We start from the raw sequence: 71,699 nt of genomic DNA, 5'->3' as shown, positions 1-71,699 counted from the left end.
GCACAGTTCCTTGCTATCATTCTAGACACCATCCTTCCCCATATCCAGCATTACCAGTTGCAGTGGAAACAGATGATTCACAAACAGAAAATAGTGACCTCTTGTTTTGAAAAGTTCAGAAGGGTTGGGAGAAGATGGGTGTGGTGAGAGCATGTGAGTTCCTTTATAGACAAATATCTACTTAACTTACCATTAAGACCTAATAATGACTTTAATAGAACAATCAAGACGTGTACACACTGAAGCTGAGCAACCACATGATATTATCATAACCCATTGTCTTTCTTCACATACCCACCCCTATCGTTTGTTGTTATTAATCTAAAAGCAGGGCCCAATCCTGATGTCAGTGGAACTCCATCTGAGTGCAAGGATCAATGTCAGTGGGTTGTGAGGAAGGGTGGCTTTAGCTTGTAAGAATTTCAGGGCAGAGGTCTTGTCTTCGTATTTATCTCTGTGGAGCACCTAGCGTGTTTTTGAGTGTTGTGTAAATAACAGTATTTCCCAGTTTGGAACAGGAAAGTAGTAGAATTTTTTTATGCTTGTATTACCACATTTTTGACAGAGCATGAAAACTCTTTCTTAACAATCCCATTTCATAAAAAAATCAACTTCATTAGCTTGTTTACAGAGCATACGTAACCCCACTGATCCTTCAAGTGGCTCTGCGCAGACAGTCCCCTGTCCTTGTGCAGAGCAGCTTGGTGTGTGTAACAAATTATTTCTAAATAACACTTCCTGTCTCAAAGATTATTTGTTGAGTAAATGGAATGAAGTGTTTTAAAATCACCTTTCAAAGGCCTACTCACCATCAGCTTCAATAGTTCTTCCATTTCTAGGCTGAAAATGGAATTAAATAATCATATTGAGGTACAGAGGTCAGACAAGCAAAAGCAGCAGAAGATTGCTCCCATAGCACATCTAGGAAAATCATAAAATTTTGTTCCAAATTTACCACAAGCGGTTAACAGGTGTTGAGTGGAAACAGGGCTTATGTCTAGGGTGGGTGAATTCCTGTGTCACATAGACTGTGACATCTTCACTCAAGCTCTGGACCATCAACTGAAGAATCGGAGTCATTTTTCATTCAGCATCTTGGCCCCAATGCAACAAGATACATAAGTATATACCTAACTCGAAGCATGTGGGTAGTTCCACTGAAATCACTTGGACTACTGACATGTTTAAAAATTAGACACATGATAAATCAGGACCTGGTTACAAGTCAGAGCCTCTTTTTAACTGATTTTTCTTGCTGTGTTGGCGGTGGCATGGTGAAAATAATTTTGCCCATGTCTAGTAATATGTCACTGGCTGAATCTAAGTTAGAACAGGATCGGTAACGTATTTGCCTTGGGCAAAAATCCAACAGTCACAATGAGAAAAAAATTAACCATGGATGATTTTTATAATCTTTTTTTTTTTTTTTTTTACTCTGTTGTGAATTGATTGTGGTTATCAGATCATTTGGTCAGTGGTGCTGCTAATGCTTATGTTTATCTGCTGGATTTAGTGCCATTGTGCTAGTCAGTCCGACAAGGTTGGAGCCAAGTCTTTATTCCCTATCTCTAGGTCAGCGGTTCTCAAACTTCAATGCACCATGATAACAAAAATTACTACACAACCCCTGAGCCCGAGCCCTGCCAACCTCGGTGTGGGGGCCCAAGCCGAAGCCTGAGGGGCCCAAGCCAAAGCCTGAGAGCTTTAGCCCTGGATGGGGGGGCTATAACCTGAGCCCCACTGCCTAGGACTGAAGCCCTCAGGCTTTTGCTTCTAAGGCTTTGGCTTCAGCCCCAGACCCCAGCAAATCTAGTGCCAGCCCTGGCGACCCCATTAAAACAGAGTCACGACCCGCTTTGGGGTCCCAACCCACAGCTTGAGAACTGCTGCACTAGGTGGAGCAGCTCAAGGGGTAACATTTTTAGGGTCACCCCGTGCAACAGAAAGTTTTAATCCATTACTGGCCAGGATTTCACCATCTTATAGAACTTTATTTTAACCAAGCACCATATTGATTCCCTAAGCTTTTCAAGGAATGGCTCTAGACTATAGTGCCTATAGAATACCAGGCACCAAGAATATTTAGATGTTATTGTTTTCTGTACTGTAAAAACTGTAAGAACTGTAAAAAGGAAAAGACAAATCGGGTACCCTGAAAAGAAAAAAAGGCCGTCCCTTGGTACCAGCTGTATCCTGTAAAATAAAACACAAACCATTAACAAAATATTTTTCTAAACTACAGTATGGTTATATTGACAAGTCTGTGTCATTGTCAGAGCTGCTGTCATCAATACGTCAATAATTCAGGAGCTTTTTCAGCAGTATGCAAATAACTAGATGCTGATAGTCCCCACTGCCCATTCATCTGAACTACTGATTAAACATTAATACCCAGAGGGCATTATCAAGACCCCATCCATTGTGTCTGATGTAAATGTGTTAAAATACCATAATTAAATGTGAAGTTGCATGGACTGTAGAAAATGTCTTAAAGGCTGCTTGAGAAGTGATTGATTATCTCTCAAAAGCAGCATGTGAGCTAGTTCAGAACAACTGTGGTCTCAGATTTTTTTTTTTTTTAAATCTAAATTAACATACCTTCTTTGTAAACTCTGCAGCAGCAATTTGTGATGCCTGCAAGATGATAGTGCATATCAGTTTTAACATATCCATCTGTTCATGAGGTTTTCATTTCTTTGGTTTTGCATAATAATCCTCTACTACAGGTTAAGTACATTGCTCCAATCCTTTTTTTTTTTTTTTTTTTGGAAGTGAGAATTTTAAACACAAATAAGATAGTTACAGGCAATGTAGCATTCGCTGCCTTTATCTTAAGTATTACTTTAGCTGATTTCAATGTAAAATACATGTTTCTGTCATTGTAATTCAAATGAGACATTATGCTCTTGAGAACAGTGCAGTACTCAAACTGAAAGAAGCGTAAGGAACATCATTCGCCAGGTTTCAAACTAAGATTGATTTCTCTTGCCTTACTGAAATGTGGTTGTTTCCCCATCTTTAAGATTTCCACTGACTTTTTTTTTTTAGTTCATTCTGGGTTTCAGCTACTAAATTCAGCTCATGCTATACTTATTTTTCAGAAGGTAGTTCATTCTGGAACCAATCTTGCATCACTGAAATCAATGCAAGTTTTGCCATTGACTTCAGCAGCAGCAGGATCAAGCCCTGTGTCAGTGAAGGTCAGATCCTGCAGTCTGATCTGCAAGAACAGCCCCTTGTATACCCCCAATGTCTTTGACTAGACCTTAAATTGGAAAGACCCATTCAGCAGCACCCAGCAGAGATAAGTGGCAGCAGCAGCTGCTCCAGTGATTGGACTTAATTATCAGGGATAAGTTTTAAAGATAAATAAATAAAATGGAAGATGAGAGAAAGGATGTAAAAATAAAGAGGAAGAGGTGGGACAGAGACTGGGAAACATAGGGGGAGAAGAGGTTGAAAAGGGAACAGAAGGAATTTAAATTTTAAAAAGGAAAAAATAGAGAAGGAAAGAAGAGACAGGATATAAAGCCAGGGGACTTTCCTTTGTTAGATGTTCACAGTTCCAACATGGAGACAATGATTTATAAAACAATTGAAATAATCTTTTCGTGCCATAAAATATTATAGAAGAAATAAATGCATACTGGATCAAGGAATCTTTTCATTCTTCTCTCAGAGAGCGTTGAATCAAGGAGCATTAAAGGATGCACAGGGGGAGACTACAACAAAGAGAGATTATGAACACTAGTTTTGTATTAAGACGATCAATTAGACACAAAATATTCAAACAGTCACTAACTACAGGTTTTTGATAGCTGGAGCTTCAAAAATTGGACTTATTTATAATACATGTTAATTTATTATAGCGCAGAATTGCTCGTTGCAAAACACAAGCTTTTTAATGGAGCTTTGTAATAATCATAGGTTGAAATTTTCAAAGGAGCCTATTTTAGATAGGGGCCTAAATTCAACGGAAATTCAATGAGATTTGGGTGCTTACCTCGCTTTGGCTTCTTTGTAAATCCCAGCTATAAATCTTACACATAGATTAGAGGGAAAAGAGGGAGAATTAGAGGGAGAAGTTCTTTCAGGTGACTTTAAGAAATGCTACACATTTTGAGTGAAATCCTGGGCATTTTGCCATTGACTTCAATGGGGCAAAGATGTCATACCTTGTTTTCAAATATAATCTTAATGATTTAATCAAATTCTAATCCACATGATACTCCAAAAATTCATCGGACCATGTAAGAGGAGGGTCTATTCAATAAGAAATGTCATTTTATGCTAAGACTGAATTTAGCCCACAGCTCCCAGGGTGTTGGAGAAAGTTCAGGTGGGCCAGAGATAGGGATATTCATGTCATAATAGATGTGTGAAGTTGGATAAAAGTTTCGCATTCACAAGAATCCCTCCTTCTCAATGCCTCACAGTTGGACCTAATCCTGGCTGTCAGCCATTTTTATAGCCTGTGATAAGGCCCCAAATAGACTACATTCTGGAAACCTGGCCATAAACTGCTATGTGGCAAAGGTCAGTTACATCACTGGGAAAGATACAACATGGATCATCTTCCAGTCCTGAAGAATGAACAGATAGAGTGAAATCTTGGATCCACTGAAGTCAACTGCAAAACTATCACTGACTTCAGTGGGATCAGGATTCCACCATAATTTCTAGTTGACTTTGGAAAACCTCTAATCAGCATTTTGTGGATTAGCTACTAACACTGCATTAAATATATTTACTATACAGCTGGGGTCTAAAAGGTGTTTGTTTGGTTTTTGGTTCAGTTTGATTTGTTTTTTGGGGAGTGGGGGAGCTGTACATTAGAATATGATGTAAATATTGTAAAGCTTTTTTATTCTAATTTAAAAAAAATTGTGCTCAGATTTAGAAATTAAAGAAACTGACAAGAAAGTATAGAAAATATAGTGAAACACGTTTTAAAACACTTCCTGTAATTATTTTAAAGTAATTGCACATGATCTGAGTAAACTGATTGTCTGAAACTATCCGTAATCATGGTGCATTTTATCCTTTTCTGACTAAACCCAATCAGTTATAAACGAGGTTCAAAGAGCTCTGTAATTTTTGTGGGTAAAGTTCTTGAATAGCTAGTATTAACCAAAAAGGTGCACTAGGAAAAAATGGCTTTGAGGCTGATCCTGACATTGGCTGTAATCAACATGAGTTGAGGGTCGCAGCAGCTCACAGGCCTGAAACTTTATACATGATTCAGCAAGGTACTTAAGAATGTGATAAACCCCACTGAAATCAATGAGTCTGCTCACATGCTGAAATTTAGGCATATGCTTAAGTACATTGCTGAATCATAGACTTAGTAAGTATTTTGTTCACATATTTATGCTATGCAAAAGTGATGATTATATTAAAATACTGACCCCAGTTTTAAGTGGATATGTTGGTTCTTGAGCTCTGGAGTAGTGAAATAAAAACTGCATAAAAAGAGCAATTTTAATATATAGTCTTATCAAATCTAAGAGTGGAAGTTATATGCATATTTTACAAAGATGGAGAAATACTTACTCTTTTATATATGTCCTCGTTGTTTTCCTAGTAAAGATAATGATGACGATAGTCAATTAAACTCTACTTGGTTGGACAAAGTGTCAGGGAAGTTTTTCTTCAAGGAAAGATAATCATTAGACCTTACCTCATCATTTTGCATGCTCTTAAAAATAGCATTCCAAAGATCCATTACTTTACTGGAGATCTAAAAGACAAATAGTTTTTTAAGCATACATTCATTTATGGTATCTTTTGTACATGACTTTTGAGGTAAGAAGCCTGATTCTTCTCTCACAACAGTTTAAATCAGGTACTGAAGCCAATGTAAAGCTTACTGCAGCTATCAGGTATAAAAATTGCATAATATTTTCTATCAGGAAAAAATGTTAGAATATAAATGCTGTCGATATAATCATATGCGGCTGACAAAACAAATACTCAGTATCATTTAGGGGAAATAGAACATAAGCCAGGGGAACAACTTACATCATTAGAACTGAGTATTCAACACTTTGGAGGAGATGGAACGGGTATTTATATTCATTATTTCAAATGCTAATTATAATTGTTATGGCATAGCCACTGTACCTGGAAGATTTCGAGTCAGTTCAATACATTATAAAGTCAGTTTACCTGGGGTTGATTAGACAGTTCTGTCCACTGACTGAAACACAGCACCAGTTTAAAAATACAGATTAGGCATTAAGATCAGTTGTTCGATTAAACCTTCATTTTCTCTTGAGAAATTGCTACTAGTCAGTAATATTCTAAGAAGGTCTTTTCTGGCTCAGATAGCTTATTCCTAGGGTGTGCATTTTGTTAAAATGGGCAGCAAAGGGTTGCTTTAGACCATTTGCTAACCAGGAAGTGATTGAGTGGACATTTCCCCATTTCATGTTATTGTTAATGCATCGATTTATTAATTCAACCTCAACTGTAATCTAGATTTGGTCATTGCACTGTCTTATCTTTTTAATTAGTTTAGGGAAATAGTAAGCAAATTAGTCAGTGGTATATTTGCTTAGTGTAGTTGTAGTGTAGTTGTATTTGCTTGGTTGTTTTTTTTTTTTTAAAGTAAAACCCACATAAATGACACCAAACTGGTTTCTCTCTCAGAATTGCAGCATGGCCAATGACCTGCAAAAGGCATAGGCGAGCCTCTGGGCCCACTCCTGAATTAACCCCCGTTGGCCTTTCACACTGCATAGTCCCGTGGCTGTTTTGTTAGATGGGGGAGCCATTGGCTAAGCAGCAAGTGAGCCGGTGTTTTTGGTTTCTCGTTCCCTAGTGGTAATTCAGCCACATGTCGGCACCCCCTGCACCCTGTCCTGGATATGCTGCCAGTTTCTGATTGCCCTGTTAGGAAAACGTTTCGTACCTCACTTTTCGGAATGGCTGGATCACCCAGAGACTCCGGAGAGGCAGACTGAGGAAAGCCTAGGGAGATAAAACACGGCAGCCAGGGCTGTAATTGCCAGGGAAGGGTGGCTGCGCCTTGCATTTTAAAGCTCCCTCAGTACAAATGCAGGGAGAGGATTCTCTAAGACAGTGGTTCTCAACCTTTTCAGACTACTGTACCCCTTTCAGGAGTCTGCTTTGCCTTGCGTACCTCCCAGGTTCACCTCACTTAAAAACGACTTGCTTACAAAATCAGACATCAAAATACAAAAGTGTCACGGCAACTTATTACTTAATAATAAAGAAATTGCCTCCCTTCTCATTTGTACCATATGATTATAAAATAAATCAATTGGAATATAAACATTGCACTTGCATTTCGGTGGATAGTATACAGAGCAGTACAGACGAGCCATTGTCTGCATGACATTTTAGTTTGTACTGACTTCTCTAGTGCTGTTTGTGTAGCCTGTTGAAAATATCTAGATGGGTTGAGGTACCCCGGGGTGAGACCCACTGCTCTAAGACCAGATGGCAGCTAGAACCGGGCAGCAAGCACCGACCCGCAGGGGCAGAGAGCTCAGAAGGGCTGCGCTGCTTTGCTCCTTTTCCAAATGTTTTTCAAACGGGGGGGGGGGGGGGGGGGGGGGGGCGATCCTCCGGATGGGAAACCCTGGAGCATAGCAAACAAGCCAGTACCAGCCCCGCAGCGGCGGAGCTAGAGGTAGGGACGAGCACCCCCCACGCACGCCTGCAGAGTGCTCCCGGGACGTGCTGGGATCCTAACCCCCGAACCCCCGTTCTCTGTGCCCACCACCGGTTGCACCGGCAGGGTCCCGTGGGAGCCCCGCCTGCGCAGCCCGGAGCAGAGCACCCCTTGTCAGCACCCTGGACAGAGGCACCGGTCCCGAGCCTCCGCTTCCCCCAAACCTTTCCTGCCCTAGCACTGACCCCGCAGCGATGCCAGGGCCCAGACCCCAAAACCGGGCTAGCTCCGCTGCTCGCCGGTGTGCGCCAGCCGAGACGCCGGGCCCAGGGCCGGAGCCACTCGCTCTTTGCGCACCGGTTCCTCGCGGTGTGTCCAAAGTGCCCCGTCTCTCTCGCTAGAGTCGCTTGTCCCAGGACCTATTCACAGCCCCCGCCCCCGGCCCCGGTTCATCAAGCAGCTCCTGTCTCGTCCTGGGACGGGGCACCGACACCCGGCCCTCCCCACTTCAGACCAGAAGGTCCCAGTCTGAAAAACTGCAGCCCTCCTCTCTTGCGCGGCTGGGCGCTTGGGAGGAAGGACGCCAAAGCCCCGGTCCTCGGTTGAAACCATCTGCAGCCTTCCAAGTTCTGCTCCTCAGACGAACCTGGGGTCAGAGACCAAGTTCAAAGGAGTCTGGACCCCCTGCTCTCAGCCCGAGTAGCCTCGTCTCTCCGAATTGCAAGGCCCGGCTACAGGCAGTCAAGGGGGTGTGGGTGGGTGAGTTAAACGTTCTGCATTAGTCCTGCTTTCTTGAGTGTCCTTCCTGCCCAGAGATCAGGTCTGTCGGAGGCGTTCAGGGGATAGAGTCTTACCTGAGGTGAACCGTAGAGCACAGAAGCAGCAGAGAGCGAAGGTCAAAGAGAAGGGAGGAGGACGCTGTTTCATCATCAGCCCCCGGTGCCTTCGAGCTGGGGACAGGCTTTGGTGGTTCTGCCAGGACCTGAGCATGTCACATCACACTTCAGATGGCAGGGAGGATGCTCAGCCTGTGTGCGACTGGCCCGCACTGGAGAGGGGTATTTGTAACAAGTTGTGGCCCACTGCACCGGGAGCCAATCAGCACTTTGCATGAGCCTGGTTTTTCTCATAAGTGTCACGCTGTGCCTTTATTTATGCTGCAATCTCTCTCAAATCAACGCTCTCTGCAACGCGACCTCAGCCATTAGTCAAGGCTCCAAGAACACAGAATGGAGAATTTCTACTCTACCCCCATAGGGAGTACAGAGTCTTCGTTGCCTCTCTCTATATAAAGAAGGCTTTACATGAAAACTGCTCTGATGCGAACTGGATGCATTATTGCTACATCACAAACACGTTCTCATCATTACATGCAAACTGGGCTGTCTACTGCAGAATCAGAGTTTAGTGAAAATTTGCTAGGAAAAGTAAACTACAATCATTTTGCAGCTCTTTGACTAATTTTTTAAACAGACTGGAAATGTCATACAAACTAGGCAGGAACTATCTATGGATAGAATACTTAAATCTAGTCACTGTTCATGAGGAAACAAATAAAGCCCAACAGTTAGGAATTAATTTACTGAAGCCATTTCAAAACCATAGCTTATCAAAGAGGCAGTTATTCAATAATATGGAAAAAAGGAAGCAAAAAAGCAGCATTGAAAATGAGAGGACAAGTCCCTTAGAATAGAAGAGACTGTTTTACCCTATGATTTAATAATCTCTGGAAATAATAATTAATTAACACTCTCTTTATGACATCCTGGAAAATAAAGTCCGCTTTTTCATTTAAAAGAATGGGAAATTTCATATAAAACAATTCTTATTTGTCAGTTTTATTATGTAGGTCATCACTTGAAATAAGGATTCCTTTCCATAGCTCTATCTAACTGTAGACATTTCTAAATTCCATATATCACAGTATTTTCATGTGTTGTAGGAAAAGCTGGGCTCAGTTCAGAAGGGACATGCAATTCTTCATCCTATTCTGCTGTAATCAGTAAATTCTACTGTGAAGTGTGCTGCCAGGTTTTATTCTGCTTTGGTTCTTTGGGGGAATGTTTTACATTGTCATCTGAAGATGGCAAAGGCAAATTCTTTCTGATCTCCTTTGAGAGTGTGTTCGAAAGCTTTGGGCCTGCTACTGTAATTTTTTTCTCCAGTTCCCTCAAGTTTACACGTTGGTTAAATGATTTATAATATGTTGGACAATTATAGCTGCCATGGTTGGTTGCAAAAGAAGAAACACTTCTTGAGAGAGCCAGAGAGTAGATATGCTTGATTGAGTGGGTAATTGATGGAGCTACACTGTTCCTCAAAGCATTTCCTTTTTCCAGCCTTCCTGAGGTGTCTGGGCCACCTGTTCAACAGTCTCCAGTTTTCACCATGTAGGCAACAATTTCCACCATGTTTTGAAGTATTTGGTGTCCACACTGTCTATGCAGGCTGTGAAAGACACAAAGAGCTGTGTATCATTGACACATAACTGGCATTGCAGCCCATGCTGTCTCACTATGTCCCTCAATGGTTGTACATTGGCACTCCACAGGTCAGAACCGATAGAAAAGAGGAGCAGCTGCTTTCTGTTAGAATGGAATTAGATTAGCCAAAGTAGCATGAGTCTGTCAGTTCCTGTCAGGACACACAGGCAGGGTTGATGGTCTAAAAACCACTGGTAGAATAAGCAGCCTCCACATAGTTGTTTCTCCTCTGTCCATTGCTCTGAGAAGGTATTTCTGCCTTTGCCACACCACAACTACTTTGGTACAGTAATCTGGCTTGAAGGGGTCTGGGATATCAGTGGAGGTCAGGTGTTGTTGTTGAAATTGGTCTGCTATCATCATCTTTATCACCTTGGCTAGAAATGGGAGACTCAAGGGTGGATGGTAATGAATGAGGTTGTTGGCACAGGTTGCTTTGGTCTCTTTGGAGGACAAGAGACAGTCGGCTTCATGAGTCAGGGTGGGGAGTTAGAATGTCTGTTTCTGACAGCTGTGGGCCAACACATTCCTCAGTGGCCTTGACCAACAGGGAGAGGAATAGGTCCAGGTCACAGGTGGGGGTACTGACTTCATAATAAAAATACCTAGCTCTTCTAGAGCATAGTTCATCAGTAGATCTCTGAGTATGTTACAAAGGATGCCAATATTTTATTCCAATTCATTCCAATTTATTCCAAGTTAATTGTTTGGGAAACAGAAGCACAGAGAAGTGAAATGACTTGCCCAAATTCACCCAGCGGGCTAGGTGCAGTGCCAGAAATAGAATCAAGGTCTCCTGAGTCCCAGCCCAGTGCTTTAGCCACTAGGCTACACTTCTTTCAATGATTCTAGCAGGTGGGGTGAGGGATAGGAGGGGGAGCAAGGATAGCTAGAGACTGTGTGAGGAGAGACCAGCTCCAGGCTGGGAAGAGGTGTCCCAATAGTTCCTGCTGCTGTGCCTACAGCAGTTCCCCAGCAGCTGGCACCCTGGGCACCAATGTCCCCCACCCAGGTGCCAGTGGTCTTGTCCTGTCACCTGTCCCACCCAAACAGGCGGCGCACATGCTCCTGCCCTTCCCTAAGGCCAGATGTCTCCCTGCAGTGCCTGAAAGGTGGGAACAGGCTGGGCCAGTGAGTCCTACCTGGTCCCCAGCAGCCACCTTGATCTCATGTGCCACAGGCAAGTGGCCACTGCAGTCTCTCCTCTGGCTCCTGCTCTCATCAACCCTCTCCCCCGTCCGCCCTGTATGCACATGTGCAGAAATTAAGGAGCAGAAAACACTGGTGGGGAATGAAAACATAGAAGTTCCCCACAATATTCCCATTGAGGGGAGGGGTGCTACTTCCCACCCCCCCACACACACACACTCCCTGGTTCTGCTGCTCCTGGATTCTAGTACCTCTTTCTGCAGACTTTGTGGGTTGTTTTTCCATTCAGGTATGTACAATTCTGGGCCCAAGAGCCTGCTTGGATTTGTTAATCCTTGTCTGCAAAGCAAGAAGAGATTTTTTTCACAGCAGAATAAGGTTGGAGTTGCTGTTGAGAGGAGACCGTCTGAGCTTTATTCCCATTTTATTCTGGTGTAACTTATTGAAATTAATGGAGTCACACCAGCATGAAAATGGAATAACACAGTGCAGACCCAGGCCCAGTAAATGTGGAACGATGTGTTGTACATGTTCAAATTAATTGTCTGCTCTTTCTGTTGCCGTTTTGACTTTACCAAAAATAATAGTTATTGTTCACCTCATGTCTTCTTGTCATGTTTATCAGGGGATTTGAACTATGTTCATTCTTTGGCTATAAGAACATGAGTTTTGTAAAACTGTGCTCTAGAGTCAGTGTTCAATTAACTGCTCAATTAATTGTAAATTAGAAAACTGGTAAGGGCTTACTTGGTTTGATGTTATGTTCTGTTAAGTTTCTAAGCTGAGTCTTGTACAACATAATTCAGTTTTAGGGACCATCCCAAAGTTGATGGCCTGATTCTTCATTCATTTTGGATTTTCCTGTTTGGTAAACAATGTGGTCTGTATGTACTGCATTCTTCTTCAGGCTGGAGTTACAATCTCTACTCTAAGACCTCCTTACTTTGCCAATTAATTATGCCCCAATTCAACAAAGTACTTGGACACTGCCTAACTTCAAGTACATGAATAGCCCATTGAAGTCAATGAGGTTCCCTGTTAGGCACATGCTAAAATGAGGCCATATAAGTTCAGTTATTAAAAACTCCACTTACAACACTCAGAATAGTAGTTTCCTAATGAAAGTATTAAGTGAGGGGAGGAGTGTGAGTGTATGTCTTCAAAAAAGTAAAACAAAACACAAAAAACTTATCACATGGTCAATTAACAAATTCTCTTTCCTTAAACCAGAATTGTTTTTCTCCTTCTGTATATTTCATTTCACTGGTGTTAGCTGAATATACAGCATTGCCGATGGATTTACTGGTGCCAACCCAATCTAATGAGCTATAATTTTACTGTACAAATAAAATCCCTGCTTGGAGGTCCTGAATTCTCTGTATGAGGAGAAATAGAGGGATTTAAGTTAATAATCCCCCTGTCCTCAGCTATGCACATGCATACATTTGGAAAGAAGGAGCATTGTTGAGGCCATGAGAAGCAGAATAATTATTGGTGGGAGTCTATAAGTTTGGGATATACCTGGTCTCAGTAGCATTTCAGCACCCATGATTTCTGAATAAAAATATGCTCTGACTAATCACTGAAAAATATGGAGAAGTTGGCTGAGACAAAAGCAAAGAGGAGAGTTGATTTCCAGTTTGTAAATGGTCCCTGCAATGAAAGTTTGCAAGTTATCAAAGAACTAGAGTAGGATCTGTAGGATTTAGCTACACTGAAATTACCAATACATCCTGAGTTATTTGCTCTGATTTCCTTTGGTCCTGCACCTTGTGTAGTCCTTGACAACTGTGGGTATAAAATGCTATCGTTCTGATGCGGTAGCGCTTTACACCCATGCCTCATTCAGTATGCAAGGTAACTACATGAGAGGCAAGGTGATGGAGAACCAAGCCACAAACTTCTACAGGCATCTTCGAAGTGCTGACCAGCTGATGTGATGTTAAATGTGACAGTCCCTGTTTACACTGTGTGCTAGGTTATGATTGATGGTGTGTTAATTAACAATGCTCATGTTCTAACACAATGTATTTTTCCATTGCAGACAAGCCCTGCAGGTCAGACAAGCCTCTCTGCTATTCAGGGACTTTAAAGTGAAGGTTATTGCCTCATTTTGTTTTTATATGGCAGTGCTCCAAATAGGAAGCAAAGCCAATGAGTGAATGGGATGGAATGGGAATAGAGAGAGGGTGAACCTAGAGCAGAGGGGGTCAATATAAGAAAGATACATAGCAATCCAAATTAATCCCTGGTATAATTCTATTGATTTGACTACATCAGGAGTGAATCTGGCCCAGTATGAGAGGGAGGGAAACCATGAGGGGAGGCCAAGGATAAAAGGTAGACAGAGAATAAGGGGAGGAATTGGGCCCAACTATGTGTAGAGAGCAGAAAGCAGGGCTGAACTGGGAAGATACAGGAAAGGAAATAGGATTAATTGGGGGTCAGAGAGTGAGGAGAGTTTGTGAAGGGAGAGACAGAGAGAAACAGAGTGGAGGTGTAATAATTGAACCTACAAATTTGCCCTAATTGTGCGTTTAATTGTAAAAAGTGAATGAAAGTTCATGGATGTGTCTACATGACAAAAAAGGACCCATGGCAGCAAGTCTCAGAGCCTGGGTCAACCAGCACGTGCTTGTGCTAAGGGGCTAAAAATAGCAGTGTAGAAGTTCAGGCTTGGGGTAGAGCCTGTACCCTGAAACCTCACAAAGGGGTTGTGTCTCTTGGATTGGGCTCCAGCCCAAACCTGAACATCTACACTTCTATTTTTAGCCTCCTACTGTGAGCTCAAGTCAGCTGACCCAGGCTCTGAGACTTGTTGTTATCGGTCTTTTTTCTGCAATGTAAACACACCCTACAAAATGTCACAGTAACCTATAAAAATAAATGTTGATGGGAAAAGGTGCAAAAAGGAGACAAAAAAGACTAAATTAATCCAAACAAAAAAGCCTGCTGATCTTGTAATGCCCCTTTCCTATTCGTTTCAGACTTTCATATTCTAACTTCTAGCTTTTTTTTAAAGAGTTAGAAGTAGAGTCAAAATTTTTGCCAAAGTTTTTTAGATGAAAAATGACATTTTGATTAAAACAAAAAATGTTGCAGGAAAACTTGAATTTTGGTGAAACTTTCATTGTTTGACAAAATTCCTAAACAAAAATTGTTTTGGGGAAAAATCCTACTCTCTCTCTCTCTTTCTTTCTCTCTCTCTCGTGTGTGTGTGTGTGTATACACTGTAACACACTAGACCCCATGTGATACCCTGTACCCCATAGTCACCATTTTTATATGGCTATGATATATTTTGTACAGTGAGGTATCATTTGAAAACACATGATCTACTGAACATCATTGTCTCGTTAAAATGTGTGCATCAACACTGTATGTGGAGCTATGAGATTTTACTTATGATTGTTATTGAAATATACTGTAGTTCTGAGTAACACCTTCAGACCATTTTCTCAAAGACAAAGGCACACTGGCATTCCAGCTAGGTGCTAAAGGGCCATTACCTGTTTAACTGGATATTCACCAGCAGGGGAGTTGTAAACAAGAAATGTACAGCAAAGACAACGAGAGATCTGTGGCACTTTAAAGACTAACAAATTTAATATTTGTAGACATAAGCTTTCGAGAGACTTAGCTCTCTTCTTCAGATGCAGTAATACAGAAAATAGTTAACAAAGAGTTGGTATCTTATAGGATATCTTATATCTGATAGATATCTTATAGATAGATATCTTATAGGATATCTTATCTTATAGGATACCAATTCTGTGTTAACTATTTTCTGTATTACTGCATCTGAAGAAGAGAGCTAAGTCTCTCGAAAGCTTATGTCTACAAATATTAAATTTGTTAGTCTTTAAAGTGCCACAGATCTCTCGTTGTCTTTACTGTATACAGACTAACATGGCTACCCCTCTGAAGAAATTTACAGTTCACCTGAAGGACAGTTGGCAGTTCACTTATGCCATGGAACTGCATGACCCCATGACCCAGCAAAGACTTTTCCAGTACAAAGGGTCAGAGTATAAAAAGGAGAAAGTGACATCCTCATCACCTCTCCTCCCCCATCTCTATTCATGGCAGCAAAATTGCTTGAAAGGCAAAGGTACATCATTGAACTGGCGGGGAGAGTGGTCCTGTCTTGGAGGTTTTCCAGCCACTACAGACTGTGAAAAGCTTTTGGGTGAGAGAAACCTTTTTGCTATTTAGCCTTGGTAAAGTTTAGGAATGAGCTTGCATATTTATTTTTTATTTCTTTTGTAGCTAACTCTTATTTGTAGCCTTATCACTTATAATCACTTAAAGTCTATCTTTCTCTAGTTAATAAACTTGTTTTACTGTTTTATCTAAACCAGTGTGTTTGATTGAAGTGTTTGGGAAGCCTCCACTTGAGATAACAAGGCTTGTGCGTATTCATTACCCTTTGTTGGAATGATGAACTAATTTATGAGCTTGTATGGTCCGGTGGACTACTGAATGGTATAAGATGCACACTTCAGGGGTGGAGGGCAAGGCTGGGTATTGCGGGTATTGCCCTGTATCTATTCATGGGTAGCTGGACAGAGCATTCGTACTCAGCTGGGAGTGACTTTGCATGCTGGTGGCTGGGAGTGATCAGAGCCTGAAGAGGTTTGCTGTTCACTAGCAAAGCAGTGTAAAAGGCCTCCCAGGGTGGAGAGCTAAGGGAACACAGCAGTTCAGGTTGCACCCTGGGGAATGTCACATACACAAACTTTCTCTCCTGGAAAAAAAGATGTATGTGGAAATAAAGAAAATGAGTGAACTTTCCCCCACCAAAACACACATTTTGGTTAAAAAATTGAAAAAGTTTCAAATCTTGTTTTGAAATTTTTCATAAAAAAATCATCTTGTCAAGGCACTCATTTAAAATGTTGTCATATTTTGTGTATTATTCTCATACATTCACAACTGTTTATATGCTCAATGCATATGAGCAATATATGATGAAGCATCTCAGAACTGCTTGTAGTCATTCATCCTGCTCATTTCTATCTCTACCATGTACCAACACATCATCTGCATGGCAAAGGACACCAGGCAAACATAGACTTTAAGGTCAGAAGGGACCATTATGATCAGTCTGACCTCCTGCACAATGCAGGGCACAGAACCTCACCCACCCACTCCTGTCAGAGACTCCTAACCTATGACTGAGTTACTGAAGTCCTCAAATAATGGTTTAAAGGCTTCAAGTACAGAAAATCCACCAGAAAGTGAGCCATGCCCCATGCTGCAGAGGAAGGTCAAAAAAACCCTGGCTTCTACCAATCTGCCCTGGGGGGAAATTCCTCCCTGACCCCAAATATGGCAATCAGCTAAACTGTGAGCATGTGGGCACAAGTCTTCAGCCAGACACCTGGAAAGAATTCTCTGTTGTAACTCAGAACCCACTCCATCTAACATCCCATCACAAACCTGATATGATCTGAAAGATTCTTTTCTAGAAATGTTTGGTGTTGAAGACACGTGCAATGGAAGCCGATTGAAACAGTACCTTCAAAATGGGGTGATGAATGTAGTGAATATTACAGATTTTGTGGCAAGGGGGTTTTCCAAAAGCCTACTGGGGCATCTAACTTTGAGAACACTTTGGCCTCTGATAACTGAGTTCCTGGCTGGTCAATTGCGGGAAGCATGTGTCTTTCTCTGCACATGCTTTTATTAAGTTATTTAAGTCCACACAAATGCAAATTTTGCCATTGGGCTTCAGAACGACAACCATCCCCACATACTAATCAGTCATTTCTTCTATTTGGGAAATATGTTCTTCAATTCTTCTTTGGTTTTCCCTGGCAAAAATATAGGGTTGGGAGAGCAAAGGGAGTCACTGAGGGCATCAGTTTTATTTTGTACTCTCCTGACAGCTTTCTTAGCCCTGTGAAGACGTGTGGATACATCTCCTGTATAGTTTGCTTTTTTGCAATTAATGCATTCCAGTTTCTCTGCTAGGTGTAGTCCTTGTGTTGCTAGCAACCATAGTAGGGGAGATGTAAGTCCTTATATTACATATATTATTTGTCAAATAACTTTCTGTCCTTTCTCCAGTTCCCAAGGAACTGGTCACAAATTGCAATGTATTGTTACTAGCTCTATGTAGAATCTTATTTGGTCTTTGCAAATTTCAACCTGAGGATCAATTATAAATTTCTCTTTTTTTTTGGAACTGCAGTGATTGCTTCCCCAGTATCAGTTTTAAATTTAAGGTTTCAACTGTTTAGATTCATGCTTGTGTACCAAGATATCTCTTCTATTGAGGATATAGTCCCTAGAAGTATGGACTTTTTGTCATCTGATGATAACGCTCCCTCTTGTTTCCAAGACTCTTGTTGACCTTCATACTACTGCACAATGCCCCATTTTGTGGCATCTCCTACATTCTGCCTCTTTTGCTGGACACCAACCAAGACATCAACCCAGATCTTTCGCAGCTTTTCGTAGTTTCCCTCCTGTTTGGTCTCCCACTCTCTAGTTTTGTGCTGTTTCTTATGTTGTAAATTTGGTCTGACTGCTCCTTTCACATTTGTGTCTTTTCTCTTTATTGCGTGAATACTGTCTCCCCTCTGCCGCCAGCATGTAAGTCACAATGCTGTTTCTTTATGGTTTCTCACTTTTGCTATAGCTTTTTCTAACATGTGATCTGGGTATAACTGAAGCCATGCAGATAAATTGGTGTCTCTTATGCCAACAACTATCTTGTCTCTTATTCTTTCTTCTTTTAACATTTCATATTTACAATGTTCAGCAAGACTATGAATGGCTGTGATAAGTCTTAGCTGTTTCCCCTTGTTCCTGGCACTTCCTGTTAAATCTGGCCCTTTCATATATATTATTCTCTGTCTGCCCATGAAGTGGGCATCAAACACCTCTTTCACTTTGGTGTATTCTTTCTTTTCCCCATCAGTGAGGGGTAGGGCAGATAGAATATCAGCAGCATTACCCAAGGGAAATATCAGGGCATTTACTTGCTATTCTCGTGCTTTCTATGTTAAACCAGAAGCTATCTGGAATCACTCAAATCGCATGATCCAGCAAGGGCATCTGCCTGAGTTGCCAAAATCAAACTTCTCTAACAGAGCCATTTGCAGTATGGGCTCCCTCGCTGTGCTGAGACAGGGTTCTGCCTCCTTCCTGCTGAAGCTTTCACAGGTCTACTAGAATTCTTTTAGGCAGCCACCAAACATGTGAACAAGGGTGATCCAGTGGATACAGTGTACTTGGACTTTCAGAAAGTCTTTGACAAGGTCTCTCACCAAAGGCTCTTAAGCAAAGTAAACGGTCATGGGATAAGAGGGAAGGTCCTCTCCTGGATCAGTAACTGGTTAAAAGACAGGAAACAAAGGGTAGGAATAAATGGTCAATTTTCAGAATGGAGAGAGGTAAATTGTGGTGTCCCACAGGGATCTGTACTGGGATCAGTACTGTTCAACATATTCAAAAATGATCTGGAAAAAGAGGTAAACAGTGAGGTGGCAAAATTTGAAGATGATACAAAACTACTCAAGATAGTTAAGTCCAAAACAAAGAGTTACAAAGGAATCTCACAAACTGGATGACTGGGCAACAAAATGGCAGATGAAATTCTATGTTGATAAATGCAAAATAATGCACATTGGAAAACATAATCCCTATTATCCATATAAAATGGTGGGTCTAATTTATGTGACCACTCAAGAAAGAGATCTTGGAGTCATTGTAGATAGTTCTCTGAAAACATCTACTCAATGTGCAGTGGCAGTCAAAAAAGCTAACAGAATATTAGGAACCATTAGGAAAAGGATAGATAATAAGACAGAAATCCATGGTACACCCACACCTTCAATATTGTGTGCAATTCTGGTCACCCCATCTTAAAAAAAAAATAATTGGAAAAGGTACAAAGAAGGGTCACAAAAATGATTAAGAGTGTGGAATAGTTTCCGAATGAGGAGCGATTAAAAAGACTGGAACTGTTCAGGTTGGAAAACGGTGCAGGGAGTGGGAGGGAAGATATGATAGAGGTCTATAAAATCATGACTGGTGTGGAGAAAGCGAACAAGGAAGTGTTGTTTACTCCTTCACATAACACAAGAACCATGGGTCACCCAATTAAATTAATATGCAGCTGTTTAAAATAACTAAAAGGAAGTACTTCTTCACACAATGCACAGTCAACTGTGGAACTTGTTGCCAGGAGATGTTGTGAAGGTCAAAAAAGAACTAGATAAGTTCATGGAGGATAGGTCCATCAATGGCTATTAGCCAAGCTGGTCAGGGATGCAACCACATGCTTTGGGTGTCCCTAGCCTCTGATTGCCAGAAGCTAGCAGTGGATGACAGGGGATGAATCACTCGATGATTGCATCTGTTCTGTTAATTCTCTCTGAATCACCTGGCATCGGCTACTGTCGGAAGACAGGATACTGGGCTAGATGGACCATTGGTCTGACCCAGTATGGCCATTCTTATGAGAGTCATTCAAAGCTGATAGCCACAGATTGCACTCCTGATGGCTTTCTCCATGGTGATCCTTCAATGAGGTGTCAAGCAGGGCAGCTATCTGGAATGCATTTCAATAGACTTGCCTTAGGCAAGGTTAGATACGTGTTCAGCATACAATACAAAATGGTGTTCATAATACAAAATGGCATTCACAGTTTGATACAGACATATCTGTCATACAAGCCACAAATGTTCTCCTTACAATTTGAAGGATGAATGCTTTAGAGAGTTAATAAAAATTAGTTTCAATAAGGATATTTCTAGAATTCTGTGTGTGGGTTTAAGACTACAGGTCTTTCTCTTGCAGAGAGGAGACTTAAAGAGGCCCAATTTTATGACAGGTGGGGGCTATACTACCCATTTTGGTCAATGCAAGTTAGGCCTGTGTAGAGCTGCCAAAGTGTGTATTTCGCTTATGCACATGCATTTTTGGCTGCTTGCATTGGCACTCCGTGTACTCACCAGAAGTGCTTGTGTTGATGGTAAGTGTGGTGCACCACAGGTAGCTATCTCAGTATGCCACACACCGTCATCTGACACGATGCCTTTTGGGAACTTTTCACAATATGTTGAATAAAAATGATTCGCCCAGGGATCTTTGGGAGCTAGGGGTCAAATTCCCAGCATGCAATTTTCTTCAATTCATAATGGCACCCATATACCATAATTTTTGCAACTTTTTTTTTTTTTTAATCCCACAAACCTGCTTGGCACTTTTTGGTGTCTGACATCTCTGACAGAAACATGGAGTCAGCAGATCTCTGCACTATTCTTATGAACACTGCAAATGCAGGACAAACATATCTCCCTGTATTTGCAGACCCCCAGAAAGTACTGCAACAACAGGGGACATGAGGGTTTATTTGAGGACAGTTTGCAGAAGATCACAGCAAAAAACAATTCCAACTGCTGGTGTTCAAAGAGCAGCTGCAGACAGTGGAGCACAACTTCTGGGCCTGAGAAACAAGCACTGACAGGTGAGATTGCATTGCAAGGCAGGTTTGGGATGATGAGCCGTGGCTGCAGAATTTTGGATGCAAAAGGCCACATGCCTAAATCTATGTGCTGAGCTTGCCCCAGCTCTCCAGAACAGGGACACCAGAATGAGAGCTGGATTGACAGTGAAGAACTGAATTGGGGTCTCACTCTGGAGGTTTGCATCACCAGATAGCTGCCAGTGAGTAGGAAATCATTTTGGAGTTTAAAATCCACGATAGGGACTATTGTCATGAAAGTGTGTAGAGCCATTAGTCATCTCCTACTATGAAGAGCTGTGACTCTGGGCAACGTGTGTGGCGTAGTGGACGGATTTGCAGCAACAGGGTTCCTGAACTGTGGTGGAGTGACAGACAGCCCAAACATCCCTGTTTTGGCACCTGCTCACCTTGCCACAGAGTGCATCAGTAGAAAGGGCTACTTTTCTATGGTTATGCAAGCATTGGTGGATCAGTGGGGATGCTTCACCAATATTATTGTGGGCTGGTCCGGGAAGGTGCATTTCGCTGGCATGTTTAAAAATAAAGAACAACTCAGAAGGCTGCAAGCAGGGACATTCTTTCCCAACCAATGGATTACCACTGGTAATATTGAAATGCCAACAGTGGTTCTGAAGGACCCAGACTACGCCTTGTCCCTGGCTCATGAAGCTCTTCACTCGCTACCTCAACAGCCCCAAGGGAAGATTCAACTACCTGCTCAGCAGGTGCAGATGTTTGTGCTTTTAGTAGATGAAGGGCTGTAGGTGATGTTTACTCATTAGATTGGACCTCCGTGAGAAAAATACCCCAGTAGTTATAGCTGCTGGTTGTGTCCTGCATAATATCTGTGAAGCAAAGGGGATATATTGCTGTGAGGGTGAAGGGTAGAGGTGGAGCAGCTGTCAGCTGAGTTTGAACAGACAGAGCCAAGGACTATCAGAAGGGCTCAACAGGGAGCTATGTGCTTGAGGGAGGCTTTGAAAGAGGACGGTGGTCAGCAACAGAGTAGCATTCTGTGCTGGACTGTTCTCTGGGCCTGGAGCATTGGGTGATGCTGGGAATTGTGTAGTGTGTGCTGTACGCTTATAAATATGACTGTATGTTTTCTTGAAGCTATGCAATAGGTGGCACTCGCTGTACATTTACCACTCCTGAGGGAATTCTGTGCCAAAATACTAACATTTTTGCATCCAAAAAAAAAAAAATTCCATGTACAATATTTTAAAATGCTGCATATTTTATTTGTTGATTAAAAAAATATGGAGGCTCCAGCATGACAGTGGGGAGCATAGGCCATTGGCTGCATGGAAGTGGGAGATCACCCTGCAGCGCCCCTTCCCTCAGGGACATGGACTCAGCAGTGAGGCTGCACCTGACCCTGACACACCACAAGGACCTGGCCTGCTCCAGAAAGACCCTGGGGTCCTGCCCCTCTGTGCCAGGCGCACCAAGATAGCAAGTGAGAGGGGCAAAATCTCGCATGCTCGCCCAGCTCTAGCCTCCGATCCAGGTATGGGAGAAGCAGGAGCAGCCTGGCAGGATCCAAATGTGGAGGGGCTTAGTGTGAGGGGATCCAGGGTGTGGGGTGAGAGGGTTCTGTGTGGGGCAATCTGGGTGTGGGCAGTGCATTGAGGGGTCCACATGTGGCAGGGATCTGAATAGCCCAGGGCTTGTTGGGGGGGTTCCAGGTGCAGGGGGCAAAGGGACTCTGCAGGGGGGTCCAAGCGATGGTGGTTGGGGCTCAACATGGTGGGTCTGTGTGTGGGGAGATGGGGCTCAATGGGGTTCTGGGTGTGCGGGGCACACAAAGGGGGTCTGGGGTGCTTGGGGAATGGGACTCAGTAGAGTGGGGGTCCAGGTGCAGGGAGGGGGCTCATCAGCGTGGGGATCTGGGTGTGGGGGGCCCAGTGAGGAGTGGTCTGGATGCAGAAGTGGGGGTCCGGATGCAGGAGGGTGGGGCTCAGTGGGGGGTTTGGGTGAGGGGATGCAGCGGGGAGGGGCTCGGCGGGGTGCTGGTTTGGGGTCAGCGTGCTCAGTGGGAGGGGATGGATATGGGGAATCTGGTTGCATGGGGGTTGGGCAGACAGGGGACCAACGACCTCTCCCTCTCCGAGGCTGAGAAGCAATGGGGGCAGGAAGCAGGGAGGGAGGGATGCAGAGCTTCCTGCTGCTGGGGGAGGTGTCTAGGGGTGGGTCTGACCCAGCCTCAGCCCTGACCCCGGCCTCTCCTTGCAGGGGAAGAGGAAGTCCCATCTACCCCTGCCCCCACCCAGCTGGGACTGGCAGCTGAACACAGGGCAGGGTAGGAGCAATTGATGGACCTATCCTCCTCTTTATCCCACCCTCATATCTTTGGAGCCATGTTGTTTGCAGTTGCAATGGACAGATGTTATAAAAACTGCTAGTTTAATGGGGTCTTTCCAAAACTGCTGTGGATTTCAGTAGTATGATCAAGCTCCATAGTAACTACTTTCTGGGTCTTACTATCATACTTCTCTAATGTTCTTCATTACATTCATTTTAGACCAACATTGAACCACAGGTCACTCCCTGACTCTCATGTTTGTTGTAAATACTATAACAAATGCAGAATTATGAAGTTAATTACAGAGGAATTATTATTATTTATGCTACATTACTGATGCCACATCATTTTTAGTTTCCTTCATGCGTAACTTTGTTATACCCCTCATTCTGATTCTTTGACCAACATTACGTCCCATATTTTAACCTTACTAAATTGAGACGCTTACGTTCCATTTTTATTCAATGAATTGTCAGTGTGCCAAATGTATCTTTTGCCAGTGTTTAGCTACTACAAGCTTCTTTTAGCCACTAAAAGTCTAAAGCTTCCTTCTCAAGTTCCAAATGGAAATAGAGGCCACTTTCTGCTGTCGAGAGAGTCTAGTAATGACAAAAATGTTACTGGTCAATGGGCAATCCGTCAAATGCCACAAGATTAGTGGCACAAGCTGGGATTGGTAAAAAGCAAACGAGCTGTCTGGCACTACTCTCCTTCCATCATCAGTCACTTTTCAGAAGTGCAACCCTTAAATCAGTGACGTCCCAAACAATAAAACTCCTTGCTTCCATCAGCAGAAACTGCTCTTGGGTAAGTATGAGTTCTTGCTGATATAAATAATATGTGATGGGTATTTGGCACTGAACAGGTATAGAATCCATAGAACTAAAAATGTAGGACTGGAAGGAACCTCAGTTGGTCATCAATCTAGTCCCCTGCACAGAGGTAGGATTAAATATTATCTATATCATCCCTGGTAGGTGTTTGTCTAACCTGTTCTTAAAAACCTCCAATGACAAGATGCCACAATCTCCCTAGGAAATTTGTTTCAGTTTTTAACTACTTATACAGTTAGGAAGTTCTTCCTAATGTCTAACCTAAATCTCCCTTGCTGCAATTTAAGCCCATTACTTATTGTCCTGTCCTCAGTGATCAAGGAGAAAAATTAACCACACTCCTCTTTAAACAACCTTTTACATACTTGAAGACTGTTATGTGCCTCCTCAGTTGTTTCTTCTCCAGACTAAATAAACCCAATTTTTTTCAGTCTTTTCTCATAGGTCATGTTTTCCAGACCTCTGATCATTTTTGCTGCGCTCCTCCAGACTTTCTCCAAGTTATCCACATCTTTCCCAAAGTGTGGTGCCCAGAACTGGACACAATACTTCAGTTGAGGCCTTATCAGTACTAAGTAGAGTGGAAGAATTACTTCTCAGGTCTTGCTTATAACAATCCTGCTAATTCATCCCAGAATGATGTTTGCTTTTTTCCCAACAGTATTACATTGTTGACTCATATTTAGTTTGTGATCCACTATAACCCCCAGATCCTTTTCTGCAGTACTCTTTTCTATGCAGTCATTTCCCATTTTGTGTTTGTGCAACTGATTATTTCTTCCTAAGTGCAGTACTTTGCATTCATCCTTATGAATTTGATTCTATTTAATTCAGACCATTTTTCCAGTTTGTCAAGATTATACTGAATTCTAATCCAGTCCTCTAAACCAGTGGTTCCCAAACTTTTGTCTGCCATTGCACACCTTGATACCTTTAATTATTTTGAGGCACACCACCATAAAGTCTCCAAATTAATTGATGAATATTCATGAGCCAACTCAGAACTTTTCAAGTAGTGTTTCAAAAAATTCTGTGGCACACCTGTTCAGGTCTGATGGCACACCAGTTGGGAAACACTGCTCTAAACTGCTTGCAACCCCTCCCAGCTTGGTATCATCCATAAACTTTATAAGTGTACTACCTATGTCATCATCTAAATCATTTATAAAGATATTGAACAGAACCAGACCCAGGACAGATCTCTGCAGAACCCCACTTGATATGCCCTTCCAGTTCGATTGTGAACCATTGAAAACTACTCTCTGAGTATGGCAACTTGTTTCTAAGGGTCAGAGCCAGCCATGTTGAAATATGTTCAACAGTTCTAAGAAAACATTATCCTTTACAGCCAGCAAGCTGCTCAATGCCACATGATGTATGTAGGACAGTTGGTTCGCTAATCTGCAACACTAGCTCCCTTCATCTGATTGGACTGTCAATAACAAAGCACCGTTCTTAGCAGCCCTAGCAACAATTCAACATTGCTCTCACAACCTCAGCCTTATTTTGTTCTTTCATTTTAAAATACCTACACATGCACTGGCTCTAGGCACCCTAAAAACAATAAAACTTACAATCGCTTAAAATATCACAAAGCAATATAATACAATACAAAAAGTGATCATACCCTCTAGCAAATGCTTCAGCAAAATATACCCCCCATTCCATCTTACCCAGTAACATGATCAAATAGATAGTTTTAGCAGTATGCCCTGGAGGTCAACAAGAAATGGAGGATGGAGTAGATTACAACCTCAGCAAGTTTGCAGATGACACTAAGCTGGGGGGAGTGGTAGATACCCTGGAGGGTAGGGATAGGATACAGAGTGACCTAAACAAACTGGAGGATTGGGCCAAAAGAAATCTAATGAGGTTCAACAAAAGAAAATGCAGAAAAGTCCTCCACTTGGGAAGGAAGAATCCCATGCACAGCTATAGACTGGGGACCGACGAGCTAGGCAGCAGCTCTGCAGAAAAGGACCTGGGGGTAACAGTGGATAAAAAGCTGGATATGAGTCAGCAGTGTGCCCTGGTTGTCAAGAAGGCTAATAGCATATTGGGCTGCATTAGGAGGGGCATTGCCAGTAGGTCACGGGAAGTGATTATTCCCCTCTATTCGGCATTGGTGAGGCCGCATTTAGAGTATTGTGTCCAGTTTTGGGCCCCCCACTACAAAAAGGATGTGGACAAGTTGGAGAGAGTACAGCGGAGGGCAACAAAAATGATTAGGGGGCTGGAGCACAAGACTTATGAGGAGAGGCTGAGGGAACTGGGCTTGTTTAGTCTGCAAAAGAGAAGAATGATGGGGGGATTTGATAGCGGCCTTTAACTACCTGAAAGGGGGTTCCAGGGAGGATGGGGCTAGGCTGTTCTCAGTGGTGGCAGATGACAGAACAAGGAGCAACGGTCTCAAGTTGCAGAGGGAGAGGTCTAGGTTGGACATTAGGAAAAAGTTTTTCACTAGGAGGGTGGTGAAGCACTGGAATGGGTTACCTAGAGAGGTGGTGGAATCTCCATCTTTAGAGGTTTTTATGCTGAGGCTTGACAAAGCCCTGGCTGGGATGATATAGCTGAAGTTAGTCCTGCTTTGAGCAGGGTGTTGGACTAGATGACCTCCTGAGGTCCCTTCCAACTCTAATATTCTATGATTCTATGATTCTAAGTTCAGGCTATTTCTGAAAGATTGAGCCCTAACTCTTCTGGCAGGAAAGTCAAGCCTGGAATAAAGATTTACAGGAACTAGTATGACAGGATAGCTACAGTGCAGGTGGAACGAATATCTTAGCAGAGAAGTGTGTGAGATCAAGCTTTTTGGTCAGCACAGCATTCAGGTGCTCTCCTCTCCGAAAGCATAAGGACCTGAATTCTCATTCAGATGAAGGCCCCTTTACACCACTCTGGTTGCCTAGTTTGTTGTCTATTCAAAGTGCTGAAGCTCAGTAAAGCTCATCTTACGCCATGCACTAAGAAGAGGGTAGCTGAGGTTAGTGTTGGTTTGGACCAGCAATTGTTTAATCCAAATTTGAATCTGCCTACAACAATTTCTTCAACTTCCTCTGACCCTTTCACGCCCAGGTAGCGAATACAAAAGCTCTAACGGTGCTCAGTTTGAATTATATGTTGGTTTTGTGTTGGATTCAGTTATTTATTGTACATATGTCTATAGCTATATAATCAGAAGCTCAAAGTACTTCAGCTCAGCCTGGTAACTAGCAGAAGCAGATTCCACAGTTATAGGCTCTTTTTCAATAAAGTTGCCTGTGGCTCCTGACTGTTAAATTTAGCATCCATGTAGATGCAGTTGCCATTCTCATTTCCTGAAGAGAGAAGTAATTGCCAAGAACCTAGTCCATTCAAAGCTTTGTAGATAATAAAAAATAGTAAAACCTAGATGTAGTGCTTTTCATCAGTAGATCTCAAAGCACTCAGCAAAGGAGGTAAGTATCATCATCATCTCCATTTTATAAATGGGGAAATAGAGGCATGAAGAAGTGAACTGACTTGCCCAAAGTCACCCAGCAACTGAGTAGAAGAGCCTAGACTAGAACTCAAGTCTCCTTGAATCCCATGCTGATGTGCTATCCACTGGGTCACACTGCCACCCAGATGAAGACCACTTCCTTTAAATGAATTTTCTACTGGGTAGTTAACTATAATCAACATAGCACATGAGGCACTGGTGTGATATACTTTCATTGGCCTGATCTGCTTAGTAAGCCAGCTACAGCATCTGCACCAGCTATAATTTCCATGTGACCTTTTTGGTCAGCCTCCAATATAGTGCATTACATTGCAATAGTCAAGCCTGAAAAAGCATGGATTATAGTGATTAAATCCTCATCTGAGAGGTGTGTTGCCTTCTGGCTAGCTAGTGATAGGAGAAGCCATTTAGTTAAGTATACTAAGCACTACTTCCTGGGGCTTTGAATAAGAGATGATGCACACTATAAGTTAGTGACTGTGAGAGAATCTGGGACTCAAACTTCCTAAACTGCTTTAATCTGTATGATGAGAGGCTGGAAAGGGTGTAGGGATAGCAGACTTGGGTAATAGATTGAAGTTAAAGGGGGCTTGCCTTGCTCTAATTTATACTTTCTTCTGACCCCTCACCTACTAATGTAATTTACAGCTGACTTTTTCAAAACCTTATGTGGAATTCAGACATTCAACTCCCATTGATTTTATTGGGAACTGGACATCCAAATCCCTTAGGCAGCTTTGGAAACCTCTCCCTACAGTTTTATTTTCTCTGAATCTGGACCTTTGTCTGGAACAAATCATTCTGGCCCTCGCATTGGTTTTCCACTTTTTAGGCTGTGTAACTCTTTCCACATAATGTAGTCTACCACATACCCCAATCTGAGACTGGGTTATAATATACCTATGATTAGACTACCATGTCTTACTAAATAAAGTGCATTGTCCGCCATTACAGGGTTTTTCTTATGTACCCCCTGATGAGAGCTTGCATACCCCTAGGGGCATGCGTACCCCAGTTTGAAAACCTTACAGTGTAAGGTGATCCCTGTAGGCAGAGTCCTGAACTCCTGCAGAACCCCATTTACATCAGTGGAGTAAGAGTCTGCCTATGTGGATCAGTTTAAAGGATCAAGTACATTTGTAACGGGATTAGATTTTGCAGACCAACACAATTACATTTATATAATTCAATGTCGTGATTCTATTCTCTATTATGTAATAATGTGAGCATTTTTAATACCCATGTCCTTGAATAGATACTTACAATAATTATTTGTATTTCCATGCCCCAGTGCTCAGCACTACATAAACATGGTCTCTTCCTCCACTATCCCTGTATCTGTTAAGTGTGAATCTTGCAATTAACTTTGTGGAGGAAGACTCCTATCCCAGGGCAGTGTCCTAATGACTTCAATATGGTTCTGTGGAGGCACAGTATCTGGAAACACTGAACTCATTTCAGAATTGGCACCTTAATCTGTTTTTGTCTTTCTAGATTGTATTTTTTTTCTTTATTTATCTTATAAAATTGTGGCTGAGATTTTCAATATATATAGTAGCAGATTTAGCCACAGAAATGCCCCTGAAATTAATGGAAATTGTCTGGCTAAATCCTTTAAACTGGTTTTGAAAATCTCAATTTATGTCTTCAAACATTAATAGTTATCTATGTTTCCCTACCACACATCACCATGCAGTCTAAGCATTTGTAGTGCAATGGATTTCCAATTTTTAAAAAATATTGTTTGGCTGCTTCATAAGAGAACTTTTCTCACATATCCCCCTCCTTTCTCAGCATCTCAACATACCCACTATGGTTAGCAAGGGTGCTGGAACAATTTTGATAGTAGGGGTGCTGAGAGCCATTGAACCAAACTGTGAACCCTATATATAATGGAAACCACTTCAAGCCAGATGGTATGGCAGCACCCCCATATCCCTAGTTCCAGCATCTATGATGCATAGCTCTCTGAGTGATTCATTCTCCAGGAACCCCTCGCAAGGGCTCTGTGGAGTGCAGTTTGGGAACCAGCTGTTACTATATTTACAGTATTGCCTATCCCAAGTATCAAAAAATCATGAGATTTTAAAAGGTAATAAATGTGGGGCTCTTTTAAGTGACTTCTGGGTATTTGAGCCTTTGGGAGTTCAAGCTTTTCCCTGTAACCAGGAGGGCTAGAAAATCACTAAGAAAGCAAGCTGAGCGTCTCATGTAGTCAGCTGACTCCAGGAGCTGGGGCTCTAACAAATACTGCCAGATTCACAAATAAACTAATGAGAGTTAGCAGCCCTGCATTTAGGCCTGGATTCTTCAGTGTGATCCATAAGCAGACTCCTGAACTGGTCCCATAATCCCATGGAAATGGGTGTCCAGAGGCACAGTTTGGATGAACAAATAATTGTTGAAAATCGGGACACTATTTTTTTCAGGGGGAGAGGGGTATAGCTGCATATATAAGAAACAAAGCCTCTAATATGTGGTTGGCTGGTCAACCTAGGTGCAGGTAGGGTGACCAGATCAGGCCCAGCAACAGCAATTACGTGCCCCTGGGCAGAGCGGTCCCTTCCTGACTTTTCTGCACACGGTCCTACCCACAGTACACCCCTGGAGCCCCAGCCCACCCCAGGCCCTGCTTGCCTCCACCGTGTCCTCCCTGCCCCCACTCGGTCCCCCTCCTCTCTTCCACACTTCCCCTTACCCCAGGAAGCATTGGAGGAGCTGGTGGGGGAGGAGAGGAGGAATGCAAGGGGTGAGCAATGGCAAGGAGGCTGAGCGCGAGGGGGAAAGGGATGCAGTGAGTGGCAGGAGTGGGCAGGGCCTGGGGTGGAGCAGGGGTGCAGTGTGGGAGGCTGTGTGTGGAAGAGGCCCAGGGCCCTTTTAAATTGCTGGGCCACTGAGCAAATGTTCCCTTTGCCTCCCCTGCCCGTTGGCAGGCCTGGACCAGATGTCCCAATTTTATAGGGACAGACCTCATATTTAGGACTTTTTCTTATATGAGCCTCTATTACCCCTCAACCCCTGTCTCGATTTTCACACTTGTTATCTGGGCACCCTAGGTGCAGCCAGGACAGGGTACAGGGCTAGGGTTTTCTAATGCAATGGCTTTTAATGTTTTATTAGATAAATACTAACTGACATGGACAGTCTGGGCCCCTTTGAATGTGGGGATTTAAATTAAAATGATTGCCCTTAGAACAGTGGTTCCAAATCTGTGGCCTGGGGGCCAAAAGTGACCCACGGGGTCTTTCAAAGTGGCCTGCCACTCCCCTCCCACTTGCTGCAGAAAGGAGCTGCTGCCTAAGGACCCTGGCGGAGTGCATTGCCACAGAGCTACAAGACCAGTGCAGGCTGCTTGCTGCACCCAAGGGGACAGGAGATCAGTGCTCCCCTCCCCTGGCTTCAGCAGGAAGCATGGCAAAGCGCTATGCCTGAGTCCTGAGGTGCTGGGGCTACAGGATGCTTGCGGTTTCCCTGCTGCAGCCAGGGGAACAGGAGATCAGCAATGAGGCAGCCTCCTCGCTGAACTCTTTCCATCTGGCTGCAGTGGTGGGAAGGGACGGAGAGGCTGCTGGCAGAGCTGCCAGGACCCACCATGCTTCAGGAGATGGGTAGGACTCTAAAAATCAGGGCCTTCCAGTTTGGCCACCACCATGACTTAGCTGCCAGGCCATGTGCTTCAGTGCATAGTGACAGTCACTCATCTACACTAGTGCTTTGTCTGTGAGCATGTGACACACTGTGAGTAATTTGTAGGTGTAAAACAGTGAATGTAAAAACGAGCACAGTAGCATCAAAATGTTTACTTTAAATATATAGCGCTTTGTAGTCCTTACTGGTGTATATTCATCAATACATTTTTTAATGAGTTGATAGACTGGTGGCCTTGTAAAAATGATATTTGTGGCCCTTGAGCCAAAAAGGTTGGGCACCACGGCCTTCGAAGGTGTCACTGATACCAGCCCAGCCAGATCCTCAGCTACCACCCAGGCTCCAGAGGGTCTTTAAGCCCTGCCTTAGGATGCCCCCCAGTGCTCCAGGAGTGGCTGCCCAGGGCGGGCGGGCCGGGGGTCAGACTAGATCACTGAGGTCGCCCCGAGCTGAGCCCCCCTCCCTAGTCAGGACTCGGCCCCGGGAGGGGGCTGGCCAGACAGGCCGCCTGAGGAGGCGCTGCCGCGCCTTGGAAGCGGGGTGTCGCCTGAGCCCCGCCGCGGCCCTGCTGCCTCCCCCGGCAGGAAGCGGGGAGGGGCTGCTGAGCCGCGGCGGCGGCGGGGCCGGGCCGGCTGCACGGAAGAGGCGGCGCGGGCGCAAACCGGGCCGGGCGGCCGCTGACTCTGAGCCGGGCTTGGGCGGAGCCGCCGCCGCCGCCAGGAACGGGCAGGGGAGAGGAGGATGCAGCCGTCAGTGGCGCTTCCCCAGGCCGCCTGCGCCGCCGAGTGAGGGAGGGAAGCCCCGGAGCGGCCGCCGCCGCCGCCGCCTGGCCGGGGAAGACCGAGGCTGCGGTGAGCGGCGCTGGAGGCCGGGTAGGTGGGGACGGGGCTGGCGCGGCCGGCGGGGCTCCCTGCGCAGCGCCCAGCCTAGCCCAGCCCAGCCCGCCGAGCTCTCGCGGGGCAAGGGGAGGCCTGGCTGCGGGGCTGGCCAGCAGGGCGGGATGCTGCAGCCCGGCCGGGGGCTGCCAGCCGCCCCCGTGTTCTCCCGCCGGGCAGGGACGGGCGGCTCGGAGGCTGTAGCCTCTCCTAGCGCCGCAGGCAGGGCGGATAGTCCATCGCCCCCTGCTGCCGGGGCCGTGGCTGCTGTTCCGGCTTGGCCTCTCCAGTTTGCCCGGGCGCTGGATGATGATGGATTGCAAAAATAAATAAATAAATAAATAAAAATCCCCCAACCCCCTGGATTAATGCACAACTCCTAGGTACTATAAGACCAATAACCCACTGGCACGTTTCAGCCCAGCCTTGAGAGCCCTGCACGGGGCTTTTGAAGCCTAGAACAGACAAGTGGGACAAGACAAGGTTGCATCTTCCCTGGGAGCTCGCAGTCTACTCAGGCCAGGTCTGCGCTACAGACTTACATCGGTATAACTGTGTCTCTCAGGGCTGGTCTACACTTGCACGTAGGCAGGCAAAACTTTTGTCGTTCAGGGGTGTGAAAAAAGCACCGCCCTGAATGACATAAATGTTGCCAGCATAAGCGCTTGTGTGGATAACGTTATGTTGGCAGGAGATGCTCTCCGGTTGACATAGCTACCACCTCTCGTTTAGGTGCTTTAGGTGGTTTTATTATGTCAACGGGAGAGGTCTTACCCATTGACATAACGCAGCTACATAAACACTCTTACAGCGACACAGCTGTACCAATACAGCTGTGCCTCTGTAAGCCTTAAGTGTAAACTAGTCCTGTGTGGGATCCACACGATTCCAGATGATAAGCGGATGCCAGTCCTTTTGACCAGATTAACTGGAAAGGCAAGACAAGTTTTTAATGATATGGAGCAGGGTGATGCTAAAGGTGTATAAGGAATTTAAAGAGAATGCTTTGAAAAGGTTTAAGATACCCCTAAAGTATAGAAATCTTAAAATGTTTGACAATACCACACATATTGAATATGTGCATAAAACGTTTAATTTTATGAAAAAGTGGATGAGGGGGAGGAGGAGGGAAGCCTGAAGGTAATTATGAAAACTGTTTGATCTGCTGGTGTAAGAACAATTGTTGTGAATGGTCACCAATGAAGTAAATGCAGCCATCTGTGGAAGGGAACCTTCCATGGGTTTGGAGGCAGCAGAAATTGCTGATGAATATGATGAGTCAAGGCTCATGGGGGGTGCAGACTCCAGGGGAAGGGTAATTACCTGTTCCCCAGGTTAAGAGGGACGAGGGGTCTAGGAATAAACCTAATTCCAATTTTGATTTTAAAAAAACTTCAAGGAAGCCAAGATTTTAAAACCCCTTGCCCTAAGGGAAGGCAGGTAATCTGCCATCACGATGGGGCTCCTGGTCAGATAAAACCAAATTGCCCCAAACTTAAGGTCACCCCATGACCTGCACCCACCATCCCTCCCCCTGTGAGTGCGCATACTGTCATTGTGGCCCCTGAGGGAACAATAGAGGAGGTGGATGTCCTGGTGAACTGTGTTAGGGCTCTGTCTTGGGAAAGTAGTGAAGGGGTTGTTGAGAATGCTAGAGTGAATGGCATAGATTGTACAGGCAATGGGACCGATATGGTTTTCCCAAGTCACTTTGGTGAAAGAAAATTTGATAAGAGAAAAAGACAAACTCCCTGGTAAGAGTTTAAACATATTAGCTTTGGCTGAGTTTTCCGTGACTGAGCCTCTGGTTAAGATCTCCCTTGAGTGGGAGGATTTTGGGGATCAGGTCATCATAGGCATCAGAAATTTGCTGCCTGCTGATATTTTAACAGGTAATAACATTTTAGCCATGTCTAAGCAGGTTCATGTTCTAACATGCAGCTAGAGAGAGTATGGCTCTGACTCACCTGCTTTGTCTGTGGACAGTAGGGAATGCTGGGAGGGAAGGGAAAGAATACTCTCAGTCCTTTGTCTGTTGAGAGTAGTGACTTGGCTTCAAAGGAGGAGTTTGAGAATTCTTCTGTGCCAAGTCTGCTTTAAACTTAAGTGAGGCTCAAAAGGAGTGTGTGAAGGCTCAACAAGATGACCATTCTCGGAACCAGGAGAGGGTTGCAGCTCAGAATAAAACCCTGGCTGGGGAACGAAAAGGTAGATTTTTTTTTTTTTTTTTGGTCGGAGGTTTGCTATATAGTGAAGCTCTCACAGGGAAAAGGAGATGTCTTGCTGAGATTTGCAAGCAGGTAGTTGTGTCTGAGAAATACAGGAGAGACTTGCTCCAATTAGCTTATGATTGTTCATTTGCAGAATGCTTAGGAGTGGAGAGACTCTGTGAAAGGCTTAAAAAGATTTGCTGTTGGCCTCACATGTTTAAGACAGTAAAAGATTACTGTAAGAGTTGTGCCTTATGTCAGAAGCATAATAGATTGAAGGGACCTTGCAAAGCACTGTTGCAGCCTCTGCCCATTATTAAACAGGTGTTTGCCAGAGTGTTTGTGGATACTATGGGCCCCCTTACTAAACCTTCCAGGAATGGAAAAATATAGGCCTAGTGTACACTACACAGTTAGGTCAACACAGGGCAGCTTACGTTGAGCTAGATGTGTCTACACTTAAATTTGATTTCTGCCAACATAAGCGCCCCGCTACACTGATTTAATAACTCCACCCTCCCCAAGCAGCGTAGAGTCACAATGTAGTTAGATCAATGCAATGAGAGTGCAGACACTGCGTTACTTATGTTGACAGTTACTAGTTTCCAGCAACTGTCCCACAATGCTCCATGCCGACCGCTCTGAGAACTCCGCTGGTCAGGTAGACAGGAAGCCACCCCTCCCCTTGAAAGTAAAATTTTTGAAATTCCTTTTTCTGGTTGCCCTGCTTGGCGAGCGCACCAAGCAGTTCTCCATTGTTGAATGTAACTGCCCAGTTGACCATGGCCGGCTACATGCTTGCCTGAGTAGAAGGGAAATATTGGATCTCCTGGGCCTGTGAGGGAAAGAGGCTGTGCAGACACAGCTTTGATCTAGTCGTGGAAACATGGACATCTAAGAGCGTTGCTCGGGGGATGCAGGAGAAGAACTATGACTGGGACCAGCAACAGTATCATGTGAAAGCCAAGGAGCTGTGGCAGTCATACCAGAAGGCCAGGGAGGCCAACAATCGATCCGGTGCCAAGCTGTAGACCTGCCGCTTTTACAATGTGCGCTACATGCCATCCTCGGCAGAGACACCCTCCCCCAATAGCACTGTGGATACTTCTGAGAAGTCCAAGTCACAGGGCCATTGCCATGAACAGCTAGGAGCAGGATGTGGACGAAGAAGAGTAGAAGGAGCATGGGGGACAGGCGACTGGGGGATCCAACTGCTCAGTGAGGCAGGACCTACTTTTGACTCCACTGCAGTCCACGCAGTCCTGCCGGTCGAGCATGGGCAAACCTGAGGCAGGGGAAGGAATCTTTGGTAAGTATGCAGTTTACTTTGAAATGACAGAGATGGCCCGCCCAAAGTAGCAGTTCATATCTTTTGATTTACTCATTTTTACTTGTGCTAGAAGAGGTAGTAGAACAACCTAAAGAGGTAGAGTTGCTATCTGCCTTTCATTCCCCTCTACAGGTAGGCAAGGGAGGCCATGCAGAGCAGTTTGTTTATGTGCACCATGATGTCCCAGGAATTCTCCATAGAGATCTCCATACAACTTTCACAGATGTACTCTGCAGTCCACTCCCAAAGGTTTCTGGGGGAGGGCTGCCTTGTTTCTTCCTCTGCAACAGGACACTTTTCTATGCCACTCAGTGATTACTTCATCAGGCACCCTTGCAGTACACAGACTAGCAGCATATGGGTCCGGGCGGCATCGGGATGCCAGCAGCAGCTGTGCTGAGTCTGCCTCTGTTACCTTCAGGAGTGAGATATCAGCTAAAATCACCATCTCCTCTGGAAAATGGCGCCAGTATTCAGTGCCATTGCCCTATACAACTATATTCATGCAACCAAACTATTCCCCTCTCATTTCCCCAACCCCCCACCCAAGGGCCATACGCACCATGGCTGGTTCTGTGACAGAGCATGCTCTATCAATCCCCAAGTAGAAGTGAGAATATGGTGCTTGCAACTTTTGGTGAGCAAGGGGAGTGAGTTGAGGATCTTAAATTTCGATTTCCATCGTGAATACACTGACAATGGTACCTCTGCTGTGTTATATCTGCAGCTGCTGCCATTGCGGCCGTCAGGGTCTCCCACTCCATACCCACGGAACGACTGAGCCAGATAAGGAAGAAAAAGAAGAGGGACAACATATTTCAGGAGATCCTGCAAGCCAGTGCTGCATCAGGGAATGAGCACAGGGCCTGGAGGATCACCCTTGCAGACAGCCTGGAGAAGGAGAAAGTGGAGAGGAGAAAGGAGCAGGAAAAGGAGAGGGACGTGCAGCAGGAGATGCTTTGCTTTTCAGACAGCAAACAGCTGCTGCAGACTCTTGTTCAACAATCCCATGCTCGTCTCCCTCTGCAGCCCATAGAGACCTCAACATCAGGACCTCCCTGTACCCCCTCTCAATGTTCCACATAGCATCAGAAGTCAGTGAACCACGATTACCACACTGCCCCAGGGAACATTAAAGACAATCACAGCTTCACGCACACTGATCTGTGAAACCATGGTTGGTGTATGGTACCTGAAATGGACATGAATGTTCTTTCCCCTTCATAAATTCTGTTCCCTTAATTTATTAAGTTTTATTGAGTTTTAAATGATTCTTTTTTCATTGCCTGGTTCATGTCACAGAATAAAAATCTATTTTTAAGAACAAAATTCATCTTTATTAGGTCACAACACATGCTGGCTGGTGCTGAGCAGGTCTGACAGCGATCAGTTACCTGTTACTGTACTGTCACACAACTCATACCATCATTCACAAACATTAATAGGTGCATTTGCAATGTTATATTCCTACACACACAGCAGTCACGACGAGATTGCAAAAGAGCAAGGCCAGGTAGAGTGCACTACAGCAACACATCTACTCTGGCTCAGTATTAAAATGGTCTACCAAAGCCTCCCTGAGCCACGTTGAGCTCTTCTAATAGTGTTTGTATCTGGCTGTTCAAATTCAGCAGACAGTCGCTCCACCTCCACCTCAGTGGAAACTTTCACCCCTTTGCTTCACAGCTATTATGCAGGTCCACTCTTGTAAGTAGACAAATGCCAGTGACCCTTCAAATGACCAAAGGCACATTCAGCTGTCATTCTGCACCTGCGGAGCCTGTAGTTGAAGCACTCCTTTGTGCTGTCATGGTGGCCAGTGTATGGCTTCATGAGTGAGGGATAGACTGGTTCACCCGGGATCACTATTGGCATTTCAACATTCCCAATGGCAATCCACCAGTTGTGAAAGAAAGTCCCTGCTTGCAGCTTTCTGAACAGCCTCATGTTCTTAAAGATGCATGCATCATGCACCTTCCCTTACCAGTACACATTTGTGACGCTGACTGGATTTGGGAAACCATTTATGATATTATTTAAAATCAATATGTCAAAATTACAATAATTCATATGAGATAGGCCATGTCAGGCACCATTAGAAAGGTCATAATTTGCTAAATATGATTATATTGTTTATGTGCATATGTCATATTTGTAATGTAGATTATAAATATGTAAGGCATATCTGTATTTCAACTTGTGCTATGCTTCTGGGTGACACCCCAGACAGGATGGCTGCAGCACTGGCCTGCTTAATGGCCCATTAAGGGAACTCACAGGTACAATAAGCCCAGAGAGAGAACCCAGGGGCTACACCTTATGAGTCACCAGGACGTACTCATGTGACCCTGGACTCCATTTTATTTCTGTAAATTTCCACAAGCAGCATGGTCAAGGCCAGGGGACATAAAAGGCAGCTGCACCACATCCATGTTGTCTTCAGTCAGTCTTTAGTCTTCACCTGCCTATCTCTGGATCAACTCGTCTACAACTGAAGCTGTGAAACAAAGGGCTGAGACCCATCCGGATACTGGATGTACATCAGGGGGACTGTACAAGCCTGGAAAATCCACACTTCTAATGAAAACCTGATATAGGTGGACTTTTGAATCATTTGTATGTATCTAATTGCTTTGACCATTTAAAATTTTCTCTTTATAGTTTGTTTCTTTCCTTTTATAATAAACCGTTAGTTTTAGTTACTAAAGGATTGGCTGGCAGCGTGGTATTTTGCATAAGATCCAAATTTTTATTGATCTGGTAATGTGGATGACCCTTTCGGGTCAGGAGAACATTTTTGGTAAAGAGCATAGGGTTTTAAATAACTTATCGCTTTACCGGACCTAGTGCCTGATTGGGAGCCTGAAACTGAAATGCAGTAAAGGGGGCTGTGTATATTTTGTTTTAGCTTCTTGATGACCGAATCAAGATGGGGAATCAGAAGCATTATTTGTGGCTGATTGGGTAGTCTGACTTCAGTGTCACCCACCAGTTCTGGGAGAATTTGCTCTGCTTTTGCAGCCTGCCCTGACCTTGGCATTTTCAGGCGGTCTACCCTAGGCATGGATGGGCATTGATATCGGTAAGACATCCCCAGTGACCCACACGAGCGCTTGCATAACCATAGACAAATAACCTTTTCTGTTGATGTACTCTGGCAAGATGGCCTGGTGCTACAGTAGGGATATGTGTGCCATCTGTTGCCCCACCAATGTTCGGGAACCCCATTGCTGAAAAAACGTCCATTATGTCCTATGCATTGGCAAGAGTCACTGTCCTGCATAGCAGGAGGGGATTAATGTCCTTGCACGCTGGCATGACAACGGCCCCTGCTGTGGATGTCTCGACTCCAAAGTGATCCTTGACTGACCAGTAGCGATCAGGCATTGCAAGTTTCCACAGTGCAATCACCACTTGTTTCTCTGCTGTCAGTGCAGCTTTCATTTTGGTGTCCCTGCACTGAAGGACTGAGTTGAGTTCAGCACACTGTGACACACTGCACCTGAGGGCAGCACCCTGAAGCTGCCATATTCATCATTCAGATATAGTTGTGATATTTCATACAAAGCATGCCATGTAAGCTATCATACAAAAGGTCGTGATTGGCTGGATCACATTGTTCTGTCCAAATATGTATATCATTAGTGTATATCAAGTTATGAGATTTTGCTGTATGGTTGTATTGAAATATGTTGTAAATTTGAGAATCTCTGTTGTTAGGTGGTAATCCACTCCCAGAAGGGTGTTAAGTGACCATTAACCAACAGGGGAATAGTAAACAAAGAATTTACAATACAATGACAGTTGCACAAGACCATACAATGGGGATTGCTCAACTCTATGACTCAGCTGCACAAGCATCACACAATAGGGATTGATCTGTGACTCAGCAAAGCACACCAGAACATGTCTGGGCTAGTACTTTCCAGGCACATAGCTTGAGGGTATAAAATAAAGGTCAGTGGAATCATGCCTTGGCCTTTCTCCTCCTCCACCTATGCTGGAAGCAACAAGAACATGGGAAGACAAAGACTTCAGTAAGAGACTGGTCCCTAGCTTCAGGGAGAAGCTTGTGTATTGAGAACTATAACATCTAGTGGGATGAGAAAACTGCTTGATCTAAATACTGCCTAGTGTTACGAGGTTTAAGATTTAGATTGCCGTTTATCTGTTATTTTCTTTGGTAACTATCTCTGTTGGTAACTATCTTTTTATGCCTACCACCTATAATCACCTTAAATCTACCTTTCTGTAGTTAATAAACCTGTTTTATATTTTATCTAAAACAGTGTGTTTTGGCTGAAGTGTTGAAGGCTTGTGTATGTCCTCTCCACATTGAGAGAGGGGTGGACTGGGTAATAAACGTACATGGTCAGGTTTCTGATCAGGGCAGGAGGGTACATTTCTGGGGTGCAAGGTTGGGAACTGGGGGGAATTGTCTGGTGCCTTTCTGTGTATGTGATTCGTGAGTGGCTCAAGGAGCATTCACCCAGTCTATCTGGGTGTGAGACTCCACATGCTGTTGGGCTGAGTGATAACAGCGCTTGGAGCGGTTTGCTGCTTGTCACTAGCAAAGCATTGTGAGAGAGAGCCCAGGCTGGAGAGTTAAGGGGCACAGTGGTACCCCAGTTCCAGGTTGCACCCCAGGGATCCCGTCACACACACACATATCCAGGAATGTGGCCTTGCACATCCACAAGTTCTGCAGCCACTGCGTGTCATCCCATACCTGCATAATGATGCCATCCCGACGGTCAGTGCTTGTTTCTCAGGCAACAGAATGGTCACTGCACATCTGCAGCTGCTCTGTGAATGTCACCAACAACCTTAAATTGTTTCTTTCTATGTCCCACAGCAGTCTAGCCCTCAAGGAACAGGCAGGGGCGAAAGGGGATTCACCAAGGGAAAGTCATGCCTGACCAACCTGATTGCTTTCTATGATGAGGTGACTGGCTCTGTGGATGTGGGGAAGGCGGTGGATGTGATATACCTTGACTTTAGCAAAGCTTTTGATACGGTTTCTCACAGTATTCTTATCAGCAAGTTAAAGAAGTATGGGTTGGATGAATGGACTATAAAATGGATAGTGAACTGGCTAGAGCATAGGGCTCAACGAGTAGTGATCAATGGCTCCATGTCTAGCTGGCAGCCGGTCACAAGCGGAGTTCCCCAGGGGTCGGTCCTGGGGCCGGTTTTGTTCAACATCTTTATTAATGATCAGGATGGGGTAGATTGCACCCTCAGCAAGTTTGCGGACGACACTAAGCTGGGGGACCCTGCAAGGTAGGGATAGGATACAGAGTGACCTAAACAAACTGGAGGATTGGGCCAAAGAAATCTAATGAGGTTCAACAAAGAAAAGTGCAGAGTCCTCCACTTAGGAAGAAAGAATCCCATGCACAGCTATAGACTGGGGACCGACGAGCTGGGCAGCAGCTCTGCAGAAAAGGACCTGGGGGTAACGGTGGATAAAAAGCTGGATATGAGTCAGCAGTGTGCCCTGGTTGTCAAGAAGGCCAATGGCATATTGGGCTGCATTAGGAGGGGCATTGCTAGCAGGTCACGGGAAGTGATTATTCCCCTCTATTCGGCATTGGTGAGGCCGCATTTAGAATATTGTGTCCAGTTTTGGGCCCCCCAATACAAAAAGGATGTGGACAAGTTGGAGAGAGTCCAGCGGAGGGCAACAAAAATGATTAGGGGGCTGGAGCACAGGACTTATGAGGAGAGGCTGAGGGAACTGGGCTTGTTTAGTCTGCAAAAGAGAAGAGTGAGGGGGGATTTGATAGCGGCCTTTAACTACCTGAAAGGGGGTTCTAGGGAGGATGGGGCTAGGCTGTTCTCGGTGGTGGCAGATGACAGAACAAGGAGCAACGGTCTCAAGTTACAGGGAGGGAGGTCTAGGTTGGACATTAGGAAAAAGTTTTTTACTAGGAGGGTGGTGAAGCACTGGAATGGGTTACCTAGGGAGGTGGTGGAATCTCCATCCTTAGAGGTTTTTAAGCTGCGGCTTGACAAAGCCCTGGTTGGGATGATATAGCAGAGGTTAGTCCTGCTTTGAGCAGGGGGTTGGACTAGATGACCTCCTGAGGTCCCTTCCAACTCTAATATTCTATGATTCTATGAACCGTCATGTTCTCCGCAGTGTCTCTTGTGACTCTGCAAATACAGAAGGATCATGTGCCCTGAGCTTACATTGCTCATGACAATAGGGCTGACCTATGGAGGCTCCGCGCTTCTGTCAGAGATGGTGGACAGTGAAGAGGGATGCGTGGGTTTGTGGGACTTTGAAAAGAAGGGGTAAAAATTATGGGGATGCAGATGAAATTATGGGATGGAGAGCACTGCACTATGGAAAGTTGACCCCTGTGTTCCCAGTCACCCCAGCGCAACTCGTTTTGACCCCATCAGGCATTGCGAAACTTCCCAAAAGATACTATGCGGGATGGTGGCAAGTTGCACAGTGACATACCTACTCATGGTGCACTGCACTCAGCATTGATACAAATGCTCCTGGGGAGGATGTGTACCATCAAGACAAGAAACCAAGTATGTACATGCATAAGATATGTAATAACTGGTGGCTGTATGCTCACATAACTTAGATTGACATAAGTTTGTAGTGTAGACATGGCCATATACTTGTGGTGGATTCCGCCACCAGGTACCCTGAAGCCACAGCACTATCTAATATAAAAGCTGAAACAGTGGCTACAGCTTTTTTCATGATTTTTAGCAGAGTAGGTTTTCCTGGAGAGATCTTGACAGACTGTGGTGCAAACTTTGTGTCTGTAGTCTTAAAAAGTTATGCAAATTATGTGGATTGAGGCATCTAAGAGCTGCTTCCTATCACACAGTAACTAATGGTATAGTGGAAAGATTTAATGGAACTTTAAAAGCTATGCTAAAAATGTATGTTACTAGGTGCAAGAATGACTGGGACATATTACACCCTTATTTGCTATATGCATACAGAAATGTTCCCCAAGAATCTACTGATCATCCCTTTGATATTCTGGATGGGAGGCAGGTGAGGGGACCCCAGCTTTGATTTGAGGCTCTTGGGAGGGCAGTACAGAAGAAACCAGACAGCCTGTAGGGGAGTATGTCACTTGTTCTAAGGAAAATGTACGGGCTTTAATGGATTTAGTGCAACAGACCCTTTGAGAAATGTAAAATTTTTGTAAAAGATTCTCATTGAGCATTTTGTCACAGGGCACCAGAGTCCATATGCTCTAAACTCCACACAAGCAGATACTGGTGTCCCCCATGTAGATCATCAGATTGCAGGGTGGGGACATAAATTTCTTACCCAACAAAAATGACATTGCCTAATTTTTTTAAAGAGAACTTTGTGTTATGTAGGATAGTTTTTTATTTGATTGCTTTCATTATTGCAAAAATTAGTATTAAAACTTCAATATACATTCATAACCAGTGTATCTTGTTCCTGGTAAATATTTGAAGCAGCAGAGAAATTGTTTTTTTAATATATCAAATTCATTGTGCTAAATACACATAATCTTTCAAATGGTAGATTGGTTTTGCTTATGCATCCTCCAAAATCATCTTTGAGCACTAGTTCCCGAGATTAAAAGATTGTGGATTTTTCTTTGTAATTGGAGATATTCTTTTCTTTTCCCCACATCCATTTCACCTACTTATGTCCCAGAATTCCTGAGTGTATATTCTTCTACTTGCATGTGATCCCAAGGATGGCACTGAACATAGTTGTCACTATGACAGGAGCAAAACCTTCTTGGATGAGCATTGCTTGAGGTAGTCAGGCAAACATTAGATAGAAAAGCAATCAACACTGGGGACGCTAGTGATGGTGCAGGTCAGCAGGTGGTAGGAAAGGGACACAGCTGAACAATATGAAAAACATTTACTTTTGTCTTTTAAGCTTTGTGGGAATGAGAAAGGTGGGGGTTGAAGAGGGCATCAATTGGTATCAGTCTTGCAAATGGAATTCCAGAAACAATACTTTTAAAGATGCTTTGTTTCTGCTGTATAATTGATGAAAGAATTGTTGAACAGTCATTCAAACTTCATTTAAAAAAAAAAAGTTCTGTTTAAAGTATATAAACAGTGTAATCTTATGCTCTAAGCAAGGACCAGGGAATCAGGATACCTAGTTTATCTTCAGTCCTGTCACTCATTCACCATGACATCTTTGTCAACTCACTTGAGTGGGTACAAAATCCCAAGGATAAGAATTTGAAATTCCCATTCTGGTGAATGGAAGTTGCATGTGATTACCCTCAGATTGAATTTAGTCATATCTTGGTTTCTCTAGAAGGTGAGGGGGAGCTAGTAATTTATATAAGCCTCACCACATCATTGTGAAGTAATATTAATGTTTGACATTTCTATCTTTGATCCTCTTTTTGATAAAGGCTATCTAATTTTCATTATCATGTTTATCTTCTCTTAGAGGTGAAGTGCAAATATGTGAGTTCAGGCCCTTGGGTGTCTTGTGTTTCTCCACCAGCAGTTGAGGCAGTTCTGATACTGAAAGGAGGGTTAGGAATGCAGCTTCTGCTTCATTCTTGCAAGAGAAACATCAGCACCTGAGAGGGTCTCAGGTCCTGGCAGGTAAATGAAGATTGAACTAGAATTTTTTAAAGTTGTATAGATTTAACATTTGGGGGTGGGATTTGCAAAAGTGCTCAGCATTGGCCTGAGTGCTCCCATGGAAGTCATTGGGAGTTTTACCAACGAGAGCTAGGCCAATGCTGAATCTGTTTGAAAATCCTCCCTACAAATGCATACCTTCTGAAAACCTGTATTCAGTTAAGGACTGGGATCTGAAATCATGTTTGGTCTTTATTTTTGAAATCATTGCATTTCTCCGTCCAGAATAGATTTTTCAGTTAAGATGTCCTCTGCTGATCAAAACTAAACAAAGCCCACATGCAACCTTCCTACCCCAGCATATCTGCACACAGCACCCTGCCACTGTTATGCCACCTTCTGTCCCATCCCTGTTTTGTTCACCCACTTGTTGTGCTTTGCCTTTAAACTAAGAACTGATCCTGCTATCTCTTCAGGAGAAACTTTGCACCCTCATGGAACTCTGTTGACTTTGATGGGGCTCTTTAAGAGAATAGAGGAGGAAAATTGGATCCAATTGCAGGAGGAGGACCTAAAATAGCCACGTCTTTATGTCTGGGATATTCTTTTACTACCCTTTCATACTGAACCCTAGCATGATGGCAGCCCTGAGCAGGCCTCTAGCTGCTATTATAACACTAATAATAAAATGGTCATAACTGTACAAGTATTTAGTAACTGAAAGGCTATATTGTTATAAAGTTTAATCCTCTAGGCAAAAATGTAATATGTATATGTGTATTTTAATGTCAGCTATACAAAGTACTGTTTTATAAAGTAGAAATAATATATATTGTATATCATAATTTTTACTTTTTTTGTTTTTTTGTTTAAAACAGGAAGATACAAAAGTTTTACATGGCTCGCATCTGACAACATGCACCACCAATGGCTGCTGTTAGCTGCATGCTTTTGGGTGATATTCATGTTCATGGTTGCTAGCAAGTTCATCACACTGACTTTTAAAGACCCTGATGGTAAGTTCACCTTTAATTAAATTGGATATAATACAGAAAATTGAACAATATTCTGTCCAGAAGTGGCAGTGTAATCAGTATGCCTAAAGCAGATCCCAACACATTGTTAGCACTTTGTTTATTTTAGAAACTGAAGCAGTGCATTTTATAAATTGCTACTACGTGACAGTGCTAATACTTCTGCAGTTTACATTCTTGTTTAGAAGGATCTGAAAAAGTTACATTGCTATCAATTTCCCATATTTGGGAACAGAGGGGATCACATTTTGAAAGTCTGCCTTTTAATAAACAGGTTCTTGAACTAATTCAATTTCAGCATCCTGGCCTGTAAACTAAATGGTTGTGTGTTTAAAACATCGCAGAAGAGTCACCTGAATGGTTTCCTTCCTTATTAAAGAGAAGGGAAATTTCATAGTAATTAAATACTAACTACATAGTCTTTATTTTCTGTACTATTTTAAGTACTTGCCATCCAGTTACAGCATTGCAATTGACATGGAAAATTTGATTTGCAGTGCATGTACCCTAACCTCTCCTGCCTTGATCCTTACTTTGTTTTATCCTCTGCTATTTGATTGACAAATTGCTTATAGGCTTTTACATAGCCTAAGTAGCCCAGAGGGTATTAGACTGATAAGGAGTTTAAAGCCACTTGATGACACTACACAGCATGCCACATTCTCTGTATATTGGATGTGTTTTTAAGAAGCAGACCTGCAGGGAGTGTATGATGCAGGCACTGACATGTCATGCAGATAGAGGGTGCGTGTGTGGGTGGGGAAGTGGTTACAAGATACCCATATTCCTGTATCTTTTTAAGAAAAATAAATATAACTGGAGAATAAGGTCATCGCTTTGGTTCATTTTAGTAACTTATCAATGGATAAATGGCACAGCTAGTTCATTTAAATGGCATGCCTGGGGTGTGTGCAGTCTTATTCACCAAGGCTTATAGAAGTGAACTCTTTGTAGCTGTTTTCACCTCAGGCTTTTTCTGTGCTCTGTTATGGGTGCAAATGAGCTGATCTTACTTTAGGTAGATAACTGTCTTATTATTTTGTACTATGCTTGAAGCAGTAAATGAAATAAAGGTGACCACTTATTCCAAGCACAATAAATTGCTATAAGCATCCCATAAATGAGGCTGTATGCCACAGCTTTCCATCGGGAAATGTTGAGAGAATTCCTATAGGTTTCATTGCGACTGTTCACACAGAGTACATACAATACGTCTGCAGAATCAAATCCTTATTTATTGTGCTGAGTAAGTGACATCCAGTGATATCGTGTAGAATGCGGACAAAATGTGATATTGTGTAGAATGTAGGAACGGTGTTTGTTAGCTAAAGATTGCTGAAAAGGGATCATAGACATTGGTTTTGTGTATGGCCTACAAAAATGATGGTTAGGGGGAAAGAGGGAGAGTAATTTTGGCCCAGAACTGTTTTGGCCCTGAAATATTGTATAATTAATGATTACTTATAAAAAATATTCTAGCCCTGCTTAGTGACAAGCTGTTAACTCTTCTGAGACAATTTAAAGGTAGAAAATAATATTAGTTTGGGTTAACTCAATCTGTTTTTATAAGGTCTTTGTTTTGTCCAAATTGCTTTCAATGGATAGTTTTTTAGGTCTTTATTTGTTCCTGTGATTAAGTAGGCAACTCTCTGGCTTGTTGTTTTTACTGATGATTTTGCAGTTTGGGCCCCAATCCTGTGATGACATGTGTTTGTGCAGACTGCTTCACCTGTGCAGTTTGACTCAGAAGTCTGCCTACAGGAACTCATTGCAGGATTGGGGCCTTAGAACTGAACTGGTTCTTTGGGTTCTACTCTGGTTTCCAGTGAAATGATTCACTTTCTTTTTTACTCTTCTGTCTTATCTGCCTGTATCCTCTACAATAAATAACAGACTTCCTTCCCCTTATCTTTGTGGAAGTGTTAGTTTTCACTTTGTTTAATCTCCTTGTGCTGTAATGTATAAGGTTTTAGCAAGCATTAACTGTCCTCCTCCACCTCATTCTGCTTAAGTTACATAACTTTTTTTACTCCCACTACTTAATTTTCCTATTGCTATTCCTGAACTAATTTGAAGAAGAATAAACCTGCTTGGCAGGTAAGATGGCTTAGCTTTGCAAGTTGAGACACTTCTCTTCTAGTTTCAGGAATAATAAATTTTCACCAAGATTCAGGATGGTCCTTAAATTGCAGTGTATGGAACAACAAGTGCCAATCTTTGTACCAGGACAAATGGAGACAAGTGAATATCTTTATAGAAGAAAAAAATCAATGTGCATGGTGAAGATTAACCTCAAAAATATTTTACTCAGCTGACATTTGTTATCCAGGCCGTGCACCTTTTTGATGTGGGCCGTTAGAACTGCCACCGAAAGAGTGGCTGGCACGTGTGATTTCTCGGCGGATGGCAATAGAAAGCGAGCTGCCGCTGAAAATGAAGTAGCCATGCGATGTTGTCGCGGACGGGAGCACACCGCGATCTGCTGCCGAAATCCCATTCATCGCGTGTTTTCTCGGCGGAGACTAGGACGCGGTGGGAAATTCAAATGTGACCCGCCAGTGGAATTGAGTTTTTCACACCTGCGCCTGATAAAGATCCTGGGTGCACACCCTAATGAAATGTGCTGCACATGCCTATGGTTTTCAACATTTTATGAGTGTGGCATTCTTTCTTTCTGCCTGGGACCAAATATTCCTCTGAGTACCCAGGTTCTAGGGGAAGGTAAATGCAAATTCCCTAAACCTGGTTATGCAAAAAATCCAGCTTTTGAAGCGATGCCCTGAGGAGTGGGCTCATCATACGTTACATGAGTCCAAGATCAAAGGCCCAAGCTGTAAAAAGGAAAGACTGAACTATTCATGGTTGTTCTGGATCTGAATCAGAGACAGCTATGAACTTGTAACCATGGAGAAAAACCAGTTGTGGGTTTTGAAAGATTGATACCTTCCAGTGTGCTTGTTGGAGTTGGAGTGATCTCTGATAAGATTTTTAGCATGTGTGCAAGTTCTTTGTGTTTTTAATATGTTTTCTCTGTAACGCTTCCACCTTAAGAATAAAATGTGTTTACTTAAAAAGAGCTTTGTGGTAACTTATAACCACAGGTAATACACAGGAGAGAAAGCAAAGCACAAATGCTGGCCTTTTGGGCAGTGTAACTTGCTGGGCATATCACAGTGTAGGCAGGGAACTTTGCAGTCTGGAAAAATCCTGGTCAGGAGGGAGAGAGACATGGTTGTCTGCCCAAGAGAGGTGATGGCTGCGGAGCCGGAGCCTAGAGCGGTGTCCTTAGTGTACCACAAGGAGGAATACAGGCACGGTTGCCCTTAATGGGGACATTTGCAAAAGGAAAAACCTGCATATTAAGTTGAGCAAACACTGATGGATTAATTTTCTGTTTGACTACACTTAACTGAGCTTAGTGAAAGTAAAAATCTCCTATTATCAAACCCATATAGTTATGCTCGTTTGTCTACCAAACATAATTTAAATATCATACGTTAGAGCAGTGTTTCGCAACCAATGTGCCGCGATGTGCCGTCGGACCTGAGCAGGTATGCCAAGGAATTTTTTTGAAAAACTACTTGAAGAGTTCTGAATTGGGTCAGGAATATTCGTGAGTTCATTTGGAGACTATATGGTGGTGTGTCTCAAAATAATTAAAAGTATCAAGGTGTGCCATGGCAGAGAAAAGTTTGGGAACCACTGCATTAGTGCCTCGAACAATATGAAAAATGACCAGATGAATCTTTTTTACAGCATTAGATTTATGAATTCTTGTATTTCTCTGCTTTTCCTTATTCAGTCTCTTAACAAAAGCCTAATAAAGACATAGGGCAATATAAATCCCTGATGTAACTCTATTGAAATTACACAAGGGATGAATTTGGCCCATAGCAACCAAAATCCCAGAAAAGGACATCCTTTAAAATATTAGTGAGCCATATTGTGCCATGTTTGTTTCAATAACCTCTCATTTTGAAGCAAGCCCTACAATATATTTGTTGATTCAAGAAGTGATACCAGTGGTAGCTGTAATGCAGAAATAGTTGTCATTTTTTTCAATAATTCTCTTGTCTCTTATTCTTATCTAGTATATGGTGTCAAGCAAGAGCCATTAATGCTGACGGCTATGACAAAAGTGGAAAAAATACATGTGCCAGAGGAGAAATGTTTGCCCGAAGAATTCCAGGTGCCTGCTGTTGAGATGATGATTAAGTTTGCTGAAAAATGTGTGAAAATATGGAGTTAATGAAAGACAGCTCTTGTTTAAAGGCATTGGGAATTGCTCGACAATAAATATGTACATGATCCTTTTATTTAGAATACGGTTAGGTGAACTTCAGAGTTCTTCTTGGAGTTGTCATGGGGTTCACTCACTGCTAGGGCGCCTCCTTGTGGCCACATCTGGGATTAGCTCTGGAATGGTTTGATATCCCCTTCTTCAGTTGCTCACCCCGTGGTCTCTCTCTCTCTCTCTCAACTCAAGTGACACCCTCTTTGTGACTTGCCCTCTTCATGTCCCAGCCCTCCATCCAGGTCACTGTTTAGTCCTTCTCTTCTGGGATATCAAAGTCCCACTGGACAAACTATCTCAGGAAGTCTTCTGGTCCACTACCAAGTCTGTGCTACTTTCCCAGTTGCCAGTATGGCAACCCAGGCCCAGCTACTACTCCAGGTTCCAGTTCAGGGACACTGTGCCCACCAGCAATCACATTTTGCTCAAGCACTGACTCTGTTGCTGTTTCTCTGGGTTCTTTCCTACCTCACTAGACAGTGATCTCAGTCTCCTCACTACAGAGCCCCCTCTTACCACCAGCTTCCTCTCTTATAAGCCTATCCCTGCTTCTCCCCCAGCTGGGCTTCATCAGTCATTAGGCCTCATCAGTCCCTGGCTTTCCTCCAGAGACAGCCTATAAGGTTAATTGGCCTATTCTACCTGTTCAGGCCTACTGTGGGGTAGACAACCCAGAGGTCACAAAACTAGTTTGTGGCTGTCAGCCTCTTCCCCCAAATGATGTAAGTCCATTGTTTTCTAAAAACGAGTCAGCTGAAAAATGGCCTTTCTATCTATAGGGAAACATGTGCTGTGTATTCAAGAGAGAATAGCATCCACACCCCTCACAAAACTAGCAAAAGGGATTGCTCTTTCTATGAAATATGTGTACCACTCCAAATTCTGGGCAGCCTCTGTTGCAGTCAGTTGAGTTGAGGGCAAAATTTGGCCCACCGTATTTATTTTTGTAAATAGACTGTCTCTCACCTCCCCTTTTTTGTTCCGTTAGTCCTCTGCTTCAGTCTCTGTTTTTGTCTTTTGCTCTGCCTGCTCTATTACCCTCCCCCATGTCCCCTCTTTTGCATGTATTGTGCACTATTTGCTCCACATATTGAGGTTTGGCCTAAGCAGAACATGAACCCAATAGACTTCATTACAAGCTGAACTTTCTAGAATGCAATTTCAAGTGATTGGAAATTAGGCAAAACAAGTCTGCGACTCTCTAATTTACAGAGACATGCCAGTAACCCTGTGTCATGGAATAAAGACTTGATGAGGGAGGTTATTTTGGTGGTGATTTTAGGGCAGCATCTTTTCCCCACTGTCTCAAATAAGTCATTTTATAGCAGTTTTTTGCTGTAGAGGTTGAAGTTGAAGTCATTACCAAAATGCTCAAAACAAGAAGGCTCTGGGTTTCGGACAGTACTTTGATTTAAGGCTGGCAATGTTGTAAGTGTATAATGATTCTTCATAAAATCTGCTCTTGAATATCAGGGAAAGAATAATGAAGTGCCTAGATCCAAAACTGTCTCCCCCATGACATTCTGACAGCTTGAAGTGCAGAACAGTGCTATTAATCCAGAATACATGCAAAAAGGAGATGTTAACAGGCAGACAAGCAATCTGCTAGGTTTTTCAAATTTCGTTATGGCCCAGAGAGATTGGTGAGGAGTAGTAGTGGCAGAAAGCAAGATCCTGTTTTCCCATGGAGAATTGAGGTGGAAAACAAAAAGGCTTTTAATTAGCCTCCTTACATATGTTTATCAGACACCATGCTTAAAGCTCTTGACACTTTGAATGCTAACATGGATGATGGTGCTTGGGTTTCTGAGTTAATCAAATCCTTCTGAACTTTACCTGTGTAGCCATGAACTATCTACAGCTCAAAGTGAATAATGGACTTAGTCAAGAAAATAAGATGAGTAGGTTCTCTTCTTTCATAATATGTTTTTAACCTTTGTGCTAAGAACGGCAGTGACAATAAGAAATCTATAAGGGTAGAATGCAGGTGGAACCAATAACATGGGGGATCAAAGGCTGTCAGAAGCCACACCCTAGTTAAGGTTGTAACTGAATTTTCCTTATAAATCAGATTTTGGCCCATTCCCTTCTAAAATCCAAAAGCTAGTAGGTCAGGACTGGGGAAAAGGTTGAATTTTTCTCCTGCATTTGAAGTTAATGGTTCCTGATAGCCTAGAAATGGAGATGTTCAGCAGAGTTGACAAAGCTTTCCAACTTTTTACCACTTTGCACCAAGAAACAATATGAAAAGGGAGGAAAAATGAGGAAAATTTGAATGAAAATTCGTTTGTGAAAATGTTGTAGTTTTCCACATTTATCCAACCATTCTAGATAAAATTTAGCTCACTGGACTCGTCTACTTGAGATCTAGTGCAGCAGACCAAAGATTACTTGATTGAACTCCAACTTCAAAAGATATTTTAAATAGCAGTATCAAGATGGCTCATTGGCTTTGACAGACTTAAAAGGACTGTTGGAGATGTAAGCATACTTTTTCTTTCTTTTCTTTTAATCCCCCCACCTTCCCATTTTTAAATGAAAGTCTCTACCCTTTCTCTTGAAGAGACAGGCTTCACAGTGTAAACCAGTTACTAGGAAACTGGTTAGTAGAAAAAAGAGATTCCCCTCCTCCACCAAAACTGAAGTTAATTAGGCAAGCTATTTATAAATAAAGTGTCCCCCACCTATTTTCCTCTCTTTTTTAAAGATTGGTGGTCACCGCAGTTCTGCCAGGTCCTTGCTTGAGATCAGAAAGTGGGAGGCAATTAAAATGGAAGGGTCCTAATTCATCGGTTCAAGGGGAGGGGTGAATGTTGCTGCCTTCTGCTGTTCATCCTCTGCCCCCTGCCCCTGCCAAGTCCCTGCTAATCCTAGTACCCCCTTCTGTAGACCTCCTAAGGTATTGACTTCCTATGAATCTTAAAAGGCCCAGTGGAAGTGGGTGGGATCAAGAGAGCATGGAGCTTGGAGGGGAAGTGGGGCACGAAGAGAGGTGGGGTAGCAGAACAGACATGAGGAAGGAGAGCAGAAGAAACATTGAAGAAGGGGCCAGAATAGGGGTATTTCAACTGTGCTGCAGGCCATAAGTTTCTTCATGCCCCTTCCGTGCAAGCTGTACTTTGTACACCCCACCCGCTCTCTGAAAGCGTTAAGTTGCTTGTTGCAAATGCTCTTCTTCAGAGGATCAAATCACTTAAATTTAGATCACCTGGCACATGCTTGATCTTACATCTCTATATGTAGTAACCCTGGTTCTGAGGCTAATGCAGAAAGGTCGTAAGCTTTGTTACCCTGCAAGGTCTGTAGGGCTGTAGCAGCTTTCCATCTGCTGAACTCATAAATCCAAGATGCTTTACTTTAAACTATTAATCTGTGTGTCTTCTTTAGGGAATTACCCTAAGCATTCTAATGTCTCACTTCAACAGAATCAGAATGCTCTATGTACTTTCTGGAAAGTCAACTCCTAACACTGAATGAAATAATTGTAGATATGATCATTTCCAGAAAATGGAGCTTGAGGTGTTTTACCCTGATGTGTTCTTAAGACATTACCATTCCTCTCTTATCTCTGCTTTTTTTCTGGTTGAAGTGTTGCTATTTTATTAGGTGGTTCCTGCTCTCCACAATAGTGCTAGTGCTCCCTCTGCTGCTGTGCAAAACTTCCTCAAGCAGCAGCAGCAGCAGCAGAGTGAAAGGATGTTTACATTTGTTTCATTGCTGCCCATTGGGCTCTGAAGAGCATTCGTAAAACTGAGCAGAATTTGGTCAACTTCACTTTGCTGCAGCTTAGAGAAACAGATGCATTGGAGCTGTTTGTGTGCAGATACAAGAAGTCAGCACAGCATCAGTTTGTATCCAGAAGGTTATGTTCCGAGCCATAAGGGCTAAAAAAAATTTATTTTTCAAATTAAAACTTAATTTCTGCTGAAATTGATGGCTTAGCACTACTTTCCCAACACCTGGAAAATGTCCTACTTGCCACTGGCAGTTAGATAAGGGATTTTAAGTTCTGGTAAAAGCATGATTTGTTCCTTTCTTTACAGACAAGGCCATATTTGATAAAAATAGCGGTAAAGAAAGGTTCTTACCCTCCTAGATAAAGATTGAAAGTCATATTAGCATCTGTAGTAGCAACACTGAGGAAACCAACTGGGATGATGTCAATTTAGTTAATATCTAGCAATTTTTCTATACAGAAGAGGGGGGAACATAATATATACTTCGTTAGATACTGAATTTGACTGGTTGGTCTTTTACTCTCTAAAATTTGAGCTAGAAGTTAAACTTCTGCTTTTTGTTTGTTTGTTTTTCATAAGCCAACTGGAAAAGTTATTTCTGAAGATCTGATGCGCCAACCCCTGGTCCATGTGGAAAGGATTGAGCTTCTCAGAAATGTGTGCAGAGATGCAGCGTTGAAAAATCTCTCTCATACTACCATTTCCAAGTTTGTCTTGGACCGAATATTTGTGTGTGACAAGCACAAGATCCTGTTCTGTCAGACTCCGAAAGTGGGCAACACTCAATGGAAAAAAGTCTTGATTGTTTTAAATGGTACCTACTTGCTTTAATGAGTGTAGGGTTTTTGTCTGATGGGGAAAGGGCAGAATCACTAGAATAAGGGAAGCATTAAAACTAATTTCTTAACACTCTTCTCTACAAACTGATACTTACCAATCATTCATTCCTTGCAGTTCCTTTTAGTCCTTTTTAAATGTCTCCTTTTTTAAAATAAAAAATCTACATTATTTCTGCTAGAATAAATATCATTGTTGCTTTCCTCAGAAGTGATTTATCTGAGGCATTGAGGAATGACTTCAAACATATGGTGAATTTATTCTCACTGTAGGCAGGGCTCCATGTGAGTAAAATTTTTAAACAAGTGAATCATAAAGTGTCACAATCCCCTAAACCAAGGTAATTTAAAACCTGTGACTTGAACCCAATAGCAAAAGGAACAATTGTGATTTCAAGTGTCTAGCCATAAGAAAAAGTTTCATTTTTAAATAGTACTGTAAGATTCCCAGGGCGTGAAGCAGTAATTTCTATTTTGACAGCAATTCTCAGTTTTCATTTTGGCAGCTACTGCAGGTCTGTAACACTGGGATTTTGTATATACATTATTAATGAGCCATGGCATGAGTTATGAAGAATCAATCATACACTTAAGGGTGCAAGATTGTAGCCTGGTCAGTGAAAATAAATTGTAGAATGACTTAAAACAAGAGAAAAGGAACAGTGTTGTGATTTGTGTTAAAATAACATTCTGACAGATGCATGTTCTCTCTCGCTTTCGCTGTGTATGTATAAATGTCTTACTATATGTTTGAAGTATTATGATATGCGAACAAAAATAATTAACCTCATCAGGGCTATATCTCAAAGTGCACCTTGCACAGTTAAAGTAAAAGCAGACTTGAGCAAATGGTTTAACATGGTCACTGGTGTTGCCACTGAGTTCATTTTGAGAAAAAATGTAGATGAATACAGCATACGCTCGATAACATGGCTTGACAACAGTACAATATAAGATCTAGACTGCTGAATATGTAGCTCTTCTGAGTGACTGCTCAAGCAACATGTAACAGAGTCCAAAAGTCCAGCACTGCAAAAAAGACAAGGTTAATAATTAATTATGAAAAAAACAAATCTAATGAGAACCACAGTTATGCCTAACTCAAGCATTACAGTTGAAGACAAAGGAATACAGAAGATGAGCCCATTCATGTATCTTGTGCAAGCCAATGAGGATGTCCAAAAAGAAATAATGTCACAAATTGGCAAGATAGCAGCTGCATTCCCCATCTTAAACAAGATTTGATAATAGAGAAATCTGCCACTTACAGACCGAACTATTTAGCTTTAACTCAAATGTTATTTCTACCTTAACATATGGATGTGAAAGCTGGAAATCCACCAAAGGTACAGATAGAGGACTAAATGATTTTGAAAGTAAATGCCTCATGCAAATACAAGATATTAAATTAAATGAATTATAATAAATCTGAGATTCATCAGAAATGTCAATTACTCTTTATCTCCAGAGTTGTCTGGAAAAGATAATGAAAATGTCTGGGAGATGCGTTAAGAATGAAGCCAAAGCATCTGCCACTGGGCGGCTACAGGAACACGTAAAAGAGGCTGAAGGAAAGATTGTCTCCACAGTACTAAGTACTAAAAGAGGGAAAACATATGGGACTCACAGGACACGCAAAGAGTGGCTCAGGATAGACAGAGATGGTGGAGCCTTGTTTGGGCCCTAGGTGATGTTTGACAGTGCACGAAGGATTCAGATTCAGATGTGCTTATTACAAAGCTTTACTGAATATAAGTAATAGGATTGATAATTAGATATGTAGAGCCTTTTACTCCAGTTTACTGGTTCAAATCCAGGCCAGCTTGATAGTGATAGAAAGTTGTTACAATTTGAGTATCAGTGGTCTACGTAAGATGAGTTTGGTGGTCTTGTTCCAGTTCCCATGGGGCAATTGTCTGCTAACAAACACCTCTCCCCCCCACCCCCATTTGGCACTAGTCACATTCTCATTGGGCAGTCTCAGCAGACATGCCTAATGACAGAGTGTGTATCCTTAAGGTCACCTTTGCAGATCAGGTTGACACACACTCCTAGGGTAGTATGGAATAATTTACACTGCCATGGCCTGTGCTGTATGTTAGCTATGAATGAATAGAGGATTCAGTCTCCTAGGCTATCATGTCTGGCACTTTTTGCCAGCACTAAATTCACACAAGAAAAGGAGATCAACAAGAAGCCTTAATTATAAAACAGGCAAGACTGAGGACATTAAGATTCCAAGCCATGTCATTTACTCACTGCAGCCTTATCCACACTAGTCTTTTTTCCTGAAACACTTCTTACGTTTACTTAACACCAGCGTGGTTCCAGCAGTGGGAGTGCTAGTGTGTAGATGGCACCGGTGGCTTTCATAGAGACTGGCTGATTTTGATGCTGCTGCACTTGTCCCCGTGCAAAGGGATGCATGTGTGTGAAGCCTTCTGTCCATGTGAAATCCCAGTGAGTTCTATGGTGCTCTGTACTGGCACATTACTTTGCATGACTGGGTCTTAAAATAGCCGTACGACCCTCTGCTGTATCCTCGTGTGCTTATAGAACGACTGATAAACAAACACTTGGATGTTTGCCATTCTGGTTTTATTGTTATTTATTTTACTCTTATATAACACAGAAGGATCTGAAATTTGGTAGTTTTCAGTGTAGTATTTCATTTAATTAAAAAAAGACCCAAACAAAGAAAGTTTGCGTGGAGCCTGACAGTGAAGTGTTTCGAGTTAATGTGGTTCAGGTAGATGCTTATACTGTTTTCTAATTGCTGGAAACAAAACCAAAATAGCCATTCCCTGCTGCAGAACTAAGCTTCAAAGCTTTCCAGTTAGCTTATATTGGGAGGAAGGTTGTGGGAAGGAAGGGGAGAGCTGACAGATAAGGCTTGTTTAATATGCATCATTGAGAGAGTTGAATGCTGGTCTGGTTTAGACAAGAGTTGTCATGTAACAAGTCTCCAAATCTCTATTCTATTGAATATTAACAGCCGTTAGCATTGCAGTCAGACTCTTCCCTTATTTAACAACTTTTGTACCTAGTAACCATAGATACTAATGCCATAGAAGAGAGAAAAACCAAATAAAAACACCACTATGAGACACCCTTCCCCACCTCTTTTAAAGGTAATCTTTTCTGTTTGTCTTCTTTATCTAGGAGCATTTTCTTCCATAGAAGAGATCCCAGAGAACATTGTACATGACCATGAGAAGAACGGCCTGCCACGTTTATCTTCGTTCAGTGACTCTGAAATTCAAAAACGGTATGTGATTTTCCAGGGAGAGAGGTAGGTTTCTGAACAAAAGAGGGAAATTAGAAGGATCACACATTAAAATGAAGATTGAAGCAAAGAGATCCGTTTCTGTTACACTGGTGTTATCACTGGTGTAACTACTGATTCCATTCATGTTGGTGTTACCATCTCCTATTGATTTCAAAGGAGTAACACCAGCATTACTGGTGAAATGGAGTGGAGGATCACACTCAGTCTGTGTGTGTTTAGGATTTCTCTGGTTCATGTCATTTATATTAACCCACAAGTGTTCAGGGTGCTTTACATAAAAGATAGACACAGATTCTTTCTCAGAAAAACTTACTATCTAAGGGCCGGATTGTGCCACCCTTATTCACATCAACAAGTGGCTTACTCCATAAGTAATGCCATTGAAATTAGCTGGGCCCTGAGAAGGGTTGAGGAAGAGGGAGGATGAGAGACAAAATGATTGTGGTTACTTGGGAGACTTGTGCCTGGACGGTTACAAAAATGTAGTTTTTTGTTGGGTATAAGACTAAGGGTTTTATAAGCCACCATGAAGAATTGGTTTTGAGAAGGGATAGTTCCCTAACAGAAAGGTGACACCCTCATTTGAGGCTGGGTCCAAAACCTGTTGAAGTCAGTGGAATGATTCCCATTGCTTTTAATGGCCTTTGAATCAGGTCCTTGAAATGCGTACTCTCTAGAGTAATCATGGATAAGATCTCCATAGAAACTTTACCACATGTCTTAGAGAACATGGATTCAGCTATTTTTCTCCAATGAGCAACCCTTCTTGATAGGTGACCATTTGTAAATTCTGTTTGTTAAAACAAGTAAAACATTTTATTTCAAGTGTTGTTGGTTGTGATATTTAGAGAGAGATGAAAAGTGGGCTACTTCTTACAAGTCATATTCTTGATGTTTCAGAGGTGATATTTCACCTCAGTTATGTAGGTCTTCACTACATAGTTCACTTTTTCTTCCTGTTTAATCCCTGCCCTTCTGTTTTCCTTTAGACTGAATTTATACTTCAAGTTTTTTATTGTAAGAGATCCGTTTGAAAGACTTATTTCTGCATTTAAGGACAAGTTTGTCCACAATCCTCGATTTGAACCTTGGTACAGGCATGAAATTGCTCCTGGCATTATTCAGAAATATAGGAAGAATCGCACAGAGACCAGAGGACTGCAGTTTGAGGACTTTGTGCGCTATTTGGGGGACCCTAACCACCGATGGCTAGATGTTCAGTTTGGTGATCACATAATTCATTGGGTAACATACGTGGAACTTTGTGCCCCATGTGAAATAATGTACAGTGTGATTGGACACCATGAAACCCTAGAGGATGATGCTCCATATATCTTGAAAGAAGCAGGAATAGACCATCTGGTATCATATCCCACAATTCCACCGGGAATAACGGTATACAACAAAACAAAGATAAAGCGTTATTTCTCAGGAATTAGCAAGAGAGATATAAGGCGGCTGTATGCCCGCTTTGAAGGAGACTTTAAACTCTTTGGATATAGGGAGCCAGATTTCTTGCTAAACTGATGCCTAGAAACTGTGAAGACGTGTCTATCAGATTAAACTAAAGCATATGAATACCAGCTGCAGCACTGACAGAACTGAGATTGACAGTACTGTATCGTTGTTTACTAGCTCTTTGACATTGCTCCATTTTTCAGTGGAATATTTGTCACATGAACAATTAGGGGTTCCTAACTGTTAGCCACTGACTGTGTTTTTTTAAACATATGACATTGCAATATGTTATTGTGAATGAAATCTGTGTCATCCAAGATATAGACTGTCACTTATCCCCTCTTCCCGAAGGAAAAAGAGGAAGAAGCAATAGGCTATAAAAGAACATCAAATAGAATGCAATGTAAAACATTGGAAAGCATTTGTAAAGATGCCAGTTTTGCTGTAGGTTAGCTTTGTGAATGGTAAGAGGACTTGATGCTTACAAAAAGAGAGATGGAGTCTCTCATGGGCTATGAAAACTAGAGACTGACATAGGACCAAAAACAGATGATGCACTAGAGAAGCAAACGGCGTCCAGATTCTACCCTGTGGCTGCTATAATCGTTGTGCTGAGCTAATGCTGTTTTTTGCGACACACATAAAATGAGTCTAACTTGAAAGAATCTTCAGTCCTGTCCAAAAAGGACGGATTCCAGAGGCCATTTGTTTGTATTTTGTATCATGGAGTTATCTGGTCTATCAGGCCACATCATTATTCCTTTTTTTGATTGTTAACTTCCAAGTTTGCATGTTGCCTGAAAACTTGAGGTGGAGCATAGATCCCAGTGAGAAACTTAGAAGGACTGTTGTGAAAACCTTGAGAAAAACTAATTAAAAAGTGAAGATGAATTGTATTTGCAAGAGCAAATATAGAAGCCAAGACCTGCATTTTAACTTGGTTTATTTTCTAATGTTGCAGGCTGTTACAAATATTAAATAAGCTATGAAAACAAGAAAGCATATGAACATAAAAGTTGCCATAATTAATTGGGCCAATGGTCCATCCACTCCAGTATGCTGCTTCCAGCAGTGATCAGTATCTGGTGCTTCAAAGAAAAATAAATCCCCTCCCAAAATGGATCTCCCCAATTCTGAATGGGAAAATTCATTCTCGACTGTTCCAAATGATCAGCTGGCATAAAGTTCTAAATCAAAGATGTCCGAACTTATTGCCATCAGCTTTGGCAATTTGCCAGGAGTGCAAGAGCTACACTTAACTTGTGTATAAATTTTAAAATCAAATTTAAATTAACACAATCATAGCATGTGCCTGTGCGTGCACTGTTTCTGTTTGATTAAGAGAAGTCTTTTTGTTTTGAGTTCACCAGCAATAAAAACCTGTGGTTGATCAGCTTTGCCCTCACCCTACAGTAAATGGCAGAGGGAAGGCCACAGCTGCATTTTAGGATTCACAGAGTCATATTTGGCTGTTGAGCTGCATTTTTGGCATCTCCTAAAGGATGAATTTTGAATATAATAGTGTCTTAACTTGCATGGCCAGAATCATTAATGATGGCCGTAAAGTTATGGAGTCTCTCGTTCTAAATCCAGCCACAGTATTTGTCTGGATAGCCTCCTATGGCAGGGCAAAGGAAATATCTTACACTTGTGAACTTGAAAAAAGAAAATTAGTGCTAAAACAGACACAGGTTGCTGTCCACAAAAAGAAAATCCTGTAGTAGCTGGATGTAATTCCAGTAGCATCTTGACAGACTGATTGGTGTAAGGGAGAATTATTTACTGGTCATTGTTAACAAAAGGACAGTCTAAGATGGCAAAGCTTAAAGTGCTCTTGTTTTTCTTGAAAAAGCAGCAGTTACAATGTCCTAGATTTGTTACTTCTTAACTGATGATTAAAGGATGGAACAGCTCAGTTATTTTTATAGGAAGTCTTAACAAAGTATATTGTTTAATGCATTTCAGAGCTAATGATCTGACTGATCACCTCTCTGTGGAATCAAAATGTAACAGGTGAATAATGTACAGTGAATTAAGGCCTTAAAGTTTAGTCTTAATAAAGGTGAAGTAAAATACCCTTTACAGTCTGGGATTGGAATGCTCGTTACTTTTTTCTCAATTTGTAAGTGAAATATACCAAAACAATATGCCTCTGAGCTATTTTTTCCATGTGGAAATCTTCATTCATTTGTGGTTAAAAGTATTTCAGGGATAATTGTGGATGAATGTTACCGAAACTACTTAACACTCAAGCCATATCTATACTAGAAAATTGGGTCAACGCAAGTATGTTGGTGTAAAGCCACCTCAGAGAGTATTACAGAGAACCTTCATGGAAGTTTCATTGAGATATTAATTCCTTAATGATCTGGAAGATGGGGTAGACTGCACCCTCAGCAAGTTTGTGGATGACACTAAGCTTGGGGGAGTGATAGATACCCTGGAAAGTAGGGATAGGATACAGAAGGACCTAAACAAACTGGAGGATTGGGCCAAAAGAAATCTAATGAGGTTCAACAAAGAAAAGTGCAGAGTCCTCCACTTGGGAAGGAAGAATCCCATGCACAGCTATAGACTGGGGACCGACGAGCTAGGCAGCAGTTCTGCAGAAAAGGACCTGGGGGTAATAGTGAATAAAAAGCTGGATATGAGTCAGCAGTGTGCCCTGGTTGTCAAGAAGGCTAATAGCATATTGGGCTGCATTAGTAGGAGCATTGCCAGCAGGTTGCGGGAAGTGATTATTCCCCTCTATTCGGCATTGGTAAGGCCGCATTTAGAGTATTGTGTCCAGTTTTGGGCCCCCCACTACAAAAAGGATGTAGACAAATTGGAGAGAGTCTAGCGGAGGGCAACAAAAATGATTAGGAGGCTGGAGCACAGGACTTATGAGGAGAGGCTAAGGAAACTGGGCTTGTTTAGTCTGTGAAAGAGAAGAATGAGGGGGGATTTGATAACATCCTTTAACTACCTGAAAGGGAGTTCCAGGGAGGATGGGGCTAGGCTGTTCTCAGTGGTGGCAGATGACAGAACAAGGAGCAACGGTCTCAAGTTGCAGTTGGGGAGGTCTAGGTTGGACATTAGGAAAAAGTTTTTCACTAGGAGGGTGGTGAAGCACTGGAATGGGTTACCTAGGGAGGTGGTGGAATCTCCATCTTTAGAGGTTTTTAAGCTGAGGCTTGACAAAGCCCTGGCTGGGATGATATAGCTGAGGTTAGTCCTGCTTTGAGCAGGGTGTTGGACTAGATGACCTCCTGAGGTCCCTTCCAACTCTAATATTCTATGATTCTATGTCACGAGGATTCATTGGTATCAGAGACAGAAGGAACCCCAGGCTAAAATGAGAGGCCCAGGCCAAAATGGTGAAATATACGCAGGAGGAAGAGAGGAGAGGCAGATGAATGGGAGAGTGGAGCAAGAGGGCCTGTAACATGGGGAGGAGTAGGCCACACAAGTCACACAAAGAACCTATAAAGCAAGGAGGGGCCTCCCATCCCAGCTCCTTTGAGATTTGTCATTGAAATAGTTTCTGTATTGGTAACTGCACATACCGAGTTCCACTTCTCTTGCACCAGAGGAAACTGCTAGTGGCCTCTAGACCTCTCTCATATACCAGATTCCCTTTATATGAAATGAGCCAAGTAGGTTAGGGGGCCTCAAAGAATCTTCTTAATGACCCTCCTCAAAACAGTAAGGCCAGGCCTGTTCTCATAATGAACATAGTTGACAGGATTGGTTAATTGTAGGTGGAGGGAGGGAATTGTATATTGGGTTAAGGACCAGTTCTCATGTAAGCTGATGCCCCTTTACGCCACCCTGTCAGTATGAAGGGGTCTTAAAGTAGGCATAAAATTAACGTAAATTCACTTTAAGGCCCCTTTACATTGCCAGAGTGGTATAAAGGGGCCTTAGCATAAAGAATAATTGGTCCGTAAAGGTTTAATTTAGCTGAACGTCTAAGGCACCTGGATAACTCCTCCCTGCACACACACCATCCCCATAGGTCAACAGATTTACAGCTGGCCTGCAACTACTGAGACAGCCAGGGGATAAGAGAAGTGTGCTGAGGGTGGAAAATTCAGTGAGTGTGTGTTCTGTGCCACTGCTGTGGGGACAGTTGCAGAACTGCAGTTTCCTATTAGTGATCAAATGCACCGTGTGACTGTTCAGAATGCTGTGCTGGCTGAGGAACCGAGAATGCCTCCCCTCTGGAAGAGAAGTGAGTCTGCCTCCTTGAAGTTTTCACCATACTTCGGTGCTGCCTTGTGCAGAACTTCATTGGGGTTTTTTTAATAGTCTTGTGTTTAGCTTTAGGATGCCACATTGCTTTCCCTTTGTCATCCGTTGCAATTGCTTGAGGTGCCATCAGCCCATTGCCACCAGAGCAGCTGTACAGCTATCAATGCACTGTAGTATGCCTTGTAATAAGTGAAGTGCCCCTGGAGGGCAAGCAGCAGTACACTTCCAGTTGAACAGCTGATGGCAACAGCCTGACATTACCCGCAGGAAATATGACAGCTGACCGAAATGGTGCTGTGCAGTGCTAAGGTAACACTTACAAATCATTTCCCCTTACTATCAAGGAAGGCAAGAGTGCAGGATAAAGGAATGTACATTTGCCTGGAGTCACAACAAGCAACGACCTTGACGTTCCAGACAGCACTGAAAACCGCACCTGCTAGTCACTCTAAAACCCCCTATCAAGTAACTAACATTCCTTTGAAACAACTGCAAGTTATGCACCTACCGTGATTTAACAAATAAGGATATTCTTGTAGATCTTTCTGTTTCTCCAGTCTGTAACCTTTTTATGTTTCTCAATTCTTTCTCTCCCTCCCTGGCAGCATAGGATGATAAGCTGTGACATAGACTCACCAATCCTGCCTTACAAAAATAGGACAGGATAGTAGGCAGCCACTTTCCTGATTGCGAGTTTTTATAGCGTGATCACTCCAAAGTTCAGAGTGTAGAATATGGGGACAGAATTGCTATAGATTGCAGATGACTTACTATGGGTGTGGGGATCTTGGTGATGTGACATTTACTGCTTTTAAATATTTCATCAGCCTTTAATGCTATAAATCTTGCTAAATTCATAATTATTGCATTCTTGTCCCTCGGTGTGTTCAGTACTTCTGCTCTTACCAGTTAGGTGGTTTCTGATAACATTTCTTAGCAAGTTACATTTGGAATCTGACATGCTGTAAAGTCTCTATCTGGATTCAGTTGTTTTGCTCTCAATTTGCACTCAAGGGGCTTTGCAGAGTAGGATTAGTATCATTTGCATTGAATTTCCATCTTTATAATGTTACTAAACCAATGAATGCCACTGTTCTTTTTTTTTTTTTTTTAAATATAGAGTTACTTACAAAGTGCAGTATAAAAAGGCAGCTACCACACAGGCCTTGTCTACGCTACAAAGATAAGTCGACCTATGTTAGTTCAACTTACAGCCACTGCATTAATTACTTCAGTGGCTGATGTCCACACTACCCTCCTTGGGTAAGTGGTGTGTATCTTCACCAGCAGCACTTCCACCGACCTAAGAGGGGCAGTGTGGAGAGCTGAGAGCCCAGTCTCTCAGCTCCGCTGGCAGATCCTTGCTGGGAGCCCATCTGTGGGGTCCCCCCCCACACACTTCTTGTTCCCGCTGGGAGCCAGGGGAATCCTCCTGGGGCTTTTCACCTCTGGGGAGCGGGGTCCAGCTGCCCTGGCTTCTCCTCCACTCTCTGCCAGAATCAATTTCATGGCTTGTCATGTTTCAAGGACAATGCATGCTTGTCAATTTCATGTCTCAGCTGTGAAATTGAGACAGCTGCCCTGGCTCCTGGAAGGGAACACCCAGAGAAGCCTTCCAGTACTTCTCCCCTTCCAGCTGCTGGCGGGTGGATCCAGTCAGCTCTTCTGGGGAGGAGGGAGTAGCTGGGCTCTGGCTGCCCAGTTTTCTTGTCAATTTCAGGGCTATCTTGGAGCCTGAAATTGACAAGAATGACAGCCCACAGCCAATGTAAGAATGCAGTGTCTACACTGATACCTGGTCACCCTATCTATGTTGACATAAGCCTTACACTTCTCATTGAGGTGGTTTTATTATGTCGGCATAGCAGGGGAGTTACATCGGTGGGAGGAGCATTTCAGTGTGTACACCTCTATGGTTTTGTCTACAAAAGCTGACTTTTATCAACAAAACTCTGTAGTGTAGCCCAGCCCACAGTCTGCTAAGATAGCTCTGTGGAAAAGCCAGGACCCCAAAGGCACTATTCCTCCTTTTTTTATACTTCTGTTCCCTTCACTAACATCCTGCGTTAGTACATTGTCAGTCTAACTTTCATTTGTAAAGCACCTCAAGGCAGGATTTTGGAATCAAATTCAGCAGTGAGAAATGGTGAAAATTCCATGTTGGTCATGAGCAGTAAGGGGGTTGAGGGCAGGGGTTGTAAGATTAAATAGTTCCACACCACGTCCTCCATACGCACCTTTTATCTTACATTCTTCTGTTGGTTGCTCTCCAGCCACAAACCCACCCTTCTGTCCCCTTGGTAGATAAAGTTACACCCACATACTCTCCTGCCATCTTGGAAGTTGATCTTTGTCTTTCTATTTGCCTCTAGCTTGTTGTGCACCCTAATGGCATTATAGAAAAATAACAAATCCTCACAGTTACGAATTGAGCAAAGATGTTATTTTCTTGCTTTGTGATTTTGAAAATGACTCCTGAATCCTATAGATGTGGGTGAGTCATGGCTTTCTACACCTTCTTGTTATTTCATGCATTCTCATCAACTGAAAACAAAACAAGCAGCATTTCATTGCTCTGTCTACTCTGAAATAGTATCCAGTACAAAAGCAGATTCTTCAATTGAATTCAGCGTGTGGAAGAAGGCAGAGACAATAATCGTCAGTGTCTCTTTATCCCTGGCACGATTTACCATATACATTGCCCTATTTAATAAAATCTTTGTCCGCCTCCAGGAGGTCAGACCTCACAAAATTAACTAGAACCGCCTCTTGCCACCACTGAAGTCTCCAACTCAAGGGTAGCTGCACTAAGCTGGATGGCTTGGCCATTGTATTTGGACTCCCCATATCTAGGGCATTGCTTTTTCATGTGTTCAAGGGATCCACATAAGATACACATTCTTGGGCTGTCCCGTTGGGATGCGGTCCAATAATTAGAGTTGCCATGTGGTGACCAGTACTGGGGTGAGGGCGCTTGGTCCACTCACCTTCCTCCTTTTTCCCAGGAACAGATCAGGCACCGCTTTTTACACAGGACTTTTGCCCTTCTCTTTGGGACCTGCATTCCATGGACGGTCTTGCAGGCGCAAGTCAGCAGCCTCTTCCACAGTTGCTGCGGACCTTTTCCACACTGCTGGCCTCACCTTATCAGAACAGACATCAAAGAACTGCTCTTGAGCAAATAACTCTATCAGCTGGCCATAAGTTTCTGACCCTTTACTTTTTATTCATTTTCTCAAACAGTCCCCCATTTTATGAACATAGTCCTGGTGATTTAACATGTCAAGATTTCTGAGGTTTCTAAACTTTTCTCCAGAGGCACATCGCCCAATCTGAAACCTTTTTAACACAGCCCCCTTTCGACAGATCATACAGCATAGCATTATTTACACCCATATCATTGAACACTTGTAAGGCTTTACCAGTCAGTTTGGGAAGCAAGATAGCCATTCTCTGATCGTCAGGGATTTGGTGTATCCTGAATATACTTTTGAAAGTGGTTGAATATTCTTCAACATACTCCATCTCCATGTGGCTTGGGCAGTTTGTCCCAGCTGGGTGATCCTGGGGAGAGCTAACCATGGGCTGAGAGTTCTGTTTGTGTATTTCCAGATTTTTAAGCTCATGTTCCCCTTTCCATCTCCCTTTCTTGGGTTTCTGCTATCTGGGTTTCGCTCCTCTGCTTCCAGCTCTTTTCCTTGGGATAGGATCTCCTTTTCTCGGGCTAGGATTTCCCTTTCCTGGGTTCACGCTGCTTTTTCCCAGCTTTATGATTTCCATCTTGGCCTATTCTAACAGCACGGCTGCCCCAGTGGGGCCTGTGCCAGGCTGGTTCCCTAAGCCTGTGTCCCCCTCGACCTCAGGTGCGTTCGATGGATCAGTCCATTCTCCCTGATGTTTATAATATTCCATGAGTAAAGCTTTCCTCTCCTCTCCTGTTTTTTGTGTAGTTTCCAAATCCCAGACTGCGCACCGTTTTTCCAGCTGTGATTCGGTATGTTTAACATGTGTCTCTGGCTCACTCATCCTGTCCTTTCCTTTGTTCTATCTCCCTTACCTGAAATAAACACACAGAGAATAACATACTGTACCCCTTTTCCTTTACCTGTTTCCAACCTTCTCACTTTTGAATCTCTCTGTATTTATATTAGCTGGTATATCAGTGTCTGGAGCAAGACCCTTGGCCAAACAGCACCTGGGGCTGTAGATCCTGCTGTCTATGTCACAGTGATGCTTCCTGGGGGTACTGAGCATTGAGAGGCACCTCACTACCATCTGCCCTTGTCTCTGACAGCTCCCAAAATCCACCAGCACTCCCCCCTAGGCCTCACAGGCCCCCCGTCTCTCTGCAGGTCAATGACGGGTGCACTCCAGCCTTTGAGGCCCCCAAGTGTCTCCCTGGAGTGTCCAGCCCCTATTCCACTGGACATCTGCAGTATTCACAGATTCGCTGCTTCCAAAGAACCAGTGCACCGAGGCTTACCAATTCCATCTCAGATCGCCGCTCCGCTGAACACACAACACTCAGATATGTTTATAGTGAAATCAAGTATAAGTTTATTTAACAAAGCACAGAGATTCATGTAATAACAGATAGAAGTACTGGAAATAAATGGTTATATATCAAATAAAATCGTAACATACATTCTAGAGCCTAGATTTCATTAACTAGATACACTCAGATCTTGTACCGTATTTGTCACCTAAAGTCTCACCACATCTTACAATCAGGTTTGGCTGTAATCCTCTTTTCATGAGACAGACATGTTACCAGCTTGTCTCCTTAGTGAAGGAACCATGGTGTTCCTCTGCCGCTCAAGATATGCAAGTTCCATCCTTTATCTTCATTCATAAATAGGCCACCCGCCTGCTGTTTTGTTTCTTCCTGTAGATTTTCTCTTGTAGATTTTGCAGCCTTTCGACTGGCACCTGCCTCAGTCTGCAACTAGGCCTCCATTGTGAGACAGACAATACACAATGCACAAATAACCAAACAGGGAGATGAGCATCTATTACCACCTGTCTGAAAGGAATATGTCTGAGGTATGTCACCTCCTGGTGACCTGTCTTACCTCCAAGACTTTAAGAACATAATTTTCAGTAATAGATACATAACTTCTTAAGTATTATTCATGCATACATTCCACAAAGATTATGATAATGAGAGGACTACTGGCTCTCAGTAGAAACCTGAAGGCCACCCTTTGGTGAACAATTTTGCATATATCTGACTGAAGGGGTCCCTGTAAAACCCTATGCATCCGTGTGCCAGCTGGCACCAAGGGGTCCCTGGGTCACGAATGGTGATTTAAGCAGGCTGGAATTTCATATATTACTGAAATACATCTCTGTGCAGAGCAAGATTCTGCAGAAAGTTTTAATACTTTTTTGTGGTTTTAGAGTTAGACTGATAGATTATTTGAAATGTCATTCTGCTGGAAGACTACTACTTCTCCTGCATTGCCATTACCTCCATGTAAAAAGCTGTTGTCTGATTTCATGTTCGCTAAAAAAAAATTCACGTAACAAGATGTTGATTTTAAAATTGTAATCCTCTTAGCGGTGTATTGCTAGTAAAAAGTACAGTATGGAAGACTTGCACTCTGCATGCCCATTTGTTCGAAGGTAAGTTTATTTATGCAGCTTGATACTCTCTATTCTGGGGTCTATTTTCTGTAGCTTCTAGTTGGAAGTGACTTTGATGATTAAATGTTTTGTATGAATTCTTAAGGTTTATAAGTCATAAAAAGAAGAGGTTTTACACACTAAAGAGACACCCAGAGCACAATGAAAGGACAATGAGTCCTCCTTGATGGGTAGAGAATGTTCTCTCTGAGCTTCTCTTTATCTCAGACTAATTATATTTCAGCCAGATCCTCTCTGCATAATGAAAGAAAACCACATTTTCTACAAAGCCAAGTGTGCAGGTATGTTTCTTCAATATTTCATTTGTTTATTTGATAGTTTCTGATGCACTTTCAGAGAACCCAGGAGTCTGTTTTGCTACTCTTGAACAGTTTGTTAACAAAAAGAGACAAAAGAAAAACAAGTATTAAGATAGGGGAATTTTGTCAGGATGGGAGAGTATACACAGGTGGCTAGCTGAAGTGCCAAAAGATTGAATGGCAATCTTGTATCAAGCTTTCCAAAGCCACTGGCTTTCTCTCCCATTAGCCCTTGCTTGGGTAACCTTTTCCCCTCCAAGAAAACCACCTCAAAAAGCAAATACCTGAAGCAGCAGCTTTCTCTGCTGTAAATTCACCCATTTCTGACTGCTTTGTAAGTAAACATTCCTTTAGTGCCAACATGGAATCTTTCTCCTCAACAGATCTCTCAAAGTTTGTTTTAGTTTTTCTTCAGTCCCTTTAATTGACAGGCTTTCCGCTTCCCTCAGATATGAGCTTTGTGAGTTAATTTCCTCTTTGGAAGGTGGTCCCTACCACTACCAATTCCCCTTCCTGCTCCTACGGGCCCATTTCCCTTTCCCTTCCTTACCAAAGGGGTCTGAGGTAGTAGTAGAGGCAAACCACAAGATTCAGATTCAGATCTAGATTCAATGCCTATCTGAGCACATTGGGTGTGGTGTCACTGAGTTCTGATCATAGTAAGAACTCCATTTCACTGGAGACTTCTGAAAACATTGTGTCTTCTGCGAACCATCTTAGAACACCAATAAAAAAAAAAAGCATGCACGCAGTTCAGGCAGCTAATGCTTACTGCTCTTCTTTGGTGCAGGTTACTTTGAATGCTTGTTTTTGTATTTTAATTTTGTAGGGCCATATCAATGATACTAGGGATGCATTGCAGTCACTGCCACCATTTAACATGAGAGGCCATGAGTTCATCAGCCACCTTCACATGTAGTCAAGGGCTTTCTTTTTAACTCGCATGATGGCGAGCGAGCATGGGAAATCTTGCTGTGTGCTTAGCTTGGGAAATAAGTCTTTCCCTAATTCTTGTAGCTAGCCTCTAGAGTGCTCACCTCACACACAATGACCTCTCTGAAGGCACCGCAGTTTAGGCCTGGATCCATCAAAACATTGCATAACCTGCCTAATACTAATAATAATCTCTTTTTAAAAGCTTGTTGACCCTTTCCCAGAGTGTGGTCAGCTGACAGCAGATGTAGCTGGGCGTGTAGCATAGGACTTAGTGATCACCGGCCCCACTTCCTTTGGGTCACATAATGAGCTTACACAGCCTGTGTACATGGCTGCATCTCATCCTCCCTGCATTCTGTGCCATGTGGACTGCTGGGTGCCACAGAGCAGCTACAGCAGGAGAGAGCGCGCCTCTGCTCAGTGCACTTCCTGCTCCCACAGAGGGGGCTGCAGACAAGGCACTGAGGATGGAGGGAGAGGTGGCATATCCTCCCACCTTCTTATAGCAACAGGCCTAATAGAGGTTGTGCCACAGTCTGGATTCGGTGTGACCATTTATAATATTATTTAACACCAATATGACAAAACTGCAATGATTCTTACAAGCATGCCAGGTACCATTGGAAAGGTTATAATTTGCTAAGTATGATAATATTGTTTATGTGTATGTATCATCTTTGTACTGTAAGTTATGGATCTGTGAGATATACGTCTGTATCCAAACACCTGTGCTGTGCTACTGGGTTACACCCCCCAGACAGATTAGTGTCAGCATTGATGACTCATCGAGGGCCAACACCTGTACAGTGAGCCCATGGAGAGAAGCCAGGGCTGCAACTATGAGTCATCAGGACATATAGGGACATGCCTGTGGTCAGGGAGGCTACAAGTGCTTTTCCCTGCCCATGTGCTGTGAGCTTGTGTTTGAAACAAGCTACATGGCAGACCAGACACTATAAAATGCAGCTGCACCATCTCCATCTTGTCTTCATTCCTGCTTCCTACCTCTGGATTAACTATTCTACACCTAAAGCTGTGAAACAAAGGACTGAGACCCATCCAGGTACTGGGTGTACACCAGAGGAGTTGTACAAGCCGGCAAACTCCACAATTCCGCTGAGATTCTGATACATACAAATGACTGTAAAATCCATATATATCTGATTTCTTTGACCATTTCACATCTCTCTTCTTATTTGTTTCTTTCCTTTTATAACAAACCTTTAGTTTAGTTACTAAAGGATTGGCTGGCAGCGGGGTATTTTGGGTAAGATCCAAATTTATATTGATCTGATAATGTGGCCGACCCTTGGGGGATCAGAACATTTCGATAAAGGGAATAGAATTTAAATAACTTATCTCTTTACTGGACCCTGTTGCTGATTGGGAGCAAGAGACTGAAATGCAATAAAGAGGGATATTTATTTCTTGTTGTAGCTTCTTGATATTGTAAGCTGATTTTTAGTTGCTTGACTATAGTTACTCCATTTTTGCAGCTTCTTTGTTTATAAGGCAAGGCCGTTCCACTCTGTGCACAGATCATGGAAAGTTCTTAGGAATGCAGAAAGAAATAAGCCTCGGCTGGATTCAACAAGCTATGCAACCTTGATAGATAAGCTGTAGTTAGCTGCAAAACATCTGTAAAAGTATCTTATGAATAATGTATGCCAAATAATATAAACCAATAGTTATAGAAAAAATAGGTTTGTGCCCTTGTAAAGGGGATATGTATGGTCTTGTCATAAAAGTTTAAGTAGCAATAAGGTATAAAACTGTCTGTAATCCTTTGTTCGGGTTCTTTTTCCACTGTCCACTTGTGAGCTTAGGAATTGACTTCTGCAGAATAAACTCTTTTGGAGACTGTCCAGCCTAAAATCCTGTGTGGGTCTCTTATCAGTGCAGAGTAACAAACCACACTTAAA

The 71,699-nt window shown here is 42.9% G+C and overlaps 2 protein-coding genes across 9 annotated transcripts in view; one reads left to right on the top strand and one right to left on the bottom strand.

Moving 5' to 3' along the window:
- NMS (neuromedin S) overlaps positions 1–8,635 on the bottom strand; it is a 9,599-nt gene extending 964 nt beyond the window's left edge. Inside the window, exons 1-10 of one of the 6 annotated variants that reach the window (XM_067563507.1) lie at positions 8,494–8,635; positions 6,914–6,972; positions 5,681–5,740; positions 5,554–5,580; positions 5,409–5,462; positions 4,004–4,039; positions 3,648–3,722; positions 2,599–2,634; positions 2,152–2,193; positions 810–840 (exon numbers count right to left, since the gene is read on the bottom strand). In XM_067563507.1, the coding sequence (XP_067419608.1) occupies positions 810–840; positions 2,152–2,193; positions 2,599–2,634; positions 3,648–3,722; positions 4,004–4,039; positions 5,409–5,462; positions 5,554–5,580; positions 5,681–5,740; positions 6,914–6,972; positions 8,494–8,629 (556 nt within the window). In that variant the 5' untranslated portion in view covers positions 8,630–8,635. Of the gene's footprint in view, positions 1–809; positions 841–1,994; positions 2,194–2,598; positions 2,635–3,647; positions 3,723–4,003; positions 4,040–5,408; positions 5,463–5,553; positions 5,581–5,680; positions 5,741–6,913; positions 6,973–8,493 lie in introns of those variants that run through there. The other 5 variants (XM_067563511.1, XM_067563506.1, XM_067563510.1 and 2 more) reach the window with 5 other exon arrangements.
- A 22,975-nt stretch (positions 8,636–31,610) lies between these two features.
- Positions 31,611–60,739, top strand: CHST10 (carbohydrate sulfotransferase 10). Of its 3 annotated transcripts, none has more exons than XM_067563560.1 (7): positions 31,751–31,892; positions 43,873–44,033; positions 44,891–45,028; positions 49,138–49,235; positions 53,657–53,891; positions 57,076–57,181; positions 58,192–60,739. In XM_067563560.1, exons 3-7 carry the CDS (start codon positions 44,929–44,931, stop codon positions 58,727–58,729), a joined length of 1,077 nt encoding a protein of 358 aa, XP_067419661.1. In that variant the 5' UTR covers positions 31,751–31,892; positions 43,873–44,033; positions 44,891–44,928; the 3' UTR covers positions 58,730–60,739. The 3 variants fall into 3 exon arrangements, with proteins under 3 accessions (XP_067419663.1, XP_067419661.1, XP_067419662.1); XM_067563561.1 differs by having other exon boundaries at positions 31,769–31,871; XM_067563562.1 differs by lacking the exon at positions 43,873–44,033 and having other exon boundaries at positions 31,611–31,892.
- Positions 60,740–71,699: the final 10,960 nt, after the last annotated feature.

The sequence above is a fragment of the Emydura macquarii genome, unplaced genomic scaffold, assembly GCF_026122565.2.
Source record: "Emydura macquarii macquarii isolate MOO-44397 ecotype Brisbane River unplaced genomic scaffold, CSIRO-AGI_Emac_v2 contig_2531, whole genome shotgun sequence".
In the NCBI taxonomy this organism is placed as follows: Eukaryota; Metazoa; Chordata; order Testudines; family Chelidae; genus Emydura; species Emydura macquarii.
The sequence above is the reverse complement of the archived record's forward strand: the minus strand, read 5'-3'. Positions and strand labels throughout refer to the sequence as shown.

Coding starts and splice junctions, on each gene's coding strand:
- CHST10 (XM_067563562.1), top strand. CDS start 44,929: ATGCACCACCAATGGCTGCTGTTAGCTGCATGCTTTTGGGTGATATTC. Junction 49,236..53,656: donor GTTTGCCCGAAGAATTCCAG/GTGCCTGCTGTT, acceptor GTTTTTCATAAG/CCAACTGGAAAAGTTATTTC. Junction 57,182..58,191: donor GACTCTGAAATTCAAAAACG/GTATGTGATTTT, acceptor GTTTTCCTTTAG/ACTGAATTTATACTTCAAGT.